Here is a 72,089-nt window from a genome sequence, read left to right on the forward strand (position 1 = left end):
CTCGCCCGTAAGTACTGTACTGACGACTTGTCCCGTGGCTGCAATGTAAAGCAGCAAAGGCCCCTTGCTGATTGGGGCAGCAAGCACCGGCTGGGTGGAGAGCAGAGCTTTGAGCTCTGCAAACGCTGCATCAGCTTCTGGAGTCCACTCGAACTTGTCAGACTTCTTCATCAGTCGGTAAAGAGGCAATGCCTTTTCACCGAGACGAGAGATGAATCGACTTAGAGCGGCCAAGCAACCTGTAAGCTTCTGGACGTCGTGCACGTGCACAGGACGCTTCATCCGGAGTATAGTTCCAACCTTTTCAGGATTGGCGTCGATTCCCCGTTCGGAAATGAGAAAGCCGAGTAACTTTCCACCGGGAACTCCGAATGTGCACTTTGATGGATTGAGCTTGATATCGTACCTCATGAGGTTGGCAAAGGTTTCAGCAAGGTCAGTCAGCAGGTCGGAACCCTTCCGTGACTTGACCACAATGTCATCCATGTATGCTTCCACATTCCGACTGATTTGAGTGAGCAAACACTTCTGAATCATTCTCATGAACGTGGCTCCGGCATTCTTGAGGCCGAATGGCATGGTTACATAACAGAAGCACCCGAATGGAGTGATGAAAGCTGTTTTGATCTCGTCGGGCCCGTACAGATGGATCTGATGGTACCCGGAATAGGCGTCTAAAAAAGACAATCGCTCACACCCCGCAGTCGAGTCGACTATCTGGTCGATGCGGGGAAGAGGAAAATGATCTTTCGGGCAGGCCCGATTGATATGCTTAAAGTTAATGCACATGCGAAGTGACTTGTCCTTCTTGGGGACCATGACCACGTTGGCGAGCCACTCGGAGTAGTAAATCTCTCGGACGAACTCCGCTGCTAAGAGCCGAGCCACCTCCTCACCAATAGCCTTTCTCTTCTGGACGGCGGACCGTCGGAGATGTTCTTTGACAGGTTTCACTTTTGGGTCGACTCGTGGGCAGTGCTCAGCCAGCCCCCTGGGAACACCTGGCATGTCAGAAGGCTTCCATGCGAAGATGTCCCAGTTCTCACGGAGGAACTGGATGAGTGCTTCTTCCTATTTGGAGTCGAGTGTTGTTGAGATATGAGTTGGAGCAGCACTGGGATTGGTCGGGTGAATATGAACCGGCTTTGTTTCACCAGACGACTGAAAACCGGATTCTGAAGCGGGCTTCTTGGCTCGTAACAAATCACTCGGATCTGCAGTCTTCTGATACTCCTGCAGCTCGACCACTGCCATCTGAGCATCTGCAATCTTTGAGCCTTTCTGAAAACACTCTTCTGCCTTCTTCCGATTGCCCGTAACAATGATCACACCTTTGGGACCAGGCATCTTCAATTTGAGATACACATAACATGGTCGAGCCATGAAGCGTGCATAAGCTGGCCTGCCCAAAATGGCGTGATAAGCACTCTGAAAATCCACAACCTCGAATGTCAACTTTTCTTTGCGGTAATTCTTGGAATCACCGAAAACCACATCAAGAGCAATTTGGCCGAGTGACTCAGCCTTCTTCCCAGGAATGACTCTGTGGAAGCTCATGTTGCTGGAACTGAGTCTGGACATCGGAATGCCCATCCCTTTCAACGTTTCTGCGTACAGTATGTTCAAACCACTACCACCATCCATAATGACTTTGGTCATTCGAGTGCCTTCGACAACTGGGTCGACCACCAAAGCTTGCCTCCCAGGGGTGGCAATGTGCGTTGGATGATCGGACTGGTCGAATGTGATGGCAGTCTGAGACCACTTCAGATAACTGGGTGTTGCGGGAGCAACCATATTCACCTCACGGTTAATAACTTTCAGTCGACTTTTGCTTTCGACATCAGCAAAAATCATCAGGGTGGAATTGACCTGGGGGTATCCATCGTCACTATCTTCCTTGTCCTCAACTTTGTCCGACTCCTTTTCCTTATCTTTGGGCTGTTTGCCCTGGAACTTCTGGATCAAGAGCCGACATTGTCGAGTGGTATGTTTCGGGTAAATGAGTTTACCCTCTTCATCTTTCTTGGTGTGGATGTGACACGGCAGATCCAACACATCATTACCGTCTTGGTCTTTAACTTTCTTGGGGTTCCAAGGTCCCTTGGGTTTCCCCTTAAACTTTCCTTGGGTTACGGCCAGGGCTTCTCCAGGAGCAGCTGGCTCGGCTTTCCGCTTCTGTTTCCGATTGAAATTTCCTCCTCCGGTTTCCTGGGCAACTGACTTGTGCTTGCCACTCTGGAGTCGATCCTCATCTTCACCATTAGCGTACTTGGTGGCAATCTCCATCATCCGATTCAGAGACATCTCTGCGGTTTGACCGAATTTCAGACTCAATTCTCTGTACTTGACGCCTTCCTTGAAGGCACACACTGCTTGGTGATCGGGCACATTTTCTACCATGTGATGCAATGTGATCCATCTCTGGATGTAATCCCTCAAAGTTTCATTCGGCTTCTGCACGCAAGACCGCAGTTCCGTAAGACCTGCAGGTCGCTTGCATGTTCCTTCAAATGTGTTGACAAACACTCGGGCGAGATCCTCCCAAGTGTAAATGATGTAGGGTGCTAACTGATTCAGCCACGCTCTGGCCGAGCCCTCTAACATGAGAGGCAGGTGCTTCATGGCTACCTCATCATTGCCACCGCCAATCTGGATAGCCACTCGGTAGTCTTCAAGCCAAGTATCGGGCTTAGACTCTCCGGTGAACTTACTGACTCCAGTCGCCAACCTGAAGTTGGGAGGAATCACAGCGGCTCTGATGGCTCGACTGAAACACTCCGGCCCTGAAACATGTACTCTGCTACTCGTAGGCGCATCTCTGTCATGGCCTTCTCGGTGAGCCCTGTTCCTGTCGACCAAACCTTAAACGAGAATGGATCTCGCATCAAAGCCTGGTTCCCTGGGGTCGACTGGAATCCTCCGCCCAACACTATGAGGGCGTCTGTCATCCTGCAGTCGAGGCACATATGATCCACTCCTCGGGGAAGGAGTGGGCACTCGACGTCGATCATCACAATCGAATCGATGATCATACTGCTCACGGTTCCTGTGCTGATCACGCCGGTCTCCACGTCCCTCATGCCTCGCGGGCGATCTTGGGCTGTGAGCCGACTGGACTGTGTCTGCTGCAATGGATGGGTTATGGATCCTGTTCCGCGACTGAGAAACAACGGAATTCTGGTCTCCTGCTGCCCAGAGTAACGCTCTGATCTGCAACAGGCCTCTGCCAGCCTCTGACTGGGAGGGCTGAATTGACTCTTCTATACGGGCTGCAGCTGCTAAATTATGAATTAGAGTTCGATATACCTGTGGGGCCGGAAAGAGCTGACGTTGATTGGATTCCGGAACCCGTTGACACGCTCGCTCGTCGAGTGCTCGCTGGAGGTTCTCCAGTCAAGTGCGCTCAGCCAAGTTAGCCAAGCGCGCATCCTCCAAGGCACGGGCCTCGGGGGTTTCTCCAATGATAGGAGTGTGAAGTGCATCCATGTTCCGGCGACGAAGTTCCTCTCTCTGCAGCGACGTGAGAGGCTCGAGGAGATACTCCTCATGGCGATGCGATGGGTCGCCTCCGCCTGCGCCTCCGTCGGTGCGGGGAAAACCGGGAGGACTGCGTGGTCCATCGATTACCAAAACCTTCGCCGCTGGGTCACTGTTGTCGCATTCGGACGCGGTCTCTGCGGAGCCAGTGGACAGGTCGAACAGGCCGTAGAGGGATTCGTCGGGCTCGATCGCCGCGACTTGTGGGGTGGCTGACTGGCGGGCCACCGCATGCCTCACCTACCTCTGAAGCCTCGACCGACCGGAGCGCTTGCACCGGCGGGAGACAGGGAGGGAGGACGCCACAGGAGCCGACCGATACTGGGTCGACGGCTGCCGCAGGAGGACACCACGGACGCATGCGCGAAAGCGCGTCGCCCCGCGGACGGGGAGCGCGTCGACGTCAAGTGGGGCCTCCTGAAGCCAAGCGGAGTCGTCGGCGATGAACGTGAGCGCGCCGAGACGGATCTCGAGGGCCTCCACCAAAACTCCGCCCGAAACCGTGATCAAAGGGATCGGAAAAATCGCAACTTCTCCAACTAGGCGCTAAGACTCCTGCCCCAAGGTGGGCGCCAACTGTCGTGGTTCTAACTCTGACAGTAATGTAGGGGGGTAGGTATGGAGAGGCAAGATCTTAGCTATGGAGTAGTTGTAAGCACACGAGGTTTACGACTTCAGGCCCTTCTCGGAGGAAGTAATAGCCCTACGTCTCGGAGCCCGGAGGCGGTCGACTGGATTATGTGTGTCTAGATTACAGGGGTGTGAACCCTTTACACTGAGGAGGGGGGTGCCTTATATAGAGTTCGCCAGACCCCTCCGGCCCTCAGTTATGCAGGGTTTAAAGTACATTAAGGTTGGGCGTTACTGGTAACGCCTCTAATAAAGTGCTATGATGACCATAAAAATTACTTAATGACCGACCGTTTGTGTGCGGAGTGACTTTAGATCTCCTGGCAGTCGAGTGGTTGGGTCTTGATCGAGTGATAGCTTCGTGGTCGAGTGTCTTTGAATCTGCCGAGTGGAACACCTCCAAGTCGATTGAAAGGTGATTTCTTCTAGGGATGTACTTGGGTAGGGCAGTTAGGATAGGTCCATGACCCTACCCTAGGTACATAGCTTCATCACCTAGTTTTGAAGATCTCGAGGCGGAGAACCCAATGGCGAAAACAGTTCGAGATTTGGACGCATGGTTTAAGAGATAATACGTTTTGAATAAACAGATGTACGAAAAAAGGGAAAACACTTAGGTTACGACAAGTGGCATGCATGCAGTGCACCATGTGTCGCAACCTGAGGACGTGGGAGTTAATTAGTGATTTCGAACGATTCAGGCTTCACCTTTGTGGAGACAGATCGAATAGTTTCTAGAGTTTCATGGTGCATCCGAGCGGTTAAGGATCTGGTAGAGGTGCTCCCACATACCCGGGCGGGCCCCCCTGATTTTGGTGGAGGGGGAGGGGGCGGCCGCCCCTCCCCCCCCCCCCCTCAGGGCCGACACTGTCTCCTTCACACGACCGCAGCGAGGAAACTGTTTGATAGATGTAGAAAAGGAAATTGTTTGATACATGAATAAATGGTACCCAGGATAGCTGCATAAGAAGCACTTCCATGCTTCTATTGGTGCAGTAAGCTTAGTGCATTAGTCATTTTCGATGTGCCGAATTCTCCAAAGAGCCGTGAGTAGATGTGTGCCCTTTATCTCCAGCGAATTCGCGCCACTATAACACTGTAGTTCATTTTAATGTAAAATGGAACATGTAGCGAACCTTTTAATCGAAATGATATTTTCATATGATTTGTGGACAAGTGTGTGATTCTCACCAATGAAAATTTGGCAACCTAGGTGGGAAGGTAGTACACGTTGTTGTTTTCATGACGAGGAAACAACTCAACACTTATTTCTTACTTGCCCGCTTGTCAACCTTTTGTGGCGAAATACACATGTATCGTTTAACGTACCTCCACCTACTATGTTTGGGAAATGGTTAGGTAGGGTGGAGCCTAATACGGCGACAGGAATTGTGATGGGAGTTTGTGCATTACTTTGGGTAATATGAAATTGTCGGAACGTATTGTGTGTTTAACGGAACAAAAAATCTTATTTTTGTTGCAGGTTATCTGCATAGCATCTGGATGGATCCATACGTGATTATTATTACACCATGTGGAAATGGGGGAGATTATGGCCTTTGAGTGCAACCGATGGGAGATGGTAGCACGGGCTACATATAACTAGTTTGGATGGCTGTCCAATAATAGAATATGTGTGTAGTCATTGTGTCTTATTTTTGCCGGGTGTGGCATTTTGTTATGTATTCCCTCCGTCTCATAATATAAGATTGGTTTTGACAATAGTGTAGTGTCAAAAATGCTCTCATATTATAGGACAGATGGAGTAATTCCTTATTTTTCAAGAGATGTGTTTGGCACTTTGATACTTGGTTCATTTTAATAAATTGGTTGCATGTATTGCTTGATGCAGGGGCCGAGATTAATCCTCCTTTCGAGAAAAGACGTTCTACAGATAAAACATGTAAGCAGTAGCTAGGTACCGTGAAATTCAACTTTTTAACGTAAATGGAACAGACTGCGAGCCTTTTGATCCACTCTTATATTATGAAAAACGCTCTTATTCAGTAGACGTTCAGTAAAGGATAGTGCCATTCAGTAGACGTTCTGCTGAGAAAACATGTACGCAGCGAACTAGGTACTGTGAAATTTGAAACTTTGATGTGTTTTGCTTACCCGTACTTGGTAGCAACTGATTATGGTACTTATTTTCCGAAAATTCGGATCAAACTTTCTATGCAAAGAGTTGCATGCAACAGCTAATAGTTGTGGATACACAAGTTAAGCTTTGCACGCATGCATGTGGGGTTAATGTACTACTACGTAGTAGCTAGCTGAATTGCACGTGGTTGCAGCCAACTCAAAGTGTTGTAGACATGAACTACTACTAGTAATGTTTGATTGCTCCCAACTACCACCACTACTGCTTACTACTAGTTACTTGATACTCATATATATGAGCATAGTCAGATCGAGTAGGAGGCAGAGAGCTTTTGGTGGGATTCAAATCACAAGACCATGCGTGCAAAGAGGCCGATAACTTCAGTGCTTAATTACATTCATCAATCAAGTCTGAATGTTATTACTACTTACTTATAGTAACGTCAAAGAGGCCCTCTTTACAATGATGTGTGTGACTCTATCAAATAATACTATAGATGGTTATTGATTTGGGGCTTGGAAGACACCACGGATTATGGATATACAGGAACACAAGACAGCACTCGGCAATGTGTATTTGGCAGCACTGTGATTTAAGGGCTGGTTGCACTGTCAGACTGCCGGTCTACAAACAAGTCACCTGATCCTGGAGGGTTTGGTCGATCTACAGTTCTACACAATAACCTTCTTCATGGACACAACAGTCGTATGCAGAGAGGCTCATCATTTCTGTGTCTACAAGCTTGAGAGTTTTCATGCTATCGTTGTCCCTCCCTGGCCAATTATGAGTGCGAGTACCAACTAACTGTGGCCCTTAGTTTGGCAGGGTAGTTTTAGGCATTTTGTCAATCTAATGTACGGGTGTCATGCCCCTTGACTCAATCTAGTTCGCTGTCTCGCCCATTTTGCGGGCGTGCTGAGTCATGCAGTGATGCACACGCTGTCGTGGCTGCCTTCTTTACTCCTGATTTCCCATCAATCTGCACCCAGGCCTCCACCATCCACCGTCCTCGGCCGTACCTCCAACCGATCCACCCTTGGTAGATTGCAACCGTCGGCGACTCCGCATATCAATGGAGTATGGCGCTGGGTTGGACCACTTCCAAATAAGTTCAGAGATTCATAGCAGACAGAAAGCCAAAAACCTGTTGTTCAACCAATCTCCAAGCACTATGCCATAGCTGATCAACCGTGCTACACACACTCGACATAGGTCCCAAATTGCTGCATAATTACATACCAGAAAAGCGTCTTCAACTGTATGTATATATATATATATATATATATATATATATATATATATATATAGGTAAATTGTTTGGGGCTCCTAGGTGCCCAGGCACCTAAGCACCATGCAATTAATGCCCCATGCGATTGATCTCTTTCTAAATATTGGTGCATGACATACCTGTCATAAAATGCACGTCATTATAATAGCATACCATTTATTTCCATATATGATATGACATGCTAGTTTCTTTTAAATCTTTATTTATAATATATGCACTATAATACCTTGCGTACAATTTCTTGCTTTTGCCTTGTATTCTTTATTGGAATACAATACTCGTAAACATATGATGCACCCATCTTTTTTTGCTATTAAAAATAAAAAATACTTTCATGTATGTAGTAAGAATTTGTCCTATGTACCCATATACCTAACACAAAGAATTTATACACATATAATAATACATCTATGACAGAAACCTAGAAATGATATACCCATGCATGATAAGCGAATTGATATACCTAAGAAATATACGTCCCAAACATAACATACCCCAAGATGATAATTAATGTATGATGATAACCAATATATTTTTTAGTGCGTACTCAAGCCCTCACAAAAAATGTATATACAAAAATATGCATACTCCGACATGAAATCTTTTTTACATATCATGTACATACCCCGACTTGCCCCGCAAAAAAAAATATCCTGACTTGAAATTTATGTGTACATACCCATAACTGTACATACCTTGTCTTAAAATTTACGTGTACATATTCGTAAATATATATACCCAACGTGAAATTTATGTGTAGATACTCATAAATATACTTATCCCTGTGTGAAATTTATATGCACATACACACAAATGTACATAACCTAAAATAAAATTTATGCAATTGCAAAAAAACATAAAATTTATGCGTACATACCTTGACATTATTTTTTTCTCTACATACCCATAAAAATGTACATACCCCAACGTTAAATTAATGTATACATGCACCGGCATATACTTATGTGTACATACTCTGATGAGAAATATATGTGTATATACTTGAACGTAAAATTTGGAAGATTTAATCCATTTATGACTATCTATTAATTTAAACATAAATGGTTGTCATGCATGCATGCACGCTTACCATACTTATTAATTATTGTCATATATAATCACATTAATTATTTATCATATCAACACAAACGTCATACATCAACTCACCATCTAACGGCTACGAGGTAAGGTGCCCAGGCACCTAGGTGTCCCAAACTACCATCTAAGCCTGAGCGTACTGCATCTTATTCTGCGCGCTACCGGCCACTCAAACCACCCCAAGTAGGAAAACCCACCTGCGCGAGCGTCCTTCATAATTCGATCGTAAATAGCCTGCCACAATTACCAGAACGACGCTCCTAGTTTAAAACGACTCTCAATTTATGGTTACCCTCCTCTCTTGGTTACTATTGCATGTGGCTACATTACCACTGTGCGAGCACGCACTATCTACATGTCATGGTAGTAATGACACATGCAAGTAATGGTAAACTCATAGTACTAGCACTATTACTATACAAGATCGTCCTTCTCGATAGTAGATAATTATAACTTTATGGTAACGTCGTGTGAGGCATGTTAATACTTATTTTCATGCTACCTGCACTTTATGGTAAAGTGGTGTCTTACGTGTAGTATAAGAATATCGCATGGGTAATAAACATGGATTAGGGACTGGTGCTCTCCGTCACGTAATGGCTTTAATTCTATTACCATAAAAACTGTCTTTTTTACGATGGATAACGGTACGAGCAATGGAATATGTGGGCCATGCAATCCAGTAAAGTTGTTTGTTCCGTTACCATATATGATATCTCTTTTACTATCAATAGCGAATAGAGGCGTGTGGAGCGGAGGTGGGGCACCTAGCATCGGTAATAGAAATAATTCCATTACGATTTTCACTGCAGTTTTTACCATCAATTCCTAAAGCGGGGCGGGGGTGGGGCAAGGAACGAGCAATTAGCGACCGGCGCGTACGATAATCGACTCTACGCTCTCGCTTAGTTTAGTGCTACTATATATATATATATATATATATATATATATATATATATATATATATATATATCGGCAGCATCAGTTACAAGTGTCTTCTTACCCATCCTAACCGAGTAAATAGAAAAACAAATACCACATTACGGGCTAGGGTTATAAAAATACCACTTGTTTTCTAAATTTCTCAAAAAGCAACCACTATTTTGGTTCGCTGTTCCAATAAATCCAACTGACCGAACTGTTAAAATTTAAGCAAGGTTACGACAGGTCATTGACTATTTGTTTGACCGTTACATACATGTGGGACCCACATGTAAGGTCTCTCTTCTTCCTCTTCTCTTTCTTCTCTCCCTCTTGTTACCTTATCTCTCTCCCGACCCATGGCTAACACACAACTGGTGGCCAGCACCAAAACTATCGTAGCCATGCCAAGGCCGGCGCAACCATGTCCGGCGGGTGCTGCAGCTCGCCCTCCGAGCCCCGTCCCTGCTGCCTATAGCTCACCCGTGGGCTCCAGCGAGGACCCGATTGCTTGTTGATTTATTTTTCAGGGACCTGATTGTTTTTTATATTTTTAGGGCCCCAATTTTTTTAAATACAAGGACCTGACTGCTTTAAATTTTTGTTGTATGGACCCGATTGCATTTCAAACAATATTTGGTCCCCACCTGTCATAACTTGTCAATGGTCGACCTGACGAGTGGACCGAGCTGTCATAATCATGTTTAAAGTTGTTACAATATAGTCATCAGTGTGGCATGGTATTTTTTTGGAACAGTGAACCAAAATAGTGATTGTTTTTGGGAAATTAAGAAAACAGGTAGTTTTTTGTAACCCTAGCCCGTAATGTGATAGTTTTTTGCTATTTACTGCATACGAAACATATAACTTGTGTTAGAATAAATCCAAGGCATATTGTTGATCATCCAAGGACCAACCAATTACACGAGCACGACACCGAGATTTGTTAACGAGGTTCACCGATATGGCTACATCCCCGGGGCCTGCCTATGTGCAGTCCTCCCCGTGACACTGCTACAATACCGCACCCGGTCGCCCTGGATGCCGGCACATGCCGCCGGCTTCCCCTGCGTTCTGGTGCTATTATGTTGGCATAGGTTACATCGTGTGTCTATCCCCGCTATATATGAGAGGCCTAGGATACAAGTGTCTAGGACACGACTCCATATCCTATGTAAACACAATACTACTCAGAGTCCAACTGTAACCTACTGTGTACACAATATTCGACACAACTCTAACAACTTGATATGCTAATAGGAGGTCAAGAGAAAGTATTTAGCATATTACTCACTGGTACAACATAGATCAGATATAGGGCAGGTATGACAATATGTAAAGAAAAATATAATTCAGTTGGAACAAAGGATTTGCTGAGTTTTGTTGGTTCTTCACCGAGTACGGCGGGCACTTAGCAAATCAGGCGATTCCAGTAGTGAAGTATAAGTATACGTATGTTCTTTGTCGAACAAGTCCCTTCTAATTCCCTCCATGTTAAAATATTAGGAGAGTCTTTTCCTTTCCCTCATGCTAAGGCAGCTAGGGACAACTTTTTTCCTCTCCAAGATCCACCGGCCAGCCTGTGGATTCTCTTTCCTCGTTTTTGCCGCTTTGGCAACTGATGGCGAGGAAGGGAATCCCAGTGCCTCGGCTCTAGCTAGTAGTTTACGTCAGGGTTTTTATTCCTCATAGTGGCGGCAGTTGGATGGATGGCGGAGCTTCATTTTTGAGTTAGTCCTTCAGGCTTTGATCCTCCTCAAATTTGCCCATCAGGACGAAATCAACAGAGCTCTAGCGTAAATTACTATCATCTCTTTGGGGCGGTGAGGTTAAGGTTTCTCTTCATGTTTGCGTGATGGCGAGATCTGGTGGCATGTGCTTCAAATAAATTCTAGGGTTCAATGGCGACGACTATGACTCTACTGTGCTGGTCCTTAGGAGCACGTGCTTGAAGAATTTTCGGCTACCATCGGCAAGGTCAGACTGGCTCCGGTATGGAGCAATGACAGCGGTCCTTAGGTCATACTCGCTTATGTGTTGGTGCAGGCATGCAATTTTAGTGGGAGATCTATTTGAAATTTAAGAGAAGTTTCTTTGCTTGTCTGGTTTGTGAGAATATATGAGGGATTAGCTAAGTGATGATAATAGAAGTTCTGACGAAGTATCAAGATGTTCCTTGTTAAATAATTCCCTCCAACCTTTCACCCGTCCCTGATATGAAAATTTTATGAGTTAGACACTTAGACTCACAATTCTAATGCCTAATCCCTCATAAACTATCATGTCCTGCAAATGAGTGGCTTCTCATCTCACAATGTCCAAATTTTTATTCCATCTCTTTAATTACCTTCAACCAAACAAGCTATAGAAGGAAGTACCAAATCTTTGTAGCATTTAGGGACCGGCCATGTTACTACATAGCCAACGCGACCATAGCAAGAAAGACACTCCCGGCCATATTATCATACTAAAGTTATTAGGTATTCTGCCGAGCCAATGATCATATATAATGGCAACACATGTGGACAAATACAAAATAGATGCTACTCCCTCCCTTCCGGTTTATAGGGCTAATTTCACAAATCTCACCAACCAAGGTAGATGATGAGTGGTGGAATATTTTTTGGAGTTTGGAAAAGTACACAATTAACGCACTTGTTTTCCTAAAAAAAAGTATGTTTACCAATAGCAATGCATGAATGCATGGACAATAAATGACCAAGAAGCTTTACATGCATTGGTGAGTTTTATCATATTACTTGCATGTAAAGATTTAATACACATTGAAATGTGAACATGTGATGGGAAGTAGTACAAATGAGACTTATAAAATGGAAAAACTGAAATTTTGAGATGGGCCCTATAAACCGGAAGAGAGGGAGTATTTGTATAACTAACCATGTAAATACACAAACTTATGTTGAAAGAAAAGGTGTTTGATTGTCTCGTTGTGAACAAAAAACTACACCTATTGCCTCCATACCAGTTGTGGTGGGAAAGTTTGTGCTTTGTCAGTACAACGCCTCTCCGAAGATATCACATGAAACTATTAACTTTCAGTGGTATCTTCAGTTTGCAAATCAGATTGTTAATGCCTTGTGGAATCTTTGAGTGTGGAAATAATGGGTAGATATGTCAAAGTTGAAGGACCCATTAGTATTAGACTCCAACAAAACATAGCATGTCCTTTTGTCAGGCTAACCGAATACAAACCAGATAGGAGATGTTGCCAAGACACAAAAGGGAACAACCAAATCCCGTATGTCTAAAGGCGATATCCGGTGGGGCAAAGCCGAGAACTTGCGCAAGCGTATCATTCTTATGCATACAGTACGTTACAAGGCAGGATATTGTTCTCGAAGAGTGGTGTTGTCCAACCACTTGTCCATCCAGAACGGATCTCAGAGTCGTCCTTTATTTTAAAATTATTTGAAGTGGACATGACGTGTTATTTGCCGCCATGAGGCCTGCCGAGAAATGTGAATCACCAAGAGTTTTTTTAGTGATGCAACATGCATGGCAACAATGGAGCGGAAGAGAACCCTGTGATCATGCTCTGGCATAGCCATTTTACCTCTCCATGCATATTGGAGCTGACTCGCTAGGACTGAGAGGCAACCAAAAGTCAAGGTGCACTTCAATTACCTCCAAGTTAGTGATTCTGTATCTTGAAACGCCAAAATTTAAATTCGTTTGCTTTAATCGCCTCCAACCAAACAAGCTATAGACATTGGGAAATTATTGGTACGTGTGCATTAACAAAGCATGGGAAACAGTACAGCTCTGTAAATTACATGGAGTTGCTTTGAGAAAGCTACCAAAGAGCAAATATAGATTTATTTGAGTGATGCATCAGGAATCACAAATCTTGGACTGAACATGGTGAACTTGAACATAGCTAGCTCATTGCTCACTGTCATGGCCTTTTGGTTTGTTCATGCTTGTTGTAGCTAACTAGCTAGGATTAGGATTGAGAGGCAACTCGAAGCGAATGCGCACTTTGATAACATAGGTGACATCATATATAGACCGGCTGGTCAATTGGTAACATGACAAGAAGAGGTTCTTTCAGCTAGCGGATTTGTCCACATCCCTGTCTTTCCTTTGCAGGGCCCACCGCTTCTCACGCTGACCAACACACCACATGTTTCCATCAGCCAAGTGATTAGCAGCCTCTTCTACGTGATCAACAACCAGCTCATGGCCAGCCAACTTAACATGGACTCTAGATCCCTGTAATCTGCAATGAGCTGAGACCTATTGGAGAAACATGTGGCACGGGCTAATCAGCAAGGACCATCTCCTCCTTCACTAGGTTCCCAAGAGAAAACTGTTTGATACGTGTACACAACACTTCTGCTTATGCCTTTGTGGAGCAGGTTCCCCGTGTGTCAGATCATTGCGAACGTGCCAAATAAACCAAAGAGTCTTGAGCACCGTCACGTGCTCCATCTTTGGCGAATTCATAACATTGTGACACTGTTGTTCATTTTGATGAAAAATGTATGAGACCATGAGCATTTTTGATCTGGAAAAGCATTGTCATTCAGATGATGCAGAGACCATATGACACCCTGCTCCTAGTGCTTGATGTTGCTCTGTAGAGAAAACATCTGTATGGACTGGAATTTAGAATTTTAATGGGTTCTTCTTATCAGGACTTTCTTATGTGTTAGTATGGGGATGATACTAGTTGCTTATAGTACGCCCTCCGGACATTTTCAATCTGCGTATTAGATTTGTATCAAGTCAAAATTTCCAAAGTTTGACCAAATTTATATTAAAAATATCAACATCTATAATATCAAATATATGTACTATGAAACTACATTTCATAGCGAATCTAACAATATAGATTTGGCATTGTGAATGTTGATACTTTTTTCTATAAGTATAGTAAAAGTAGAGATACTTTGACTTTAAACAAAACTTATATGCAGAATAAAATGAACCGGAGAGAGTTCATACTTTCTCGGAATTCCAGATTAAATATACCCAAAACATTGTATGTAAAGAGATGCATGCAACAATTAGACATAGACATGTGGAGCTCTGCACGAGCATGTGGCGCTAATATACTAGCTGCATTGTATGTAGTTGCAGCCGACTCGAGAAACCAGGCCCATGTGTTGTACTCCCTCTGTTCCCAAATATTTGTCTTTCTTGATATTTCAAATGGACTACAACATATGGATGTATGTCGACATAGTTTAGAGTGTAGATTCACTCATTTTTCTTCTACATTTCGCTTCGTATGTAGTCCATTTGAAATGTCTAGAAAGATAAATATTTAGGAACGGAGGTAGTAGTAAAGAAGTTTGATTGGTCCCAACTACCGCTACTACAGCTTACTAGTTAGTTGATGCTCATATATATGCACAAAATCAAATCGAGAAGGAGGCAGACAACTTCCGGTGGGAGTGGGATTCAAATTGCAAGACCATGAATATATGCCTGTTATCTCTAGTTCTTAATTAAATCCGTCAATCGAGTTGACTGTTAATACTTGCTTATACTAACGTCAAAGAGGCCATCCTTTGAAATGATGTGGGTGGTTCTATCACATTATGTTTATTGGATTATTAGGGCTTGGGAGGCATGAGGGATTTAGCGCACATCAACATATGGTAAGCCAGACACATATGGGTTTGCTAGTACTATGTGTCGTCAAACATATATAAGTCGCTTGTCTCCTCGATGGTTACAATGTCGGTCGGCCCACGTTGAACTCATATGTGTCGTGGATGGTTACACTATCGGACGGCCTACACAACACCCGTCTCGATGTACACAAGATGCAAAAGTGCCGTGCAGACACAACCTCAACGGTGGTGTGCAGACAAGCTCAACAGCTGTGTACCTATGAGCTTTACAGTTTTTAGGGTGCTCTTGTACCTTCCTTGTGATTAGTAGGAGTAATATCTCTATTTGGCACTTTTTGTGGAAGGGTAGTTTAGAAAATTACAGTTGTAATGTACGGGTGGAATTTTACTTGATCTACTTCCCTGAGTCACCCTAGATTGCTGGCACACTGCTGCTGATCATGCACACACCGCTATAGCCTTCTCGACTACGCATATCCGGGGCACCACAGCTCAGTTGAGAAACTCCTAATCTGCAACAGCTCCATTGGGTCCGCCTCACCTCTAGGGCTAGCCAATTCCCATTGAACAACAAATACTCAATTCTCACGAGATCACAAGTCTGTTTTTTTAACTAGCTTCTTAAGATGCGTACATAATAAAATCAAGTATTCATGTAATATTGGTTTTACAACTTCACACATGCAATAAGTTCGATTATGTACATATGACTTTGTAGAGCTCAACTGTCACGTCCTAATGCAATTGTCAGAAGAAAGCATTCCACATTCATTTCCCAGAGCTGTAAACTACCAGCTTCTCGTAGTGTAATTCAGCTGCACAACGAATTTTTCAATGCTGTTCTTATTTACCCATCGCATGAGTAACCATATAACTTCATATGCTAACAGGGATCAAGTAAAAACTAGTTCGAGCATCTCTAACCAATCTATTATAATTTAGAGGAGCAAACAGCCGCGTATTATTTAGAGGAGTATATTTGCTCCCCTAAAAAAGTGTTCTTTCTAACTTAAATCCTTAAAAAAATTGAACATAAACTTGGTGCAATGTTTATTCAAACAACTTCATCAAACTTGATTCGACCAGTTGCATAAAGTATTTTACATAGCTTAAACGAAATTTAAATTAGATTGCATAAAAACTTAAGAAAAAACTACTTGCTAGCACTCTCGTCCATCAACCTCTCCCGGTCATGTGCTCCCACAATGCCACCACTGCCCTGCCCTATGATACATCTCCAAGGTATCTATATTTTTTTATTGTTTCATGCTACTATATTATCAATCTTGGGTATTTTATGTGCATTTTATGCTACTTTATATCATTTTTGGGACTAACCTATTAACCCAGTGCGCAGTGTCAGTTGTTGTTTTTTTGCTTGTTTTTGGTTTTTAAGAAAATCAACATCAAACAAACTCGAAACACGATTAAACTTTAGGGTGGTTTTTTCTAGACCAAAAGGGACCCTAGAAGCTTCGGGAGGAGACTAGAAGATATACGAGAGAGCGACAAGTTCACAGGGCGCGGCCTAGGGGGTAGGCGTGCCCCTAAGCACATGGGCCCCTCGTAATTCCATTTGATTTAACTTCGACTCTATAAATTCCCAGAAGTTCCAAAAACACCAAAGGGGAGCCCGAAACACTTTTTCTGCCACTGGAAGTCTCTGTTCTTCCATGATCCCATCTGGAGGACTTTTCCGGTACTCTATCGGAGGAAAAATCAATCACGGAGGGCTCCTTCATCAACCTTGCTACCTTCCGACGATGCGTGAGTAGTTCACCACAGACCTACGGGTCCATAGGTAGTAGTTAGATTGCTTAATCTTTCTCTTTGATCTTTAATATCATGTGTTCCTCGATCTTCTTTGAGTTCTATCCGATGTAATCTTCTTTCACGGTCTATTTGTTGGGATCCGATGAATCGTGGATTCATGATCAGATTATTTATTGAAAGTAATTGAGTCTTTTCTGAACTTTATTATGCATGATTATGATAGCTTTCTATTTCTCTCCGATCTATCCATTTAGTTTGGCCAACTAAACTGATTTTTCTTCGGTGGGAGAGGTGCTTTGTAGTGGGATCAATCTTGTAGTGTTCTATATCTCAGTGAGAAAAAAGGACAAGACACATATTTGTATTGTTGTCATTCAGGATAAAATGATGGGGTCTATTCATATTAATTGAGTTTACTTTGTTTACATCATGTCATTTCACTCAAGGCGTTACTCTGTATTTTATGAACTTAATACCATATATGCATGCTGGATAGCGGTCGATTGATGGAGTAATTGTAGTACATGCATGCAGGAGTCGGTCTACTTGTCACATACGTGATGCCTATATGTGTGATCAATGTCAACGAATCTCTCATAAATATGTGTTTTTTCTATCAATCGTCAGTAATTTGTTTACCCACCATATGCATTGCATTCAAGAGAGAAAACTCTAGTGAAAACTATGCCCCTGGGTTTACCTTTATCATACCTTAAAATCCAAAAATACCTTGCTGAAATTCATTATTTTTATTTTTGTTTTACAATTTATTCTTCTACCTATACGAGATTTGATCCTTACATTAATGAGTACAAGGGGATTGTCAAACCTCTTGCAGCAGTGTTGGTGTAGGTATTTGGTTTTGTGTGTGCAGGTACTACTCACTAGTATGTCTCCTCGGACTTGTAGATCTCGTACAACCGGCACTCCTCGATGTGCTCCTGGTATAGGCTGCAGAGCTCCGCTACGCCTTGTCGACTTGCTCCGCCTCGAGGCGCTTGCGGGCCTCCTGGTCTTCCCCCATCTCCCATATGGCGGCCACCTCGGGGTCGACGAGGGCTTACTGCAGTAGGCCATTGGGGAAGTTGCACTATGCGTTAGTGCCATGGAGGCACACTAACATTGTGTCATATTACTACACGGTCTGCACCGTCGAGATGAAATATCCAGTCCAAATCTTCTCATGTGTTTCGCGGTCGGTGATCTAACCGACCCACGTCCCCCACCGACACTGTCGCACGGCGAGGTATTTTTGTGCGGTGGCAACAGCGCTGGGAGGCCGGGCAAGCGGGAATCTCCACCGTGCGAGGAAGAAGATGTGTCGCGGCCATGGGTCGAGATTGCGCATGGCGGTACGGATCCACGCTTCTAATCGGCGGTGTGTAGCAGCGGCAGTTGGATCCGGCCATTTTTGGCGGTGGAGCGGCGCCTTAGTGGATGGGAGTGGGACCGAGGCACACCGGCGGGGCTTTCACAGAGGCGGAATGGAACAGGAGGAGAGTTGGGGTGTCGGGAATTTTACTCTATGAGTGGGCAGCCGAGTATATTTTAAGGGTCACGGCCGCCGTGGAAAAAATATTCTCCACTAACCGTTATTATAATTCGGTTAGGTGCACTTTAGAGGAGAAAATGTGAATTTATCCTCCTCTAACGCCTTTTATTGGGGATGAGTTAGAGAGGCCGATCAGAGACATGACAGGTATGACAGTATGTAAAGCAAAATAAAATTCAAGTCAGAACTGGAAGAATGCAGTATTGATACCTATAGGCCCTGGAATTTTAATTCCCTCAAACCAAACAAGCTATAGTGGGATGTGCCAAATCTTCATTATTGGTCAGCGTGCATTAACAAAACACTAGCAATAGTGTAGCTCTTTAAGTCACAAATGATGGATTTTCTATGAGAACCTAGCGAATAGCAACTATGGGAGTTGTTTTAGTGATGCATCATACATGGCAGGCATAGTGCGAAATAGAACATTGTCAACATGGCCATGCGCTGGCAATGCCTTTTTAATTATCTCCCCATCCATGTTGGCGCTAGCTGAGTAAGAATGAGAGGCAACCAACATCTAAGGCGCACCCTAATGACTTCTGAATTAGTGAATTTATATCTTGAAATGTCTAAATTTTCAATCCCTTGCTCTAATCACCTCCAAGCAAACAAGTTAATGAAACATGGGAAAGCATCAAATCCTCGTGACTTCTTTGATAAATTATTGGTAGGTGTGTGTGACTTAATGAAACACAGGAAATAGTGCAGCTCTATAAATTACAAAATGATGGGGTTGCTCTGAGAAGCTACCAGAGAACAACTATATATTTCTTTGAGTGTTGCATCAGGCATCACAAGCATGAGTGAACCTGAACATAGCTACCTCACTGATCCTTCGCATGGCCTTTCGATCTCTTCATGCATACTGGAGCCAACTAGCTTGGATTTGGATTGAGAGGCATCTGAAAACAAATGCGCACTGTGATAACATATCTGACTTCATTGGCCCACCAGTCAATTAGTACCATGACCATCGAAGGTTCTGTGAGCTAGCGAATTACATCTTCTTTTTGTCCAGACCCCTCTCATTAAACCCATTAACCGCGAGATGTTGGTCATTTGCTGGGGGTATCAACGTCGGATTGAGCGGCTATCTCGACTTTGGCAGGAGGGCCTCATGTTGGCTGTTCTCATTGGGCCAGTTATCATGCGTTGATTTGTAGGTGAAGAAGACAAATAGTTTGGCCGCACCCACTAAAATATTGTTCGTCCAGACTCTCAAAAGATGGCTGTACTAGAGGAGGGATGAATGTCAGGTTTTCTTTAGTAGCTCAAATCGGAATGGCATCCATTAATGGCAGTTTTTTTAGTAGCCCATACCAAATTTTAAGATTTCACCCGAGCCCCGCGGCGCTCCCGCTTGGGCGACTTCGGTGGTTCCCCAGCCCTAGCCGCCGTCAGGGCCGAATCCACCTTCCCTTACCCCGTCGCCATCGGAGGACGCCGGCAGGATGCGCCCAGGGGCCGACGGCGGTGGCGGGGATCTTCCTCTCTCCCGCGTCTCACGGGTGATGCCGAGCCGTTCTGCATGTGGAGGCACGGTAGATCTGGCGGCGGCAGTGGCTGGCCGTGTCACTGGCGACGGCGACTACGGCGCGTTGGGCAGCCAGGTCACGGCCGACGGCGGGCGGCGGCTTACCTGGTTCAGGCGGTGGCGACTTATGCTATGGAGGCATGTCATCCGGCTTCGGGTCGGCAGCGGCATGGAGGGCCTGCTGGGCTGCTTCGCGGCATCTCCGGTCAGATCTGATCTGGCAGGTGCAGCAGGCGGTGGTGGCCATATCCTCGGTCGGAGGTGGTCGGCCTGAGACTGGATGATCAGATCTCGAGATCCGTCATCTAGTTTCGACTGCGAGTCGGCAAGGCATAGTTGCCGGTGAAAACTGAACCGATGGCAGGCGATGGCGGTGTTATCTGTCGTTACCTCGATGAAGGCATCATCGTGCAACGACTGTCACCCACTCGTTCTGCTCCGGGGAAATATTAGGATCTGATCTTCCAGATTGGACGATGGCGCTACTGCGGTGTCGTTTCTCTCTTGGGAGCAACGTTTGTGGAGCAGCACTGGAAGACAGAAGCGGAAAGTAGATGTTAGCGGCAAGCCATGCCATATGTGTGTCGCGATGGCGCGTGAGCCAGGCTCATGCTCGTGTCCGTCGTGTAGGTGAAGGTTGAGTCAGAGGCCGTTGGTGATCTGTTGGACGCCGGCCGCGTTGTCCGCGTATGAGCGCGGCGTGCGCTGCTGAGAAGGAGCTACTCGAGCGGTGTACGCGGGCATGCATGTAGTCCATGGAGTTAGTTGGTTAGTGGGCTAGTTAATTGAGCCGTGCATGTTGAATGAGCAGCCGAGTCAAGTTAGAGGCCGGTGTGTTAGCTAGTGGTTAGTGCATGGAGAGTTTAGTGGAGTAGTGTGTCTAGGTAGAGCCGTGGGCTGCATGGCATGAGTGCCTAACCTTTGTGTATATATATGTTGCATTGATGAATGAGGCCCAGAGGGCAGAAAAACAATGTAGTCTCACGTGTGACCAAGGAAGTGTTCTGGGCAAAGCCACTGGTCATGTTTCTTGGTTGTGTGCGTGTGTGCGGGTTCTTGTGTTCTTGAGAGAAACCATGAGAGAAGAGAGTTGTGCGAGGTAGCACAAGGAAGAAGAAGCGGCGCTGCGCATCGAGGCGGCGCCAACAGTAGAGCGGCTTCGTCATGCACAGAGCTTCGGTGGAGATGTCAAGTCATGCCTAGCCGATAGGTGCTATGCTGTCCCATGCCTGGTCAGCAGGTGCTACGCACGACAGATCTTCCAGAATCTTTGCGTCAGGATGGACGAGCGTAGGGCGGTGGCCTCGTTGGGCGCTGTGGTGGCGTCGACGGATGGACGGACTGGCAAAGATGATGGTATCTCTCCTGAAGATGGGTCACCGGTCCGATGATGATGGCGGCGTCTAATATGTGTGGATGTGGTGTACGCTTTAGGTCTGTTGCACTGGCTGGTCGTTCTGATATGTTATGTGGATGGATCAGCGACGACACCGATTTAAATATGAGGAGTGAGAGCACTTCATATTATCGAGTTTTGTAGATGTGAGTTGTGCCTTCGGATGGGTTGATGTATGTTCTTGTTAGACCTTGGTGGAATAATAAATAAAAATGGCTGCATGCATCGATTGACCAGCACCGGTGGATCGGATCGTCGGTTGCGCCGACACAATGAATTCGCGCCGGACAAGCTCCAACTTCGGTCGGGCATATGGATTTGCGCCGGATAGACTCGGTTCAGGATGAGCGTTACAATCATTGGGGGTTCGCGAGCTCGGATGTTGATGCTCGCTGATCGATCAGGACGAGCGTTACAAACAGATGTCGAACAAAGTAGGAGTAGTACATAGTGGCCTGAGTTCAAAAAGAGTACGTGGCGGCCTCTCAAACAAATCCGATCGTGTGTCTAACCTAAATCTAGTCCGGTCATGACCTCGCGCGCCGGCCGTATCTATATATAGCGGTTCCGACGGGGCAGCCAAGGCGCCGACGACAATAACAAACCATCACGACGAACCAATCGATGGCAGCCGGCAAGGGCGTCGAGCGGCCGTGGTCGGAGCTTTCCGGCGACCTCCTGGCGGCCGTCTACCGCTGCTCCTCCTCGGCGCACGACCGCTCGCGCTTCGCCGCCGTCTGCACGTCATGGTGCACCGTCGCTTCATGGCACCCGCCGCTGCCCGCTCTCCCGCTGCTGCTGACGCTCCCCTCGCCGTCCGCCAGCGACCATGAGGTCGCACGGGCGTACAGCCCCGAGGACAGCAGGGCCGTGCGAGTCCCGCTCCCGTCGGCCGTGTCACCCGGCACGCGCCTTGTTGGGTCCCATGACGGCGGCTGGATAGCCGCCACGTGCTCGTCCGGCGACCACGGGCAGCAGCTCCTGATCATGAACCCCTTCTCCGGCATCCAGGTGGCGCTCTCCGTTAAGCATAGCACGGACGAGTGCGCGTGGCCACACGAATTCGATGCGAGTTTCAGTCCCATCAAGAAGGTCGTTTTCTCTGGTGACCCTTCGTCGAGCGACTGCATGCTCGCCACGATCACCGCACGGTGCAATCTCGCGCTCTGCAGGGTTCGCTGCACGGAAGCGACACGGTGGACCATGCATGGATGCGACACTCATGCATACGGGGAGCTCGTGGACATCGCCTTCTTCAACGGTGAGCTCTATGGCCTCTCTCACAAGAACGAACTGTTAATGTACGAGGTCGTCGTGAATCAAGACGGAGGCACACCGACGATCGCCAAGGTCCACATCATGTCCGACATCGAGGCGAGCATCCAGCACGAGCAACCGTCATGGTGCGAGGCCAAACACATATTCGAGCTGCGCGGCAAGGTGGCGATCGCAGTGGAGTTCTGCGAGTGGCGCGACCTCCACTCATACTTCAGAGTGTATGAGCTTGCCGAACGTGACGAGAGGGCGCCGTACCAACACAAGTGGGTGCAGGTGAGGAGCTTGGGCGAGCAGGCCCTGTTTCTGAGCCCCGCGTGCTCTAAGGCGGTTCACGTTGGCTGCCAGCGCGGTGGGGTGGACAGAAACTACATCTACTACCCAAAGCGACATTCAGTACACTTGGAAGGCGAGCGCTGCATGAAGCGTCTGGATCTTGGTAGTTGCGCCGTGTACTTCTTGGACAACGGGTACAATATGCATCGGATGGGGAGGATCATGTCACGGGTGTACCATTACCGCCATGAAGACAACAATAATGGTTGCATGTGGTTTCTGCCTCCAGACTTTTAGTTCCTCATTGCTGATGCATGGGGACAAATTCTCTACACGTTTCCTTAATTTCTGCTAGATGGTTCTTTTTTAAAAAAAATAAATTAAACGGAACCTTTATTCATTGGAAATAACCAGTACATCTTCTGTGAGAATCATTACAATTTCATTTAAAGACTCCTCAAACGAATCCCAAGTGAAAAAAAATCTAGCTAATCTAGCGAGCTCATAAGCTAGTTTATTTGCTTCTCTATTGCAATATACGAATCTTGTACTAATGAAATCATAGGCATGACGAAAACAATCATCGAAGATTGCCGCCGTCGCACCCGACGGTCGTCCTTCATCCTGCATGGTTTCAATCACCTTTAGATTGTCCATGTTAATAGTAAGGCGATTACATCCCGCCCTATGCGCCAGTGTTAGACGAAATTTGAGAGTTGAAGATTCTGCTATCAAAACATGCGCGGAATAGTCAATTTTTTCGTTCCCTCAAGCGATATACCTACCTTTGTCATTTCTCAGGACCGTTCCCATTGTGCCCTTCAAGAGATCGTGGTCAAAAGAAGTGTGAACATTATGTTTTACAAATCCCCTGGGAGGGCAGGACCGACCCCTTTTTTTCAGAAAAGCCCTGGGGATGATGCATTAACGAAATTTGATGTAAGAGCAAGAATCCCCATAGAGATCTGATGTGCATTCTGCGTTGTCTCCTTATGCAGCAATATTTGTCTTTCCCACCATAGATACCATGCTGTTAGTAATCATTTTGCGCACATTTTGTTGGCCCAAAATGAACAGTTCTTGGTCTGGTAGAAGTAGTAAATATTCCAACACCGTTTGTTCCGCACGACCGACCTCACAGGCTTTATCAATAATATCATCCATCCCAAGCCTTTTCCACACCTCCTTGGCTTTTCTACAGAGGAAAAGCATGTGCTTTGAATCTTCTAGACCCTTCGAGAAAGTAGGACAAATGGGCGAGATCTTCATATGTCTATTTTCAAGCGTAACCTGGCATGGAAGTATACCATGCAATGTATGCCATATAAAAAAATTGACTTTTGCCGGGCAAGATAACTTTCATATCTTGCTCCAAATTGGGTTTTCTTTGGTTCGCCCCATCCCATTAGAATGTCTTAATTTATCTCCATACTGATATTCCCACTCCCTAGAGTAGGAAGACCGAACCGAGAACATGTTGTTTTTTGTATAGCGCCAAGCAATAAAATCTGGCATATCATATTATGAAAGTGGAATTGAAAGAATATGTTGTACATCAATGGGCAACATCATTTGTCTAATGATATCTGCATCCCAACTATTCGTAGCAGGATCAATCAGGTCACCCACCTTCGATAACCAATGTCGCCCCTTGGGCGTCACAATTTTCCTTGTGTCACAATTGGGGATCGAGGCATATTCCCAAATATTATTATTTTGACCCTTCCCCACTTGCCAAATGTAGCCACGTTTTAGAGAGTCCGTACATGTCATTATACTTTGCCAGGTAAATGAAGATCCTCTCTTTAGTTTGGTATTCAACAAACCGCCATCAGAATAGTATTTAGCCCTTAGAATAGTAGCACACAAGGACCCCGGGTTATGAATAATACGCCATGCCTGCTTGGCAAGCAAAGCCAATTTGAAATAGTGAATATGACAAAATCCCATTCCCCCTTGCTTTTTAGGTACACACATTTTTCACCATGTCATCCAATGCATCCTCCTCTGGTTCTCCTCGTCTCCCCATCAGAAATGCGCCATCGCGTCAATGATTTCTTTACAGATGTTCTTAGGGACTTTAAAGACTGGCATTACATAGGTGGGTATGGCTTGGACAACAGCCTTGAGAAGGTGTCATTCTGGCGAACCCAGATAAGGATAACTTCCTCGTGCCTTACTTTTCCGAGTAAGTCATCCCCTGACCGCCCCGTAACATATGATTTCTTACATTCCGATTGTTCTTTTTTTATAACATTTCGTGTTTTGTGCAGTGACACACATTATACACTCATCCTCTTAAGCCCGAAATATCTCATGGCCACGTATTTCGACTCTGACCGTCAGTCGAACAAAGACTACACAAATATCAAGAAAGTTCTTGATGATGCTCTCCCCGGCTACGCCAAATCTGGAGGCACCTTCAGGAGGCTAATTTGTAGGTACGGCAAGCACGTGTTCACCCACGTAACGACGTTCCCCTGCGTCAAGCAGCCGCCTGGCAGTCAGAAGGATGCCTACTACGCCCTCCATCACATGAGGGCGATCATACGGGACCATAATCACCTTATGCTACCAAATAATCTCAAAGAATGGGCCGCACGCTTGTCGGCAATCCAAGACGAGGGCATCAGACAAGAATTCTTTCGCATCCAGTCGGAGTTTGCAGAAATAATCTATCAAGATGTCCTTCGTACCTCGGGGCAGTTCTACCTCAAATATCAACCATCCAACGGTGAAATAGGAACAACGCTACAAATGCAGGCTGTCAACGACCGCACATTCATGACCATCACGAAAGACGGCGGCTTCATCCACGCTCTGGTCCCTGAGTCGAGTCGAAAGTATTGATGCCATGTAGTTCTGAAATATCGATTAGCTCATGTTGTAATTAAACTTTAATGAACTTGTATGTCTCTTTAGTTTGGACAGTCGTTCAACTTATATGTAATCGATGCTATTTATTAGTAGGACCATGAATCGTGCTATTAATGTGTTGCTTTTCTCTTTCGATCCTTTTGTTGCATACTTATATATTGCTTATATATTGTCTGTGAATTGCTACCAACGTTTTGTTTGTCTAGTGCATAGAGATGCGGTCGTATGTCATGTACAAGGGTGAGTTTCCTGGAGTCTACGACGACTGGGAAGAGTGTCGGAGACAGGTTCACCGTTTCAGCGGTAACAGTTACAAAGGGTACACCACTACGGCGGAGGTGGAAGATAGATACGCGCGCTATCTAGCGGGAGAGAGGAGGGAGCGGAGGAGGAACCGGATGAAGATCAGCTTCATCGCGATGATGCTCATCGTGACCGCAACCCTCTTCTATGTGATGGTAGTTTAGATATCGTCTTGTAATGTGAAGACAAACTCGCTACTCGCGGTCTCGGGACTTGTAATGTTCTAACTTTGTTCGGTATTTTGAATTCGAAGACTAATATGATGAATTGTATTCGGAGACTAATCTTCTATTGTATTCGATAAATCTGCTGTTTATATGTTGTGCGGTTTATATTCTATGCTGTAATGTATTTTGTAACATGTGCAAATATCAGAAAAGCAAAAAAATTCATAATATTCATAGTAGTGGCGCACCATCACTAGTAGAAAACAGGGCTATGGTCCAGGCCGGCTCAGCCCATTAGTCCCGGTTCAGTGTAGAACCGGGACTAATGTGGGCATTGGTCCCGATTCGTGAGCCCAGGGGGCCGGCCGGGCCACGTGGGCCATTGGTCCCGGTTAGTCTGGACCTTTTGGTCCCGGTTGGTGGGACGAACCGGGACCAATGGGCCTCGCTCCTGGCCCACCACTATTGGTCCCGGTTGGTGGCCTGAACCGGGACCAAAGGCTCCCTTTTAGTCCCGGTTCTTGCCACAAACCGGGACCAATGAGGTGCCTATATATACCCTCGCCCGCGAGCAGAGCACTCCCGTGCTCTATTTTTCTCTGGCCGGCGAGGGGAGGGGTTTGTGGTGCTCTAGCTCACCTCCTATGCACATGAGGTGTTCGATGGAATGCCCGAGCCACACTACTTAAACTTTCTCCTCTCGAAGCTCGACCTCCAAGCTCCATTTTCCTCCAGATTTGTCTAGATTTAGCGGTCCGTCACGCCCCGTCCCCGTCTTCACCGCCGTCGATCACCCGCGCTGATCTCATCACCGACACCACCGTGGTGAGCCTCTTGTTCTTATCTTCTTTCTGAAAGGAAAAATATTCTTACTTGTCTGTTTAGATAGATACTTGTATCATTTTCTTACATTTATTATTGCATCTTATATAGTGCGATGGTTTTGGTATCCGCCCCGTCGGCCCTCGTCCTGTCTATGATTCGGATTTGGTATGTATATTATCTTCATAACTATTGGTTCATTTATTGTTTATGAAAATTATGCCGACCAACGTGACATAGATTTTATTTATCTAGGATGTATGTGAATCGGAAATGCCAACCGACCCTATTGTCGAGAGGTTAAATTTAGTTGAAGAAGAAAACAATTTGTTGAAGGAAAAAATAAAAAAAATTGAGGAGGAGAAGATGATATTGGAGTTGCATGTTGCGGATGTCGTCGATGATCACAAGATCAAGATGGATGCAATGCGCTTGAAGATTAGAAAGATTAGAAAATATGCCATTCATACCGAGGCTTGGTATCATTATGCCGTTGGATCAATTGTTACCTTGGTTGCGATTATGATCGCATTTGTTTTCGCATTGAAATGTTTTACATAGAGAGCTATATGTTGTTAGATGAGAACTATGTATGCACTTTGGTTTTAATGTGATGATGAACTTCTATTAATTTGGACACTTAATTATGTATAATGCACGCAGATGAACCGGCAATGGATGTACGGTGACAGACACACCCGCGAGTACATTAAGGGCGTGCATGAGTTTCTCGATGCGGCTGAGGCAAACAAGCAGAATGGTTTTATGTGTTGTCCATGCACTGAATGTGGGAATACGAGGTCTTACTCTAACCGGAAAATCCTTCACTCCCACCTGCTTTACAAGGGTTTCATGCCACACTATAATGTTTGGACGAGGCACGGAGAAATAGGGGTTATGATGGAAGACGGCGAAGAAGAAGAGTACGATGACAACTATGTGCCCCCTGAATACGGTGATGCTGCAACGGGGGGAGCTGGTGAAGATCAAGAGGAACCAGACGATGTGCCCAATGATGCTGCCACGGGTGAAGCTGCTGAAGATCAAGAGGAACCAGACGATGTGCCCGATGATGATGATCTCTGCCGGGTCATTGTCGATGCACGGACGCAATGCATTAGTCAAAAGGAGAAGCTGAAGTTCGATCGCATGTTAGAGGATCACAAAAAAGAGTTATACCCCAATTGCGAAGATGGCAACACAAAGCTCGGTACCGTACTGGAATTGCTGCAGTGGAAGGCAGAGAATGCTGTGGCTGACAAAGGATTTGAGAAGCTACTGAAAATATTGAAGAAGAAGCTTCCAAACGATAAAGAATTGCCCGACAGTACATACGCAGCAAAGAAGGTCGTATGCCCTCTAGGATTGGAGGTGGAGAAGATACATGCATGCCCTAATGACTGCATCCTCTACCGCGGGGCATACAAGGATCTGAACGCATGCCCGGTATGCGGTGCGTTGCGGTATAAGATCAGACGAGATGACCCTGGTGATGTTGACGGCGAACCCCTTAGGAAGAGGGTTCCTGCGAAGGTGATGTGGTATGCTCCTATAATACCACGGTTGAAACGTCTGTTCAGAAACGAAGAGCATGCCAAGTTGATGCGATGTCACAGTGAGAACCAAAAGAAAGATGGGAAGTTGAGAGCACCCGCTGACGGGTCGCAGTGGAGAAAAATCGAGAGAAAGTACTGGGATAAGTTTGCAAAGGACCCAAGGAATGTATGGTTTGCTTTAAGCGCGGATGGCATTAATCCTTTCGGGGAGCAGAGCAGCAATCACAGCACCTGGCCCGTGACTCTATGTATGTATAACCTTCCTCCTTGGATGTGCATGAAGCGGAAGTTCATTATGATGCCAGTTCTCATCCAAGGCCCTAAGCAACCCGGCAACGAAATTGATGTGTACCTAAGGCCATTAGTTGAAGAACTTTTACAGCTGTGGAATGGAAACGGTGTACGTACGTGGGATGAGCATAGACATGAGGAATTTAACCTTAAGGCGTTGCTGTTCGTGACCATCAACGATTGGCCCGCTCTCAGTAACCTTTCAGGACAGACAAACAAAAGATACCACGCATGCACGCACTGTTTAGATGACACTGAAAGTATATACCTGGACAAATGCAGGAAGAATGTGTACCTAGGCCATCGTCGATTTCTTCCGACCAACCATCAATGTCGAAAGAAAGGCAAGCATTTCAAAGGCGAGGCAGATCACCGGAAGAAGCCCGCCATGCGCACCGGTGTTCACGTGCTTGCTATGGTCAATGATTTACACTACGTAATCTTTGGAAAGGGTCCCGGTGGACTAGCTGTTCCGAATGACGCTGAGGGACACGCACCCATGTGGAAGAAGAAATCTATATTTTGGGACCTACCCTACTGGAAAGACCTAGAGGTCCGCTCCTCAATCGACGTGATGCACGTGACGAAGAACCTTTGCGTGAACCTGCTAGGCTTCTTGGGCGTGTATGGGAAGACAAAAGATACACCCGAGGCACGAGAGGACCTGCAACGTTTGCACGAAAAAGGCGGCATGCCTCCGAAGCAGTATAAAGGTCCTGCCAGCTACGCTCTTACGAAAGAAGAGAAAGAAATCTTCTTTGAATGCCTGCTCAGTATGAAGGTCACGACTGGCTTCTCGTCGAATATAAAGGGAATAATAAATATGCCAGAGAAAAAGTTTCAGAACCTAAAGTCTCATGACTGCCACGTGATTATGACACAACTGCTTCTGGTTGCATTGAGGGGGCTTCTACCGGAAAACGTTCGATTAGCCATTGTGAAGCTATGTGCATTCCTCAATGCAATCTCTCAGAAGGTGATCGATCCAGAAATCGTACCAAGGCTAAGGAGTGATGTGGCGCAATGTCTTGTCAGTTTCGAGCTGGTGTTCCCACCATCCTTCTTCAATATCATGACGCACGTCCTAGTTCATCTAGTCGACGAGATTGTCATCCTGGGGCCCGTATTTCTACACAATATGTTCCCTTTTGAGAGGTTCATGGGAGGCCTAAAGAAATATGTCCGTAACCGCACTAGGCCAGAAGGAAGCATCTCCATGGGCCATCAAACAGAGGATGTTATCGGGTTTTGTGTTGACTTCATTCCTGGCCTTAACAAGATAGGTCTCCCTAAATCGCGGTATGAGGGGAGACTGACTGGAAAAGGCACTCTGGGAAGAGACTCAATAATATGCAGGGACGGATATTCTTGGTCTCAAGCACACTACACAGTTCTACAAAACTCTACCTTGGTGACCCCGTATGTCGATGAACACAAGAATAGTCTGCGCTCCAAACACCCGGAGCAGTGCGACGACTGGATTACATGTGAACACATCAGGACTTTCAGCAGTTGGTTGGAAACACGTCTCAGAGGTGACAACACTGTTTGTGATGAGTTGTACTTGTTGTCCAGGGGACCATCTTTGACTGTATTGACTTACAAAGGATACGAGATAAATGGGAATACATTTTACACGATCGCCCAAGATCAAAAGAGCACCAACCAAAACAGCGGTGTCCGCTTTGATGCAGCAACCGAGAGCGGAAAGGGCACATATTATGGTTACATAGTGGACATATGGGAACTTGACTACGGACCTGATTTTAAGGTCCCTTTGTTTAAGTGCAAATGGGTCAATCTGTTAGGCGGCGGGGTACAGGTAGACCCACAGTACGGAATGACAACAGTGGATCTGAAAAATCTTGGGTACACTGACAAACCGTTCGTCCTAGCCAATGATGTGGCACAGGTTATCTATGTGAAGGACATGTCTACCAAACCGAGAAAAAGAAAAGATAAGGAAGCGAATACATCATACGATGAGCCAAAGCGCCACATAGTTCTTTCAGGAAAAAGGGACATCCTGGGAGTGGACGGCAAGACAGACATGTCTGAAGATTATGAAAAGTTTCATGAAATTCCTCCCTTCAATGTCAAGGCTGATCCAAGCATCCTGATAAAGAATGAAGATTATCCATGGTTACGGCGCAATAAGCAAATGAGACAAGCGAAGAAAAAGTGAAGACTTTCTCCCGCAATAAGCAAATGCTATGTGGGTGAAATTATGATACCATCCCAACTTTCAACTTTTTCAGAGTTCATTTGAAATGCTTTCATGTCTTATGGTTCGAAACTTTGATACTTCGAAAGTGATTGTCCATTTTGTACACGAAGTGCATCAAGTTTTTGTCGTAACCCTCTCTACTTTTTGGAACATGCTATGTGGGTGAAATGATGATACCATGCCAACTTTCAACCTTTTCAGAGTTCATTTTGAAATGCTTTCCAATTTCAGAGTCATTTAGCTCAAAGAATGAATTAATAGCAAACAAAATGAACTACAAAACTTTTATGAAAATAAAAACAATCAATTAAAATATTATGTTATGATCAACTAAAATAAAACTATAATATTCTTCAATAGCAAAAAGAATATAATTTGTGTGACCTAAAATCAATAGTGAAGTTATTCTAATTTTAAATAGAAATAAACTAGTGATTCACAAACTAGTGATTCATAAAAATAAATAGCAAAGAAGAAAAAAATTCTAATTTTATAGTAAAGTTATTCATAAACTAGTGATTCACACAAATTTTTAAAAATTCAAATTTAAACTATTTAAAATTTAAAAACTAATGGCACTAACAGAAAGTTTATAATTTTTGTGACCTAAAAGCAAAAAGAAATCACTAAAAAACTGTAAGTATTTAGTTTTAAGTAGAAATAAAAAATAAATAGAAAAAAATTCTAATTTTATAGTAAAGTTATTCATAAACTAGTGATTCACACAAATTTTTAAAAATTCAAATTTAAACTATTTAAAATTTAAAACTAATGGCACTAACAGAAAATTTATAATTTTTGTGACCTAAAAGCAAAAAGAAATCACTAAAAAACTATAAGTATTTAGTTTTAAGTAGAAATAAAAAAATAAAAAACCAAAAAAATATAGAAATAAAAAAGAGAAAACCAAAAAAAAATGCCACCTACTGGGCCTCCACGGCCTGAATACGACTAGAAACCCTACATGGGCCAGGATTCAGGCCCGCAGAAGGCCCAATAGGCCCACAGGCAAAGCAGTGTCAAATTAGGCCCATAGACCTGCTATTCAGAGGAGTTCGAGAGGGTGGAGGCAGCAGAGCTTATAAACCAGTGCCGGCCGCTGTCAACTAGCGATGTGGGACTAAACTTATGGGCGCGGGCAACACAAGGGCATTGGTCCCGGTTGGTGGCACCAACCGGGACTAAAGGGGGCATTGGTCCCGGTTGGTGGCACCAGCCGTGACCATTGCCCCCCTTTAGTCCCGGTTGGTGCCACCAACCGGGACCAATGGGCTTCGCTTCCCGCCCTTTGGGCTGCTGAAAAGGGGCCATTGGTCCCGGTTCGTGGCTGCAACCGGGACTAAAGGGTGGCATTGGTCCCGGTTGGTGCCATGAGCCGGGACCAATGCCTTTTTTATATAAGCAAAGACTTAGCGTTTTTTCAGATTTCATCACCAGTTCCCCGCTCCGACGACGCCGCCAGGCTTCCCGAGCTCGCCCCGACGACGCCGTCAGGCTGCCCGTGCTCGCCGTCTCCCCGCGCCCTGCCCCGTGCTCGCCGTCGCCCTGCCCCTGCCCCGTCCCGCCCCCGCGCGCCGGCGCCCTCGCCGCCCCCGCCGTCGCCTCGAGCTACCCTACTACGGGCTCGCCGTCGCCGCCCCGTGCTCGCCGTCGCCCAGCCCCAGCCCCGTCCCGCCCCCGCGCGCCGGCGCCCTCGCCTGCCCCCGCGCTGTGAGCCGCCGCCCGGCTCTGTTTTTTTATTTTTATTACTTTAATTTTTTTGTTCATATGTGATGTATATGTGTATGTGGCTATAATGTATATGTGTATGTGAACAATGAATTAGGCAAATGTTTGTATTAATTATTGTTTTTTAGAAAAAATAGGATTGTTTTTCTGTTCATAGGATTTTTTTGGTGATATTAATTATTGTAAATAGGATTGGTGGCTAAAATAGGATTGTTTTTGGTGATATTTTTTTGGTGGCTAAAATAGGATTGTTTTTCTGTTCATAGAAAAAATATGTGTATGTGGCTATAATGTATATGTGGCTATAAGATTGTTTTTTAGAAAAAATAGGATTTTTTTTTCTGTTCATAGATTTTTTTGGTGATATTAATTATTGTAAATATGAAAATGTTTGTATATTCATATGAACAATGAATTAGGCAATACTACTTCTTGTATTTTTAAGAAGGAAGAAGAAGAAAAAGAATGAGAGGAAAAAGGAAATAAGAAGAGGAAGAAAGGAGAAGAAGAGGGGAGAGGAAGAAGAGGAGAAATAAATAAGAAGAAGAAAAAAGAAGAAAAAGAAGAGGAGAAGAAGAAATGAATAGAGGAGAAGAAGAGAAAAATAGAATATATATTCTATTTTCTCTTTTCTCCTCTATTCCTTTCTTCTTCTCCTCTTTTTTTTCTTTTTTTTTCTTCGACACGTGGGGGGGGGTCGAGAATGCCGGACATTCATGAGAGAGGCGAGGAAGAAGGGGAAGAAGAGGGAGAAGAAGAGGAGAGGAAGAAGAGAAAGTCTTCTCCTCTATTCTTTCTTCTATTCTTTTTTCTTCTTCTTCTTCCTCTTTATTTTATCGGGAACGAGGGTCGTCGAGAGGTCGAGGAGCGGTAGAGGAGAAACCCTAAATAGAAAGTATCGTCGGTGTGAGATACATGTACCGTCAGTGTCGGACACTACACCCACATCCCACAAGTGTCCGACACCGAAGGCCACATGTATCTCACACCCACGATACTTGCTAGCTATTTAGGGTTTCCTCTACCGAAAAGAAGAGGAGAAATAAATAAGAAGAAGAAAAAAGAAGAAAAAGAAGAGGAGAAGAAGAAAGGAATAGTGGAGAAGAAGAGAAAATAGAATATATATTCTATTTTCTCTTCTTCTCCACTATTCCTTTCTTCTTCTCCTCTTTTTTTTCTTCTTTTCTTCTTCTTCTTCTTCTTCTTCTTCTTCTTCTTAGCCGGAAGTAGAGAGAGGTTTCCTAGTGTCAAAGTATTGAAGAAATCCATGCCTTCATCATTAGCCGGAAGTAACCAGGGCATGTTGGTACGAAGTTCTGCAAAGTTATTCTGGAATGGAGTCCCGGATAGAATAATCCGCTTTTTGGTACGAATTCAGCAAAGGCCTTCCAAATAGCGATATTCGGAAGGCTCTTGCTGAACTTTGTACCAAAAAGCGAATTATCCTATCTGGGACTCCGTTCCAGAACAACTTTGAAGAGCTTCGTACCATCATGCACATGTTACTTTCGCCTAATGATGAAGACATGGTTTTGTTGAATCCTTTGACACTAGGCAACCTCCCGACCCCTCGGCGATCCTCTCGAACATGATGTAGTGTCGTCGTTGTCGATATATACCCCCTCCCGATAGCTTACTATGATTAGGTAGCTAGTTCTACGTTTGGCACTAATATATCCATCTGTCATGTTTGAATAATAATTGCCATGTTGTAAATATTTGTAGAAACTATGGACACCGCCCTAGACGAAGCAACAAAAGAAGCGTTGTTGAGGGACATAATCGCAGAAGGAAGTGATGCCATCTCGTTGTTTCTCAACGAAACCGATGGTCTGGAAAGAGAGGGTGAACAAGCTGGCTACGGTGACCTAACGCCGGTGCAAGAAGAAGAACATGAGGACGGCTCCGGTGACCCAATGCCGGTGCAAGAAGGAGACCGTGATGACGGCTCCGGTGACCGAACCGAGTCTGGCCAGGTATATATATTAGTTAAGCCTATGCTGACTAGCTGATTGATGCATTCATTGTTTTGGTATGTACACATATTAATTAAGTCTTTGTTCTTTTTTCTAGCCCTCCGAATCGAGCACAACTTCGGCAAAGAGACGAGGCCCGAAGAAAAAGTTGAGCGCGGATGAAAAGTTTGAGATCATAGCAATTGCGCCCGACGGCCAACCTATTGAACCCCTCCGGACAAAGAGCGCATTTGTTGCTCAGTGTGGGGTTCTGGTTAGGGACAAGATCCCGATAAGCATCCAGCAATGGTTTAAGCCAGCTACAGAAGACCCTGAGGTGTCTTATGTCAATGATATGCAGAAAAATGATCTTTGGACTGAGCTGAAGTCAAATTTCACCCTACCGCCTGAGGATAATCCAGAGAACCCAGTTAAAGAGAAATTAATCAAGTCTTTTGCTCTGAAGAGGATGGTAGAACTATTCAGGAGGTGGAAGAAAGAGCTGAATAAGTTTGTCGAAAATAACAAGACACCAGAATTCAAGGGCAGATATGAGAAGATCAGAGATCACTGGCCCGCATTTGTGGCCCACAAGACATCAGAAAAGAGTAAGAAGATGTCGGCGACAAACAAGCAAAATGCTGCGAAGAAGAAGCTTCACCATCGCACGGGGTCAGGTGGCTACCTCGTAGCCCGGCCTAAGTGGTCCAAGAGTGAGAATGATCTGGTTCATAAAGGGATCGAACCAGAGACAAATAACTGGCCAGACCGTTGCTGGACTTGGTTCTTCGGGGCTGGCGGAACCCTGGACCCTGAAACAGGGAAGTGCATTTGGACGAACGATCAAATGGACATACCAGTCAGTAAGCTTAAGCAGTATATCGAAGCAGCGCATGAAGGGACGTTCTTTCCAGACAGAGAGAACAACGAGCTCACAATGGCCCTCGGGAATCCTGAGCACCCTGGACGGACACGAGGCACGCCAGGCTCCGTTCCGTGGAAGGTTGGGTTTCCGGACGCAGGCGGTTACAAATCCCATGAGAGGAGGAAAAAAGTGCAGCAGACCCAAATGCAGGCGCTGAAAGCAAGGGTGGACGCGATAGAGGAACGAGAAGCAAATCGCAGCAAACGTACTGCCGAAGCCTCCCCCGAAGCTACCCCGCCATCTCAGCGCAGAAGCAGCGTGGCTTCCACCGAGCTGCTTCAGCCGGAGCATGCCTTGACGGCTCCTGCCAGCTATCCCGTGGATGCTATCACGGAGTCTCAAAATTGCCACCTTATGACGCAATGGATGAATTTGAAGGTCAAGGCGGCTGTTGGCTCTGTTTTTCCTACTGAACCCGGCGCAACTTTTCACTGCCGGCCGATTCCAGAAGGATATGCTAGGGTGATGGTGGATGAGATAACTGAGGGATTTGAGGAACTCCAGCTTGACCACCCTACCGGTGAAGGGGAGACTCGGCTGGGGTCTGCTCTGAAGACTCCATGCCTATGGCGGAAGGAGCTCATCAACCTTCCGAACTAGACGCCACCGCCTCCTCCTCCTCCTCCGGCGAGTCAGGGCACTCCGCCTCCACCGCCTCCTCCTCCTCCGGCGAGTGATGATCAGGGCCGTCGGCCGGCTCCTTCTCCGGCGCGTGGCGGCACTCCGCCTCCTTCTCCGCCTGCGCCGACGCGCCCGAGCAGCCAGCCTCCTCCTTCTCCGCCTCGTCAGCAAGGGCGGAAGAGACCTGCCGCCGCTCCAGCTGCTCCGGCGCGTCGTAGTCCTTCTCCTCCGCCGCTTAAGCAAGTAAAGAAGACAACCGCTACGTCTGCTCGGTCGGCGTCTAGCAGTACAACCAGAGGCGGGAGGACATACAGATTCGGTCCTTCTCTGAAGACTCCAGAGAAGTTACCATACGAGAGGACCCAGGAGGAGAACGCCGAGATCGCGCGAGAAGAAGTGAAGAAATTCTTTGAAGGGGTGAAAGCAAAGAAACATCCACCTCCGGAGGAGAAGGTAGATCGGGTGAAAGTGAAGCGCACTCTGGCTGCCCTGGCAAAACCACCGAAGTCTGATTCGCCGAAAGGAAACTATGACCGCATTATTGGAAAGGAATTTGCCGAAGCGGAGCGGTCGGGAAGTACTGTCAGTGATCAAAGGCTGAAACAACGACGAGCTGGGAAACAAATTGCCCAGCTCGGCGAACAAGCGAAGCAATCGTGCCCCCCGCTCAAGGTGCCTAGCCACAACGTCGATAATGATCCGAGGATGGTGCCCGGTTATAGCAATCTTGCAGATTACCTGCCCGACGAAGTACATTATGAACCCATGGACGTGCAGATACAAAGATACGAGTACGGGAAGCCTCTCGTCAAAGATGAAAGATCTCTATCAACGATGATGCGAAGATTGCATGATTGGTACTTGAAAATCTGCAGAGACTCTGGGGGGAGGAGTACTTTGTATGCGAGAGTTAAACCGGAGCATGACCTCGTTGGAATTGATCTGTTACCTGTTCCATTTGAGGAGTTCTATCAGTTCTTCAATCAATTGGCCCTCGATAAAGCAACTGTCACCTGCTACTGTCTGTAAGTACTACTACTTCTGTCATTAAGTTTCTCTATATAGCTTAGCTCTTTGATTGCATGTATTTATAATCATCCTCACTATATTATGCAGATTGAAGATCATCGAATTGAAGAAAAGACAAGTCGGTGATATTGGGTTCATTAACACATATCTCATAGATGCAACTCAGGTTAAATTTCATGCCGCAGAAACCGAGGCCAGCATGCTTGAATCGTTGATAATAAATCAAAACAAAGATATAATACTCTTTCCTTACAACTTCAAGTGAGTGTTACTGTCTTGTGCGTATTCGGTTTCCCTTATATATTAGTCAAGGTTATAGTAATGTAATTGATGAGTTATGCATGCGTGTGCAGTTTCCACTATATTCTCCTACATATTAAGCTTGAGCAGGGACTAGTAACCGTCTTAGACTCAAGACGAAAAGATCCCAAGGACTATGCAGACATGACTCAAATACTCGAGAAGTAAATTAAATCGATCATTATCCACCATATCAGCAACTTTGTTCATTTCCTGATATATCAAGTAATTGTTTTCTTTGTCCGGCAGGGTTTGGAGAAAATTCACCAGAAAAGCTCCGGGACTGCCGAAGGAGCTGCAATTTAGACACCTGAAAGTAAGTACTAGCTATAGTAGCATTTTAAGCGCATCTACTAGTCATTCAAGCGCTAGTTTCATCAATACCATTTGGCATTCTTGCTTATCAGTTTGATTAACCTCTATTTCTTGTAAAGTGGTTGTGGCAGCAACAAGGGAATGATTTCTGTGGTTACTATGTTTGCGAGTCCATCCGCCACACGACCTGTGAGCGGGGCTACACTGACGAACAATATGCAGTACGTAAATAACAACATTCACAATTTTATTTTATTACCATCATTTGTGTTGAGTTTCATTCATTCATATATATATATATATATATATATATGTATTGACCCCCTTCTTTAAATTAGATGTTTCGGAAGCGGGATGAACTCCTAGCACCAGCTCGCATGCGAGGAATTCAAGAGGAATTGGCGGCATTCTTTCTTGACCACGTGATCCCTGAAGACGGAGAATTCTATGCGAACCCTGAGTCCGTATGATTATATTTGTAAGAGATAATTATTGTATATATGTAGCCGGTAGTGTCAGATAGATATACGAGAACTTGTTGTTCGACCAATCTCTCGGAGAAGGAGAGGTGGTCGATATCACTTCTCTCTGTATATATGCATATATGTTCATGACGATCTTCTGTTTCCTTCGTTTGCTTACTAGCTAGCTAGCGTGTCTAGTCCTCTCTATATACGTATGTATAGTATGTAGCGTCGACCAAGCACAGACATAACAGAGGACAGTTCTCTCTATTAATTATAACTAGCTAACACAATATATGAAACACCTAAATTAACCCCCCAAAAACCCCAACCCCCCCCCCCCCCATTTCAAAAAAAAAACAAAAACCCCAGCCACAGAAGTGCTGACGCGTGGATGCCTATTGGTCCCGGTTGGTGCCACCAACCGGGACCAAAGGGTCTCCTGGCTGGGCTCTGCGCACTGCCCACGTGGAGGGCCTTTAGTCCCGGTTCTGGATTGAACCGGGACTAAAGGGGGGAGGTATTAGTACCGACACTTTAGTCCCGGTTCCTGAACCGGGACTAAAGGCCCTTACGAACCGGGACTATAGGCCCTTTTTCTACCAGTGCATACACTACTAGGGAAAACCTTATACACAGAATCTTAGCAGCAGCGCGGTCTAAAAACAGGCGCTACTGCTAATTAGCAATAGCGAGCTTCAGAAAAGAGCGCTACTAATGACTGACTAGCAGTAGCGCTCTAGGTGAAAAGAGCGCTACTACTATAATTGCCACGGTGTTGCCTCCAGGCTAGATATCGTAGTAGCGCCCTTTCCGTGGACGCGCTACTGCTAAAGAACTTAGTAGCAGCGGTTTTCCTCAAAACTCGCTACTGCTAAGTATCACCGCAATTAATTAAGTTTAGTCCCATACTGCTAAGCGAACAAGGTGTTTACCACCTTAAATATGTTGTTTCTCAACCTATCTCGAGCACTTGGTCTTCATTGAACTATATGTGTATGATTTGTGGTTGCAATATGAATCCTCGCCTGACCTATACAGGTACAGTGAGGATTCATGTTGACTATTTAGATTATACACAAAAAGATCAATGATGACCAATGTATATTTTTGATGTTTTTACATTGCTTAGACTTATAGCGTTTTTTTAGGACAAAGCATTACTGATATTGGGATAAACAAAAGAAATAACTGCTTCCATTAGCAGTAGCGGTTTTCCCTAAAACGCGCTATAGATAAGTTAGCTATAGCGCGTTTTCCATATGAGCGCTACTACTAGTTCGAGTTAACCACCCCCCCCAATCAAAATTTCACTAAGTCCTCCTCCCCCCCGGCCTGTTCCCCTACTCCTGTCGCCGCCGCCCGAGCCCGAGCGCGCTTGCCCTCACCGCCGCCGCCGCCGCCCGCCCTCAACCTCACCGCCGCCGCTCTCGACCACACTGTCGCCGCCCTCGACCTCACCGCCACCGCCCTCGATCGAGCCCGCCGCCCTCGACCGAGCCCGCCGCCCAGGACCGCCGCCTCCCGATCCCGAGCCCGCCCTCGCCGCCCCTTCGTCGCCAAGCACCTCCCCGCCACCGTCTCTCCCTCTGTAAGCCCCCGACCCCTCCCCCACCCCCTCTCTCTTTGCTTAGTTAGTAGATGATTTTAGTAGTAGTAGATGTTAATTTAGGGTTCATAGATAATGATTTTTAGAAGTAGTGGATATTAATTACTAGTAGTGATGGTAAACTAGTTGTATAATTAGCAGTAGTAGATGTTAATTAGTAGTAGATGTAGTAGTTAGATGTTAATTAGTAGTAGTAGATGTGCTAGTTTCTTTCTATTTATAGTAAGTTTATATTTAGTAAGAACGAGTTGAATTAATAGAACTATTTTAGTTTTAGTTGAACTAGTTAAGTTTTAGTTGAACTAGTATAGTAAGTAAATTAATAACTAGTTGGACTACTTCATTTTTAGAAAGAACTAGTTTTTTTTCTTTTTATACTAAGTTTATATTTAGTAAGAACTAGTTGAATTAATAGAACTAGTTGAATTAATAGAACTAGTTGAACATGCCATATTTGTTGTTATTTTTTAGTTTAAGCAATTATTTCATGTTTTGGTTACACCTCCGAGTGGCCTATGTTTTGCCGGAGTGTTGATTAATTTCCGTTTTGGCAAATTTCAGGCGCTCGATATGTCCTTTTTTAGCAAAGGTCATGCCGGATTTTTCCGTGAATTCTGGCATGACTTGTGCTAGAATATGTACAAGTTTAATCTTTGAATTATGAACGTAGGAAATGTCGTACTCGGACGACGACAGTCTCCCGGGGGAGTGCAGCTGGTGCCACGATGATCGAGGTATGTGCGACAGGTTCGTTGAGCTGGATGAAGATCGGCGCTTCAGCATTAAGCTCGAGGAGACCTTCGGTGTTGAAACGGTACGCAACAACGACAAGTGTTTTTTTCGTAATTAAGCATGACTTCAACTATTTCAACGTCTAATTTTCATCTTTTACAATTCGACTAGCTTATCCCATGCCATGCAAGACGCTATGTCTTGGAGAGGATGGGTTTTGAAGACCATGAAAATTATGAAACAAAGAAAATACACCTAAGAACCCATCATGATATCGATTTTGAAGTAAATCTGTACAATTCTCAGAGCGTAATCCATTTTGGTTGCCAAAATTGGGAAGCACTTTGCAAAATGTATGGTTTTTATGAGGGTATGATTGTCACCATGGATCTTGGTAATCCTGACATCGAGCAAGACAATATGGACATTTGGGTCCTTGTTGATACGCTTCCGATTCTACCGCAATGTGAGTTTCTCAAACATATTTATTAACTAATTTATATTGTTTAATTTAAAATAGTTGACAGCTTATTTCCATTGACAGCTTATTTTGAATCTTCAAAGCATGTGCAGAAGATGGTAGACAAAACCCACTACACTGATGGCTCCGAATTAACTTATAAGGAGAAAAGTCATCTGATTGCTTATTGTACTTTTTTTGAGAATTACAATACCTATTATCGAACTCCTCCAAATTATGGTGAATACGTGCCACTAGTGCACGCGTTGAACCACGATAACTTCAATGGAGATACCCTGGTAAGATTTTTTACTATTACGACATCCATGCATCTTTTGCATACTTCTAAAACTAGTACATCATTGCTAACTACGAAGTTATTACTATGTTTTTCAACAGAAAATCCCGATGGATTGTGTGCCTCATCTGATGTATCAGAATGGTCGCCTTGCAGTTATGAACATACAGCCAGGTGAATCTAAGGAGCTCACCTGTGCATATCGGATTTCTAAAAGCGATGAACACATGCTAATCAAAGAATGGAAAAAATGTTTGGACATTTGCAAGGAGGTTCTTGGAAGTAACATTAAGCGAAAGGCAAGAATTGGAGACAGGATAATCTCCATTCTCCATAATCGAGAGTCAGGGGCTATCTTGTTTTTTGCTATTTTATCTTAGAGAATATAGTAGGTCCTAAGAGAATGTAGTAGGTCATATGAGGTATAATATGTTTATTATGTGATACAATGTGTTAGAGTTGATGATGTGAGGAGTACTTGTGATTACGACTAGTGACCAATTTGCTATGTGATGTCTCATTGATGAAAATGATGATCTTGAGGAGGTGTTATATGACAATGATGTATTATGATGATAAGTTGTTAATGATATGATGATGATGATATTTATTATATCATTGGGTGAAAGAACCGGGGATTAGTTTCAAGTGGATGTCCATCCACTTGAAACTAGTCTACACGGTTCTTTCACCCTGTGATGTAGTAACTCATTATGATGTAAAAACAATTTCTAAATTCCAGTTGTATGAAAACTTGTGTAAAGGTGTATGAATACAACATGAAATAAAAAAGAAATAAAATACGAAATAATAGTAGCAGCGCGGGCAGGGAGAAGGGCTACTACTAATTACCAGTAGCGCTCCTCCTGGAACTCGCTACTACCAAGTCGATTTAGCAGTAGCGTGGGTGGAGGCACGCTACTGCTATTCGTTAGCTGTAGCGCCTTATCAGTAGTGCATAACCCCGCGCTACTGATAGGTCTAAAACCTGCGCTGCTACTAGGGTTTTCCCTAGTAGTGATAGTGCACTTTAGTGGCGCACAGAAATAAAAACACCAGTGGCGCATTATTTAAAAGTGCGCCATTAGTAACCTAGAGCACAAGGTACGCATGGTCCTTTGGAGTAACAGCAGTGGCGCACTTCTGGGCTTAGTAATGGCGCACTTTAGCTGCGCCATTAGTGTCTCGGATAGTAATGGCGTAGCAGGTGGTGCGGCACTGTTATGTAGATTAACAGTGACACACCAGGCGTGCGCCATTAATAGCCAAAATAGGTGCGCCACTAACAGCCTTTTTTCTAGTAGTGATGGCAAGGACTCCTCGAGGCACTTCATCCAATGGTTGTAGATGTGCAATTTGCATATCTAACGGATAATTTATGATGTTTTATAAGGATTAACGTGAAGGCTTGGTCGGAGCATCCAATTAGTATTTTAGTTACCGGACTGGACGTTGAGCTTGAAGGTGATGAAGTTGCCGATGTTGTTGAGGCTGTGGATGGAGGGGACGGCGGGGAAGAGGAAGATGCGACGTCAGAGTGGGCGGCCGGCAGCACGAAGGGAAACACGGACATGGCAGCAGGAGCAGTAGCTATGGGGGCAGGAGCAGTCGCCGGTGGAGCAGTAGCTATGGGGGCTGGGAGTCCGGAAGAGGGGAGTGCCGGAGAGGGAGGCGGAGCGGAGGAGCTCGCGAGGCCACCGGAAGAGTCGTCGGTGGCCATGGAGGGTAGGTCGTAGGAAGGGTTGCTCTGGTGCCAAGTTGGATTATGGAAACACTGCGTGATCACATTCCATTGCCCACGAAGGGGTCATATACAGAGTACCGAGAATAACTGCCCGAGCTATACAAGGGCATGCACATCGTGTGCTACATGATAGGAGAGATCGTGAGCCTAACTGCGGAGGACTCGGTCCTCACGTTGCACAAGTGCCGTTAGTCTTCCAACATTGAGAGTGGACTCTGAAATATATCCTCGTGGATTGCTTTTCTCCTTACTTTCCAGATCGCCCACATGGTCACTACCATCTCAGTGAAAATCTCATGAGATAGTGTCGAGTTCAGCAAGAACAGCCAGTACCTTGCATTCAAAGCATGATTTGCACACATATGTCCAACCATCTCCTCTGTAGCGAGCTACCACACACTTCTTGCCAACATGCATTCAAATAGAGCGTGCTTCCAATTGTCTTCAGATGAACATATTGCACAAACAAAAGATGTTGCCATATGACGGTGATGCAACACATCTGAGGTAGGCATCGAGTTCTGCCCCAACCTCCACAAGAAATTCTTGATCTTAGATGGCACTGTAATGTTTCAAAGCTTCGTCCAGTTTCGTTCCTCAATGCTAGTGCCAGACTGGCCTTGAACATTCTCTAACCAATTCTCCCTCTGAATCTTTGTTTTGATCAATATCTTATAAATTGAACTGACCGAAAATCTTCCACGACGGTCAGAAGGAATAGAGAAGGATGTTGGTGGAATTGATTGTTTATTGCTTGAGCCTCGTGGGCGCATATATAGGGGTACAATGACCAACTTGAAGTACAAGACAGGGTAGAGTAAGATCCTACGCTATAATCATAATACTCAACATCGTCGCTTACTTGCGGGTCCCAGACTGCGACGTCTTCAACTCCTACACACCTTCAGCCTCATGGGATTCAGTTTCGTCAGGTACACGTGATGCTACATTACAGTAAACAGCGTGCCAAGGCGTGCCTTTTCTTCTAGTATGTACTACGTTACATATGTATCTCAGCTCGGACTGTTCATCGGTCACCATCTGGCTTGGCGTGTTTGCGACAAATCTGACATGAGCCGCAGCAACACTCGTCTACGAGGCAGCAACAACACAAAGCAGCAAGGCTGTAGTTTGCAGGGCAAACACAGAGCACGTTAGATTAGTACAGAACTAATGTAGAGCAAAGAAATATGACGGGGCTCCTTTTTATTACCATGCTTTGAGGAAGCCCGTCTTCCGTTTTGGCCTATGTTGAGCCGCGGGAGATCCATCGTAATACCCTGCATGTACGCGTTGCCGTTTCACGCATGACAGCATGAGCAAACAATAGGAGAAAAAAATGTAGTGCAAGGAAGACACGCAAACATATATTCGTTTATCTATCATGCGTGGAATTATAGTAACATATAAGTGGCGGTTAATTTCAAAAATAAAATAAAATAAAATAAGTGGTGGTTACCAGAGCTTTTCGGGTACAAGTACATGTTAGTTTCTCAAAAGAAACATAACATGTTGGTCAGTGGCCTTGACTTTGAACACAACTGCATGTCATATGTTGTAAGCTATCTAAAAAAATGGACTTTGAACTCGAATTCAGATGGCCCTCTTAGAAAAAAGGTATATAGATGACTATGTATACCATGGAGAAGTGAACCGGACGGTCTTCGGAGAGTATAAATAGCGGCTGCAAACCACAGATCAAGTAGAATGCTATATTGCCGTGGCCCGTGGATTAGCGCATCTCCAAGGCGGACCCTCAAACCTCCCGCAAGCATCCGAACCGTGCTGTCTAGACGCAGTTTGTCATCTATCGCGGTTCTGTATCGGTCCATTGAGCGGTCTGGACCACGTTTTTCCAGTAAATTGGAGATAAACGTGGGGAACCTTGGCGGGAGTCCGGAAATCCACATGATGAACCAAAAGTCACCACGTGTCCTCTCTTCCTCCGGATGGCGAATAGCTGCGGCTAATCTTTTTTTGCTTTGGCGGAGACTACTATTAATCATGCAAGTGTTTGGCGGAAGGTGTACATTAGTGAGCTTAATTGATTATTTTAGTAACCCACAATTGAACGGAAGGTATTTTGGCGAAAGGTGTGCATGTGAACAGAAAGTGTTTGGCGGAAGGTGTATATTAGTGAGCTTAATGGATTATTTTACTAACACACAATGGAATGAAAAGTATTTTTGGCGGAAGGTGTGTATGTGAATGGAAGCTGTTTGGCGGAAGGCACGATTGGATGGCCGGCTCCCGCATCAGCGTTTGGACATTGGTCTTGACTGAATTTCGGACAAAACCGAGGGAATTTGCGGGTCACCGTTGAAGATGCCCTTACAACTTTTAGTGATGCTTAAAGCGTCTAAAATATTATGTGCGCCGCTGTTGGCAGCTCATCCATCAAAAGCTGCGGCGCAGGAAACGAATAATTAAAGCTCCTCGTTATCTCTTTGCTTCCTTTTAATTGTGCCATTCTTTTTGACATTTCGGATTATTCCTGTCTTTAACTTCAAGGAAATGGAAGATCATACGAACTCTATCTTTGCCTGCTGTTGCTATTAGCATTTATGTGCTAGTGCTAGAGATCGATGTTGTTGGGCTTGCGCCATGTTGTAATGTGAACGGCACAAGTCAGCAGCTTTTCTTTCTTTTTTTGAAAAGAGAGTTTCCTCTCTGATTTCTGTTAGAAAGCCAATCCCCAGCGAATGCTCGCCGGGGGACATGGTATTTGCAAACCCCCCAATGGCAGTTTATGTGTATTGGTTAGGCTGCGGTTAACATTTTACAAAACTATCATGGCAATTTGTTTAAATTGTGGATTTTTCTTCTTTTGCAAAAAAGTGTCACCGTCGAATGCAAATCTTATGGTTATGTGGGCGTTTGCTGGGACCCCACCCCCAGCAAGCGTTTGTAAGATATCTATTCTGTTTCTGTTAACAGAAACCAGTGTTCCACTACAACAAAAGGAAAGGGAAATATCCAAGCACAACGGCCACCTAGAGCAAGAAAACACAAGGAAGCAGACACAAGTCGGTAACAGGTCCCTCTCCACAAATTAGGGGCCCTGTGCCGGGGACCTTTTATTTTGTTCCAAAAAATCATGTTACTAAGAATACATGATTTCTAAGCTTATCAAGATAAGAAAAGTTGACAGAACCTAAAAATTTGAACGAGCACATATCTTGAAAATCTTTGGTGTGTGAGCAACTACGTCCAAAAATATTTTTCCCATCCATGTGAAGTCTAACCTTCGATTGTAGAGCATAAATAATATATTAGTTATCATCATATATCTTATATCTTATATTTACTAATTAGAGGCACCATACGAGGCTCCACGCTAATTCTAGAGTAAGATCAATAATTACCATAGGATTATTAAATATACGACTATGATCAAATGTAATATGTATGGTCCATAAATAACAATCCTATTAGATTACAGTAAAAAAAACGTGTGCACTAGCAGTTTCCAAAGTAAACACGCTACGTCCTACAACAAAGAAAAAAAGAAAGCCTATACAACAAGTCTCTAATAGGTCCCCTTATAAAAAACACGTCTCAATATAGATTAATGAAACTGGCTTGATGTTAATTTACCAGCGAGGTAATCCACACGTATATGTGCATAGGAAACGGTAATAGTACAGAATGGCTGCGTACAAGTGATTCATGATATATATATTTTTTGCCCAACAAATAACGTTAATTTGGACTACAAATAAACAAGTTTTTTATGATATACTCTCCAGAAAATGTCAATCTTTACTCTCTTTACGAGTATAATAATACAGTGCATGGTTTTGTCGATTGTTTTCTCCATTGCCTCCCTTGATCGCCAACTTCTTCTCACTTGCATGCCCCTGACGTTCCATAAAAGTGTTCAAGATTTTCATCCGGAACAAAAATTGAGACAATAAATGCAAAATATGCCTAATAAAAATTATAAGTACGCAATTTGAAAAGTACATATATCTTAATTTTGATTACGAGCTATATATAATGCAATATATATTTTCTAACTTTCATAATGACCAATAGAAACCCCTTTTTACTGGGTCTTTCAAATGGCATAGATAAACCGCACCCACAATTCAGTATAATATTTCAAATTTGTTATTTCTCAGTCCACTAAGCAAATGTTATTTCTGAGCCGACCGAGTTGCAAAATAAAAAAGAGATTAAGTCATAGTGTGCATTTTTAGGTACAAAGATGTGTAACATCCATTTGCGGAAGTTGAAGACTAAAATAGCACATAATTTCAAATTTTGTGACCAGCTATTTATTCTTTTAATAAAGAAACAAAACTTCTGATAATTTAACGATAAATAAGAATTTATATATTCACTAAAGAACGCAAACTGACACAGTATATAGTATTTTATGCCAATGGGTAAAGAGTAATAGACTGAACTGCTTTGAGGGAAGAACTATATTTTTTTAATTACCACACAGCAAAAACCAAATTTCTATTATCTCAAATTGATAAAACTAACTAGGACTAAATTTACAGTCAATAGAAATGTACAAATTTACCAAAATGTTACTAAATTTTTACCATTCTATTTTTCAATAATGTATCATTTTCTACAATAAATTTCCAAAATTATACTATTTTTGGTTTTTTCCATATTACTACCATGAATTAGGTATTATTTCCTCACTTTGTATTTATGTACGTTCAAATTGTGTACAGTCAAATTAGGTATCATTTTGTATTTATGTACGTTCATTCAAAGCTCAGTGTACATAAATACAAAAAGTGACTGCGATTTTGATAAGTGCACTTATAGAAACAGTCAACAATATTGTGACCGATTATTCTTTTTCCAGGGTACATAAATACAAAGTTTTTGACTCAAAGTCATTAGCCCGTGCAGGTGCACGGGTTGATGAGTAGTTCTATCTAAATACAATGATGAAATGCTGTAATTTATAAATTACTCCCTCCGTCCACAAACATAATACGTGTTGACTATTTCAATACAGACGACATATGAAATAAAATAAGTGGACAAACAAATACACAATACCACAGTTTTAACATAACAGAGTATTTTTGAAGTATTAGAATACTGTGGACCAGTTTGGCAAGAGCTTGCATGCATCGACGTAATATTAACTAGGTAGCCGTTTGAACCAGGTGCAAACGGTGCGTTGCTAGCTACAAACTGATGAACGGGGCACAGTGCACCGGCGTGCACAAACTAGCAGGACCATGCACTAACTGAACCGAACGGCCAAGCTAAACGCACCATGCACAAGCTCAGTGTATACTTACCAAAGTACACCAAATAGGTGTAACTACCATAACACCGATCACACCGCGTCGCACCTCGCGGCGGAGCTTCGCGTTGACGGGAGTGGCTTGGTTTTCTTTCGCGTCTTGGAGCACCAGGAGCTAACGCTCGGCCTTCGTCCGCGTTCACCGTCAAGGTTGTTGTCGCAGCCACTAATAGAAAAAGGGCCTTCAGTCCCGGTTCTGGAACCGGGACTAAAATGTCGGTACTAATGCCTCTCCCTTTAGTCCCGGTTCAATCCAGAACCGGGACTAAAGGGCGCGGCCATGTGGAGCTTCACCTTTAGTCCCGGTTCATAACATCAACCGGGACTAAAGGAAATTTTATGATTTTTTTTTGAAATTTTTTTTGAATTTTTTTTGATTTTTTTTGATTTTCAAATTTCTGAATTATTTTAACCTCTAGTCTGTAATCACCACCCCTCATCACTTCTCAATTTATCCTATAATCACCCCTCATCAATCCAAATCATCTAACTTCCCGAACGGTCACCCATCCTCCCACTCCCACAGCCTGAGCACGCTTAACTTCCGGGTTCTATTCTCCCTCGCTCCAAGTCTGCACTTGTTGTTTTCCTGACAATACTGAGATGTCAATCCTATTAACCTTCAGGAATTTTGCTTGAGCATGAAGTGACACATTTCATAGTTTTATTTTGAAACTATTGTTTTAAAAAACAATAATTATTTAGTAACACTAATATTTCTTGAATAATTAGTTTGACCATTGTTTGACCACAGTTTGACCAGATTTGACCAAAATTGAAATAACAAAAATAATTATTTAGTAACACTAATATTCTAGAATAATTAGTTTGACCATTGTTTGACCACAGTTTGCCCATCGTTTGAATATTTTTTGATTTTTTCCACTCTAGATCTTAAAAGCCCCGTTAGTTTTTTTCTATTAGGTTTTTGAGGATTTTGAAAATGTTTAATGGGGTTCCCCCCATTAAATTTGGATGTAACTTTTCGAGTAGATGATTTTTCATATAAAAAACTTTTTCATCCGAGTTAGTATGCAAAAGTTATGCCCATTTTTACAAATTTCAGAGAGATTTTGCAAATAAAGTCAAAATTCACATTTGCAAATTTTCCCAACAACTAAACCACATATCACATGGGAAACTTATTTTATTTTATTTTTTTGACATTTCCATCATTTTATTTTATTTTTTTTAAAACTGAAAAGGCGATCGGGGGGGGGGGTAGAGTTTGAAAATGAGACCTTTAGTACCGGTTCGTGGCACGAACCGAGACTAAAGGTCTCATCCCCATTAGTCCCGGTTCGTGCCTCAAACCGGAACTAAAGGTCTAATCTTTAGTCCCGGTTTGAGGCACGAACCGGGACCAATGGTTGTGGGCCAGGAGCGAGGCCCATTGGTCCCGGTTCATCCCACCAACCGGGACCAAAAGGTCTAGATGAACCGGGACCAATGGCCCACGTGGCCCGGCCGGCCCCCTGGGCTCACGAACCGGGACCAATGCCCCCATTGGTCCCGGTTTTGGACTGAACCGGGACTAATGGGGTTACCCGGCTTGGACCAAAGCCCCCTTTTCTACTAGTGAGCCTGCTCCTTCCCATCAACTACGGTACTCTCCCTATACGCGCCACACTGAACTGCCTATCCTTGATTTGTCCATGGGTGCCCGATCAAGACGAGCTTGTGGCGGCTTGAAGCTACCGAAGAGAACGATCGACTCGTTCTTTCGCATGCTCTGTTTTAAAAAAGAGGTCCAGGGTTTCTTTTTACGCAGAGAAAATACCATCGTATTAGAAAAACTGTAGTATTGAAACCACAGTTTTGTGTGGTTGTCAAACAGCTCAAAGTAAATAAAATCATGGTAATCCTAAAAACTGTAGTATTTTTGAAATACTTAGAAAATACTGAGCTATCCCCGCAAACAAAACAAATACAGTAAAACATGTCTATACACTCACTCATAGAAAAGCTGGACCATCTTATATTTATGAATTACTACTGAAAAGCCAACAAAAATCATAGCGTATCACAAGGTCACATGGAAAACGAAATCCACGGAACAAGTCTGATAACGCACAGATGAACAAGTCTCGTCACATGATCGATGGTGTGGGCATCAATTTAATAGAGAGTAGGAGGGCTAGAAATAAAACAAAACTTCTTCTGGGAGAATAGGCAGGCGGCAGTCGATCGACTGAGGAACACGGACTGACTGGCGAGTGGCAGCGGGCAGATTAATGCGCGGCGATCGGTGATCGGTCGCCGATTGACTCACTTGATCATCTACTATGATATCTATACCCTTGACCCTTGTACAAGGGAAAACAAGATGCTTGTCAAACTCCTACAAAGCAGCCAAACGAAGAGCAGCCCCCAGCTGGGCAGAACGACTCTTCCCAAGTTACTAATCCTTTGCTTATGCAGGGTTGTTCCATTAGCTCTGATCTTTTGCTTACATCACTACAGTAAAAGTAAATGAAGCTGAGTAACATCCTCGGCAAAAAGCATTTTAACCATGGCGATGTATAGAAAAGATAACAACCATAGAAAAGAAGTAACATTTAACCGAATGTATACTATCCATGGACAATATAGCATCAACATCAAAATGGCGACGAACTGGTCGAAGATTATCAGCTTCTTCAGCCGACTAAACCCGATCTGACCTTCACCTTTGCCCACTCTATCGTCGCGCTTCGCTCTGAGCACAAACTTGGTGTAAGCATCTCCTACCTCCTGCCTAGTTGGAAACCCTTTATCTGAGCTATTGTTGTAACCATTCACCTGTTCACTACATGCCTCCCACGAATCATACATTCCTGGAGACCTCCTTCTACACACCGCATACCACCTCATCTACCAAGAGAAGAACATAATTTAAAAAAGCAAACCAGGAGAAGAACACAAGTAACATAACCAACATAAGCATTAATGATTCGTGTACCTAAAAGCATCATCACAAGTTTTACTCAAGTTCTACTCTGAGTCGACATCAACAACTACAAACTATCTAACTAAGACTACTCTTAGAATGGAGCTCTACTTAGACTGGTAGTCTGTGAAGCCGGTGATTCTGGAGTCGGAGGAGGTGGGGCTGCCCACCACTGACCTCCTGCCACTGCTAAAGTGTCATCAGTGGTGGGGCCCGGCCGCCACTGGTAGGACCCTAACTGTGGTGGGCGGATTCAATCTGGTAGCAGTGGTGGGCGACCCTACTAATGGTAGGCAAGGTGCAACGCTCGCCACTGCTGTGTAAAGTACGTGCGGCGGGCGCTTATCAACGCCCGCCACTGACTGCTGCACCATGCTAGAATAAAAAACGCTGCTTGGCTGAGGCGAAATGGCCCATTCCACCGTTTCTAGCGGGCTTGACTGGCGGTGCTTTAAGGTTCGTGCTATACAAAACAAACAGTGGATACAATCTATCAAACGGGCCATTTTTACACCGCGCCGGCCTGGTTGGTCTGTATGGATGCAACCAAACACAGCGTACAGTTTTCAGTGGCTATGGTATAGCCACCCCGCTAGGCACGGCCTGGTTGGTCTGTATAGCCACACAGCATAGAGCAGTTGCGTAGCCAGGAGCTTGCCGCTCCCCAGGCCAATCTCATAGCTATAGTATTGAATAGTAGATACAGTCAATGAAAGACCTTGTTGCATGGCATGTGTTGCCTGCATTAGTAGAAAACAGGGCTTTGGTCACAGGGAATTTTTCACATTAGTCCCGGTTCAATCACGAACCGGGACTAATGTGAGCATTTATCCCGGTTCGTGCGGCTAAGGCATTAGTCCCGGTTCACCTGGGCTCTTTAGTCCCGGTTCGTGCCACGAACCAGGACTAATGGGCTTTGAGGCATTAGTACCGGTTCATGGCACGAACCGGTACTAAAGGTCCCATTTTCAAACTCCCCCCCCCCCCACCACCTTTTCAGTTTTAGAAAAAACAAAAGAAAATGATGGAAATGTCAATAAAATAAAATAAAATAAGTTTCCCATGTGATATGTGGTCTGGTTGTTGGGAAAATTTACAAATACGAATTTGGACTTTATTTGCAAAATCTCACTGGAATTTGTAAAATGGGCATAACTTTTGCATACGAACTCGGATTAAAAAGTATTTTATATGAAAAATCATCTACTCGGAAAGTTACATCCGAATTTAACCGGGGAAACCCTGTTAAACATTTTCAAAATCCTCAAAAACCTAACAGAAAAAAAGTTACGGGGCTTATAAGATCTAGAGTGGAAAAAATCGAAAAAATTTCAAACTTACTAGTGGCGCACCATTTGCTAGGTGCGCCACTAGTAACAGAAAAAAATATAGTTTCAATTTTTTTTGGAAAAAATGTGGTCAAATCTGGTCAAATCTGGTCAAACTGTGGTCAAACAATGGTCAAACTAATTATTCTAGAATATTAGTGTTACTAAATAATTATTTCAGTTATTTCGAATTTTGGTCAAATATGGTCAAACAATGGTCAAACTAATTATTCAAGAAATATTAGTGTTACTAAATAATTTTTGTTTTTTAAAATAATAGTTTCAAACTCAAACAGTGAAATGTGTCACTTCATGCTCAAGAAAAATCCGTGAAGGTTAATAGGATTGACATCTTACTATTGTCAGGAAAACAACAAGTGCAGACTTGGAAACGAGTGAGAATAGAACCCGGAAGTTAAGCGTGCTCAGGTTGGGGGAGTGGGAGGATGGGTGACCGTTCGGTAAGTTAACCGTTCGGGAAGTTAAATGATTTGGAATGATGAGGGGTGGTTAGAGGATAAATTGAGCAGTGATGAGGGGTGGTGATTACAGACTAGAGATTAAAATAATTCAGAAATTTGAAAATCAAAAAAAAAATTCAAAAAAAAAATCATAAAATTTCCTTTAGTCCCGTTTGGTGTTATCAACCGGGACTAAAGGTGGAGCTCCACGTGGCCGCGCCCTTTAGTCCCGGTTCCTTCGAACCGGGACTAAAGGGGAGAGGCATTAGTAACGACCCTTTAGTCCCGGTTTTCGAACCAGGACTAAAGGGCCTTACCAACCGGGACAAAAATCCCTTTTTCTACTAGTGCTGGGCCTGGCTATACGCCCCTACATTGGAGTGACACATGGTGCCGAACTGTGATCCGGAGACTGAGAAATAAACCAAGAGTTCAGATGACCGCCTGAATTTGCACGTTGGCAGAATTCTCTGGGCTGCAAGAGGTAGCCCAGAAAGTGCTTGGGAATCGTCAACTTTGAGAAAGACAAATGGAAAATCAGCAGGGACGTAGATTTCTAGCAACTCCCATCTCTTCGTAGGAAATGTACCTGACCATGGCATTGTCAGAGACACCACAATGAATAAGATTCCACAGACATGGACATCTAATTGTGTAGGTTCAGTGGCAGAACGAACCGATCGGTGGAGAATATAAATCTTATGAGAACCTCAAATTAAGTCCATCCATGGAAGAGCGAAATGTTCGGTGTAGATTAAGGAACATAAGAAATCATAGCTTATCTCTTTTTATTCGAAAATTGACTCCTAAGGCATCAACTACAGTAAGCTACATCATTTTTTTTTAAATAACATCCATTGGATCAACTAAAAAGGCACCTAAAACTGTAACACCAATGCGTCCTCTACTGGAATCTGGGATTTCATCGAGTTCTGACCTTTCGCCAAGTTCAATTTATTGGGAACTCGCCAAATTGAGGTATCTGCCGACTTTGATACAAATTAGGACTTGGCAGTGACAAGAAACTTCACAAACTTCACCTTTTTCCTAGGAACGCAATAATTTTATGCCTTATTTTTTTATCACCGAATTTGATGGGTCCCATCTATGCTGAGTACGCAATATAAAAAGCATGGTAAACTTTTTTTCTTATTTATACGGAATTCAAGGAGTCACGTGTATGTCAAGCACCCACAGAGATAAAGTCCGCAAAAATATGACAGGCATGCACTTGTGGCACCTGCCGTTGACTAACTGACTGTTGGTCTTGCTATGCTGAGTTCCAAAACTCACCAATACTCTGCAAAGGGCTGAACCTTCATTTTAAATGGGGAATAGGCGAGGTCACGCGCCAAACGCAAAAATCCTCGCCCTCCCCGGCCATCAACCTCGCTCGTCCTGTTGGAACACTACTTCCTCCACGTCCTCCTCGCCACCCGCACGCCCGAGTCCTGCGCCCACGACTGGCTCGTCCCGCACGTAGCTCATGTCTCCTTAGGACTAGCTAGATCAGTTGTAACCTTATCCTGCCGTTGCACTCCATGTATATATATGCGTAACTTGTGAAGTCATAATCAATACAGATAGTTTAATCCTTCAACTTGGTATCAGACGCGAGTTCTCTCTGAGACTTCACCATGTCCTCCTCGGCGCCCCTCCCCGTCGCCACGGCGCCTCTGCCCGTCACCACGGCGCCTCCTGCCCCGGCACCTCCTGCCAAGACTCCTGCTGCCATGGCGTCTCTGCCCGTGGCCACGGCGCCCCCTGCGACGGTGCCGCTCGCGGTCGCTCTCCCGTTCCCGGGCCCTCCGTCCGCCGGCGCCTCGTCTTCCTCCGGCATCCCCAACATGCACCAGCTCAACATCGGCCACTTCCTCAACTTCAAGCTGGACTTCGCCGCCGGCAACTTCTCCAAATGGCGGCAGATCTTCAGGTGCGTGCTCTCCATGTACGATGCCGGGGGGCGCGTCGACCACTTCTCCGAGCCTCAACAGCAGACCGTGGCATGGCGCCACGCCGACGTCACCATCCTGCTTTGGATCTACGGGTCCATCTCCGACGACCTCTACGACGTCATCAAGTCGCCGGACAACACGGCGCACCGCGCTTGGAGCCAGCTGACTCACTTCTTCCACGACAATCAGCCGGCCCACGCGATCCACATCGGGGCCGAGTTCCGCTCCACCACCCAGGGCGACCTCCACGTCGGCGAATACTGCCGCCGCCTGAAGGCCCTTGCTGACGCCCTCGCCGACGTGGACGAACCGGTCACCGACCGGTCCCTCACTCTGCAGCTCATCCGCGGGCTCTCGCGCCGCTTCCACGTCCTCGCCTCGGTGCTCCCCCTCCAGGTACCCTTCCCCACCTTCATCCAGGCGCGCTCGCGCCTCCTTCTTGAAGAGATCTCCCTCGACGCCCGTGATCGCACCGAGGGGGCCACCGCCCTCACCGTCAGCACCAACGCCGGCGGCCTCTCCGACACCTCCTCTGGCGATCGCGGCCCACCCGGCTCTGGCGATCGCGCTCGGCCCACCGGCGAGGGCACCCCAGGTCGCGGCGGCTCCTCTGATCGCGCCCGTGGCAATGGCCGTGGTCGTGGCCGCGGTCGTGGTCGCGGCAACGGCGGCCGCCACCCCCAGCAGCAGCAGTTCCCCGGCGGGCAGACGCCGTGGATGGGGTACTTCGCGCCCTGGGGCGCGCCTTTTCCTCCTCCTGGGCGTGCTCCGTGGGTGCCCCCGCACGCCGCCGGCATCCTCGGGCCCCGCCCCGCTGCCCCGGCGCAGGTGTACCCCGTCTTCTACCCTGGCGCGTCGTCCTCCTCGCATGCGCCACCTCCACCGTCGCCCACTCCTGGCTCGTGGGACAACTTCAGCATGCTCAACTCCGCCATGAGCAACATGTCGCTGCAGCAGCCCGGCGCCGCCGACTGGTACATGGACTCTGGTGCCTCCTCACATATCTCTGGGAACGCAGGTATACTCACTCGGCTTTATGATGTTTCAGCTCATCATCTTCCTCCCATTATAGTAGGCAACGGCACCATCATGACTCCCTCTTCCCTCGGCTATACCTCTCTCCCTCCCAAACCCTTTCATCTCAACCACGTCCTAGTCTCTGCAAACGTAGTCAAAAACCTAATCTCTGTTCGTAAATTCACTACTGATAACTCATGCTCAATCGAATTTGACCCCTATGGCTTTTCTGTGAAGGATCTGCTCACTCGGAGGCTAATCATGAGGTCCAGTAGCTCCGGCCCGCTCTACCCGTTCCTAGGCTCCGGCGCCACCATCCTCACCAGCACCACCGCCGGCGATATTTGGCACCGCCGCCTCGGTCATCCAAGCCGGGCTACTCAGGCCTCGCTACAGTCTTTTATTTCCCCTTCATGTAATAATGTGCCCGCACCATCTCCTACATGTGATGCATGCCAACGAGGGCGCCACACTAGATTACCTTTTTCAGCATCGCTTTCCTTTACTAGTTTCCCGTTTCAGTTAATTCACTGCGACCTCTGGACGTCGCCTGTATCCAGCTTTTCTGGTTTTAAATATTATCTTATAATAATGGATGACTACACTCATTTCTCCTGGTCTTTCCCTTTACATAACAAGTCTGAAACGGCCTCTGTTCTTGTACGCTTTTGTCGCTACATTCTCACGCAGTACCACTCCCTTATCCATTGCATTCAAAGCGACAATGGGGGTGAGTTCGTCAACACCGCCCTTCTCACCTTTCTCTCCGATCGAGGCATTGTACTCCGTCTCTCGTGTCCGCACACTTCTCCGCAAAATGGGAAGGCCGAACGTGCCATTCGCTCCACTAACGACATTCTTCGCACTCTCCTCGCTCAAGCTCACATGCCACCACCATATTGGGTCGAAGCTCTCCACACGGCTACCCATCTCCTCAACCGACGACCATCTCACGTAGTTCACAACCTCACACCCTTCTTTCTCCTACATGGCGTTCACCCTAGCTACACCGACCTACGCACTTTTGGGTGCCTCTGCTACCCTAACCTTGCACCATACGCCGCCCACAAACTCTCACCCCGATCCACCCCGTGCGTGCTTCTTGGTAGCCCCCCCGAGCATAAAGGCTACCGCTGCCTCGACCTACGCACTCGGCGCGTTTACACCTCTCGGCACGTTACATTTGATGAGACAATTTTTCCCTTCCAATCCACACTTTCCGCACCCGATCCCACAGCAGAAAATCCCAGCGCCCGACCACCTCGTCCGCCGCCCTTCCACGCCTCGGGATCGTCCCCTCCTACCTCGTTTCCCACCAACTCCAGATCCTCCTCGGATCACGCGCCTATCCACAACAGCCCACCTGTCTCCCCCGCACCCGCCGCGTCCCATCCTCCCACCGGCCCGCCCCCTGCGCCAGCTCCGCGGACCCCACCCTCGCATGCTGCTCCCACCTCGCCCCCTTCCCTTCCGCCACGCGGCTCCACCCCACGCGCCGTGCCCCACGACCGCATGCAACCCTCCCCTCGCTGCCTTTTTCCCACGTCCAGCACCGCGCCATGCAGCACCTCGCCATGAAGCACCTCGCTCCCACCGCGCGCCGTTGCCATCGCACCCCCACAAAACCCTCATCCTATGCGCACGCGCGGCAAATCTGGCTTTGCCCTTCCTAAAACTCAAACTAATCTCACCGTCGATCTCCTCTCCCCCATCCCTCCAACCTACCGCACTGCCCTCAAAGACCCCCGCTGGTATGCCGCTATGCGTGAGGAATATGATGCATTGATTCATAATAAGACCTGGTGTTTAGTGCCGCGTCCTGCAGGTGTGAACGTCGTCAGCGGCAAATGGATCTACAGGCACAAATTCAATGCCGACGGCTCTCTGGCACGCCAGAAGGCTCGCTGGGTCCTGCGTGGGTTCACCCAGCGTGAAAATGTCGACTACACCGAGACCTTCAGCCCCGTCGTCAAGCCATCAACTATCCGGGTCATCCTCAGCCTCGCCGTCAGCAGCTCGTGGCCGATCCACCAGCTGGACGTGAAGAACGCCTTTCTTCACGGCCGGCTCGACGAGGTCGTCTACAGCGAGCAGCCTTCCGGCTTCCTCGACGCCGACCGCCCGGATCATGTCTGCCGTCTCCAGTGCTCCTTGTACGGCCTGAAGCAGGCCCCCCGCGCCTGGTTCTCGCGGTTCATGGCGCACCTCGTCGCCCTCGGCTTCGTCGCCTCCCACAGCGATAGCTCGCTGTTCATCCTCCACCGCGGCGACTCCATGGCGTATCTGCTCTTATACGTGGACGACATCATCCTCACTGCCAGCAGCACCGCTCTCCTTCGCTCCGTCATCGACTCTCTGCACCAAGCCTTTGCCATGACCGACCTCGGCGAGCTGCATCACTTCCTCATCGTCAACGTGCAACGCTCTGCCTCCGGCCTCTTCGTCTCGCAGCAGCAGTACGCGCTCGAGGTCATCGATCGGGCGGGCATGCTCACCTGCAAGCCGATCAGCACGCCCCTCGACGCTCGCGCCAAGCTGTCTGCCTCAGAGGGTGCGCCCGTCGCCGACCCTACCCTCTACCGGAGCCTTGCCGGCGCGCTCCAGTACCTGACCCTGACGAGGCCGGACATCACTCATGCGGTCCAGCAGGCCTGTCTCTTCATGCACGATCCCCGTGAGCGGCACCTCCAGCTCGTCAAGCGGATCCTGCGGTACGTGCATGGCACCTCCCACCTCGGTCTGCGCATCCACAGCTCTGCCCCGACACACGACCTCGTCGCCTACTCCGACGCCGACTGGGCCGGGTGCCCGGACACCCGCCGCTCGACATCCGGGTTCTGCGTCTTTATCGGACCCAACCTCGTCTCTTGGTCCTCGAAGCGTCAGAACACGGTGTCCCGGTCTAGTGCGGAGGCCGAGTACCGCGCGGTCGCTAACGTCGTCGCCGAATCGTGCTGGCTTCGCCAACTCCTCACCGAGCTCCGTCGACCACCACGCCGCGCCACCGTTGTCTTCTGTGACAACGTGAGTGCTGTGTACCTCTCGAGCAACCCGGTGCAGCACCAGCGAACAAAGCACATGGAAATCGACCTGCATTTCGTCCGCGAACGGGTCAGCATAGGCGACGTCAAGGTTCTGCATGTTCCTACTTCATCTCAGTTCGCGGACATCTTCACTAAAAGACTGCCAACGGCCATCTTCAACGAGTTCCGGGACAGCCTCAACGTTCTCAGCGACCCCGTTTCGACTGCGGGGGGGGGGGGGTGTTGGAACACTACTTCCTCCACGTCCTCCTCGCCACCCGCACGCCCGAGTCCTGCGCCCACGACTGGCTCGTCCCGCACGTAGCTCACGTCTCCTTAGGACTAGCTAGATCAGTTGTAACCTTATCCTGCCGTTGCACTCCATGTATATATATGTGTAACTTGTGAAGTCATAATCAATACAGAGAGTTTAATCCTCCAACTCGTCCTCCTCCGATATGCACCACCGCCTCCTCTCCTTCACGCTACTACATATCCATCTCGCCGCCGTCGCCATATGGGGCCGACCAGGGGAACGGCTGCGTGGACGGATGTCGCATCCGTCACAGCGTCGGGTCTCGGCTTTGTAGATGATTTCTTCGCGGACAAGTTCTATATACATGTCGACCAAATCTTCAGCCTGATCGACCACCTGCAGTTTGATGGATCCTCCTTAATAAGGCTATGGGCGCTTCATCTAGGCAACAAGCTCAAGTATGACAACGTGAGGACGTCACCGCGGCGGACCCTTATCACATGCACCACCATAACCTTAAGAATCGATAAGGTAGGAAAGTGACGAAGATCTACCTTCAAATTCATGGTTCAACATAGACACGCAGACTACCATTTTGTGCCCCACCGTATGTGGTAAGTGCTCACTAGCTAGCATCAATGCACATATGATTTCTCGGATATATAGTATATATCCTCTCATCGTACAAAGATTGATGGTAGTTACTGCATTATTTGACTGTTTGCGCAGCGACGAGCACTAGGTCCTCTTCGTTCTATCCCCAAAGACATGCAATTCTTATGTATTGGATTCACATCAAAAGATCAAGAAATACTACAACAAACTGATGTCAATTCTGGATTATGCACTCATAGAGTTTGAGAACAGCGTAGGACCGACAAAGTCAGCATTCAGAAAGAAAAACAACTTGGGTTTGGCACGCCTCACCCACAACACAACCTTCTATTGCATGCAACAACAAACTGAGAGAAATCATGTGTCTGCCTACTACCTAATGAACCACATGGTTGATTGCATGTGGAAGCATATAACCTTCACAAGAAAGGATGATGTCACCAATTGGGGGGGGGGGGGGGCTTGCCATTATCACGCCGGATGATAGTCGAGTTGAGTTTAGATGGATGTAGAGCACCCTTGCAACTGTCATCAACAACAATGTCACCAATAAGAAGGGGATGTACTACGTACACGTTGACTCACAAGAACCCCTCGAGAACAAGCTGGATAGGCAGAAGCGACAACATAGCAACTTCAACACCTCGACTTGGTAGCCCTTACCGTACCTTTTGTGTCAATCAGAACTTAAGCCCTTTGGTGGTTCCTGTAACATTAGTACTTGTTGCACGTATCGAGACATGATGACTCAAGCATGGCAGCAAGGTGAGCCCTTTGGCTCATAGATGTCGTTGTGGCCGAAAAATTAGACATTTGCTTCATAAATGCTGCCATCATTTTCTATGAAATCTTCCAATATATGTTGGATTCATGTGAAATGTATTACATAATAACATTCACTATTTCACTGCATAATACTTATTACTTATGTATGTATGAATTCTGCAAATGTTGTAGCCAAAAACACTGTCGTGGAAGTATTACTATTATCATTGTAAAACTAGCTAGCCACGTTTGTATTTAGCAGGAAGCTGCTAACTTCCCCAAAACTAGAAGCGCTCGCAAAAGGGGCACGTTGTATATTAGGTCAGGTCTGAGATCAGCGACGTTTAAGCAATTCGGACTCCGCCAGTGTTATACAGTCTGGCCACATGCAGCGAGACCACACGCTGGTCGTGAGTAGAACAGTAGCCGCATGCGATATACATGCAGCTCGTCGGACCGCACTAGCCGCGTGTGGGGTACACGCTGCTAAGCTTACCTTACCAGCAGCGTCACACAGTTTCCTGTACTAGTGAGCCTGGGACTTCCTACGACGACCCTGACTTCATCGAATGCATGGAGGAGCAGAATGAGCCCACCGACTCAGAGTTCGAGTATCTCGAGTCAAAGGAGGACGAGGATGACAACGACGACGAGGACCGGCCTTAGTTTGAGGGTCCAAATTGTGGAACCCTAGTTTTGACATTAGTATTTTGGTTGTACTCCCTCCGTTTGGAATTATTTGTCTCGGAAACGGATGTATCTAGAATTAAAATATGTCTAGATACATCCATTTCTACGACAAGTAATTCCGAACGGAGGGAGTAGCTAGTATCACCTGGTGGTAGTCCGACTTGTAGTATGAAATGGTTATTGTTTATATATCAATCGATAGATGCAATGATCTTTAGGTATATATGTCCCTGTAGCTAGTAATTTTGACGAAAAGCTACAAACAGATGTTTGGGGGGGGGGGTGCTCCGGAGAATTGAGTAAGGTGTGCAAAAGATATAGCATAAACATAGACACTCAATTGTAACATATTGAATCACTTAAGAGTTAACGGTGCGATAAATAAACCACATGTCCACCATACACACATTAAACAAATAGATCACGTCGTCTTTGCAGTTCAAGATTGTCAGTGATGCTTTCTGGCTTGCTTTAGAAGACAGACTTTTTAGCAGCCCGCCTTTCAAATTTGACGTGAGGGTGAGAAGGAGCAAACTAAAAGTTTCCGCCTAAAAAATCGCAAATGCTTCATCCTGCCCACTCCCGCAAGCACGCGGGGGGAGGGGGGGAACCCTAGATCGAGCCACTGCCCGCCTCCCTCCCCCTCGCCGTCGCCAAAGCGCGCTGCCGGTCAAATCCTGGTCAACGTAGGCGGCGGCGGGGTTCTCTTCCTCCTCGTTGGCCCCCTTTAGCGTGGGATGCAGTGGCCACCCGAGGGCGCGGCGGCGCGGGCAGCCGTGGTTGCTGTGGAGGCTGCGTGGATCGGCTAGGTGTTGGGCGGTGGGGGGTTGCGAGCGGCTAGTATGGAGGTTCGTGGCGGCGGCGGTTGTCGTGTCGCAGCAGGGTGCAGGGGGCGGAAGGCTCCAGTGGCGGGGGTCGTGCGAGCGCACGCCTGCGCCGGCCCCTGGCTTGGGGTGGATGGTTGTTTCCGGCCGTGTTCATTGCCGCCGGTGCACTGGCCGATTAGGTGGCAGCGTGCCTGGCGGATTCAACGCCTGGAGTTCGGCGGGCAGCGCGGGATGGGCAATGGCCTGGTGTGGCTGCTGCTCCAGCCGTGGATGGATCCACGATATCTTGGCAGGTCGGATGCGGCGGCGGCTGACATGTTTCGGCGTCGGTTGTCCGTAGGCAGCGTGCGCCGGCCTTCGATTCCTCTCCTCGTCGTCCGCACGCCACTTCCGTCGAAGTGCTAGACTTTTCCCAGTCGCGGTCCATCGCTCGCCGCGCGCCCAGCGACAGGACGAGCCGATGGAGGCCAGCTTTGGCTGGCCTAATCGGTCTCGACGTTGGGGGCAGCTCAGGGGTGCTAAAGGCGGGGCCTTTCCACTCGTCTCTTTGGGTGTGGTGGCGCTGGGTGGCGGGTGAGGTCTTGGATGCCGGGGCGGCGGCCCTGGTGGTGGTGTCGCGGTGCTATTGGGCAAAGCCCGTTCCTTGGTGCTGCCTGGTGACCATGGTCGTGTGGGCGGCATGTGTTGGAAATATGCCCTAGAGGCAATAATAAATTGATTATTATTATATTTCCTTGTTCATGATAATCGTTTATTATCCATGCTAGAATTGTATTGATAGGAAACTCAGATACATGTGTGGATACATAGACAACACCATGTCCCTAGTAAGCCTCTAGTTGACTAGCTCGTTGATCAATAGATGGTTACCGTTTCCTGACCATGGACATTGGATGTCGTTGATAACGGGATCACATCATTAGGAGAATGATGTGATGGACAAGACCCAATCCTAAGCATAGCACAAGATCGCGTAGTTCGTATGCTAAAGCTTTTCTAATGTCAAGTATCATTTCCTTAGACCATGAGATTGTGCAACTCCCGGATACCGTAGGAGTGCTTTGGGTGTGCCAAACGTCACAACGTAACTGGGTGGCTATAAAGGTACACTACGGGTATCTCCGAAAGTGTCTGTTGGGTTGGCACGAATCGAGACTGGGATTTGTCACTCCGTGTGACGGAGAGGTATCTCTAGGCCCACTCGGTAGGACATCATCATAATGTGCACAATGTGATCAAGGAGTTGATCACGGGATGGTGTGTTACGGAACGAGTAAAGAGACTTGCCGGTAACGAGATTGAACAAGGTATCGGGATACCGACGATCGAATCTCGGGCAAGTATCGTACCGCTAGACAAAGGGAATTGTATACGGGATTGATTAAGTCCTTGACATCGTGGTTCATCCGATGAGATCATCGTGGAACATGTGGGAGCCAACATGGGTATCCAGATCCCGCTGTTGGTTATTGACCGGAGAGTCATCTCGGTCATGTCTGCATGTCTCCCGAACCCGTAGGGTCTACACACTTAAGGTTCGGTGATGCTAGGGTTATAGAGATATTAGTATGCGGTAACCCGAAAGTTGTTCGGAGTCCCGGATGAGATCCCGGACGTCACGAGGAGTTCCGGAATGGTCCGAAGGTAAAGAATTATATATAGAAAGTGCTATTTCGGCCATCGGGACAAGTTTCGGGGTCACCGGTATTGTACCGGGACCACCGGAAGGGTCCCGTGTTGGAAATATGCCCTAGAGGCAATAATAAATTATTTATTATTATATTCCCTTGTTCATGATAATCGTTTATTATCCATGCTAGAATTGTATTGATAGGAAACTCAGATACATGTGTGGATACATAGACAACACCATGTCCCTAGTAAGCCTCTAGTTGACTAGCTCGTTGATCAATAGATGGTTACGGTTTCCTGACCATGAACATTGGATGTCGTTGATAACGGGATCACATCATTAGGAGAATGATGTGATGGACAAGACCCAATCCTAAGCATAGCACTAGATCATGTAGTTCGTATGCTAAAGCTTTTCTAATGTCAAGTATCATTTCCTTGGACCATGAGATTGTGTAACTCCCGGATACTGTAGGAGTTCTTTGGGTGTGCCAAACGTCACAACGTAACTGGGTGGCTATAAAGGTACACTACGGGTATCCCCGCAAGTGTCTGTTGGGTTGGCACGAATCGAGACTGGGATTTGTCACTCCGTGTGACGGAGAGGTATCTCTGGGCCCACTCGGTAGGACATCATCATAATGTGCACAATGTGACCAAGGAGTTGATCACGGGATGATGTGTTACGGAACGAGTAAAGAGACTTGCCGGTAACGAGATTGAACAAGGTATCGGGATACCGGCGATCGAATCTTGGGCAAGTGCAATACTGCTAGACAAAGGGAATTGTATACGGGATTGATTAAGTCCTTGAGATCGTGGTTCATCCGATGAGATCATCGTGGAACATGTGGGAGCCAACATGGGTATCCAGATCCTGCTGTTGGTTATTGACCGGAGAACGTCTCGGTCATGTCTGCATGTCTCCCGAACCCGTAGGGTCTACACACTTAAGGTTCGATGACGCTAGGGTTGTAAAGGAAATTTGTATGTGGTTACCGAATGTTGTTCGGAGTCCCGGATGAGATCCCAGACGTCACGAGGAGTTCCGGAATGGTCCGGAGGTAAAGATTTATATATGGGAAGTCCTGTTTTGATCACCGGAAAAGTTTCAGGGTTTATCGGTAATGTACCGGGACCACCGGAGGGGTCCGGGGGTCCACCGGGGGGGGCCATGGGCCCCAGAGGCATACATGGGCCAAGTGTGAGAAGGCACCAGCCCCTAGGTGGGCTAGGGCGCCTCCCACCATGGCCCATGCGCCTAGAAGGGGAGAGGGGGCATACCCTAAGGGCAGATGGGCCCTAAGGCCCATACTCCCTGCGCCTCCCTCTCCTCCCCCCTTGTGGCTGCCGCCCCTCTAGGGGTGGGAACCCTAGAGGGGGCGCACCCTCCTCCCCTTCCCCTATATATATGAGGCCTAGGGGCTGCCCAATACACGCGATCTAATCTCTGCCTGTTGGTGCAGCCCTCCCTCTCTTTCTCCTCATATCCCGTGGTGCTTGGCGAAGCCCTGCAGGATTGCCACGCTCCTCCATCACCACCACGCCGTTGTGCTGCTGCTGGATGGAGTCTTCCTCAACCTCTCCCTCTCTCCTTGCTGGATCAAGGCATGGGAGACGTCATCGGGCTGTACGTGTGTTGAACACGGAGGTGTCGTCCGTTCGGCACTAGAATCATCGGTGATTTGGATCATGACGAGTACGACTCCATCAACCCCGTTCTCTTGAACGCTTCCGCATAGCGATCTACAAGGGTATGTAGATGCACTCTCCTTCCCCTCGTTGCTAGTCTCTCCATAGCTAGATCTTGGTGACATGTAGGAAAATTTTGAATTTCTGCTACGTTCCCCAACAGTGGCATCATGAGCTAGGTCTATGCGTAGTTTCTATGCACGAGTAGAACACAAAGTAGTTGTGGGCGTTGATTTTGTTCAATATGCTTGCCGTTACTAGTCTTATCTTGATTCGGCGGCGTCGTGGGATGAAGCGGCCCGGACCGACCTTACACGTACTCTTACGTGAGACTGGTTCCAGCGACTGACATGCACTAGTTGCATAAGGTGGCTAGCGGGTGTCCGTCTCTCCTACTTTAGTCGGATCAGATTCGATGAAAAGGGTCCTTATGAAGGGTAAATAGCAATTGGCAGATCACGTTGTGGTTTTTGCGTAGGTAAGAAACGTTCTTGCTAGAAACCCATAGCGGCCACGTAAAACATGCAAACAACAATTAGAGAACGTCTAACTTGTTTTTGCAGGGTATGCTATGTGATGTGATATGGCCAAAAGGATGTGATGAATGATATATGTGATGTATGAGATTGATCATGTTCTTGTAATAGGAATCACGACTTGCATGTCGATGAGTATGACAACCGGCAGGAGCCATAGGAGTTGTCTTAATTTATTAATGACCTGCGTGTCAACATAAATGTCATGTAATTACTTTACTTTATTGCTAGCCGTTAGCTGTAGTAGTAGAAGTAATAGATGACGTGACAACTTCATGGAGACACGATGATGGAGATCATGATGATGGAGATCATGGTGTCATGCCGGTGACGTTGATGATCATGGAGCCCCAAAGATGGAGATCAAAAGGAGCAAAGTGATGATGGCCATATCATGTCACTATTTGATTGCATGTGATGTTTATCATGTTTATGCATCTTGTTTACTTAAAACGACGGTAGTAAATAAGATGATCCCTCATAATAATTTCAAGAAAGTGTTCCCCCTAACTGTGCACCGTTGCGACAGTTCGTTGTTTCGAAGCACCACGTGATGATCGGGTGTTAGATTCTTACATTCACATACAACGGGTGTAAGACAGATTTACACACGCGAAACACTTAGGTTGACTTGACGAGCCTAGCATGTGTACAGACATGGCCTCGGAACACAGAAGACCGAAAGGTCGAGCATGAGTCGTATAGAAGATACGATCAACATGAAGATGTTCACCGATGTTGACTAGTCCGTCTCACGTGATGATCAGACACGGCCTAGTTGACTCGGATCATGTAATCACTTAGATGACTAGAGGGATGTCTATCTAAGTGGGAGTTCATAAGATGAACTTAATTATCCTGAACATAGTCAAAAGGTCTTCGCAAATTATGTCGTAGATCGCGCTTCAGTTCTACTGTTTAGATATGTTCCTAGAGAAAATTTAGTTGAAAGTTGATAGTAGTAATTATGCGGACTAGGTCCGTAAACTGAGGATTGTCCTCATTGCTTCTTAGAAGGCTTATGTCCTTAATGCACCGCTCAGTGTGCTAAACCTCAAACGTTGTCTGTGGATGTTGCGAACATCTGACATACACGTTTTGATAACTACATGATAGTTCAGTTAAACGGTTTAGAGTTGAGGCACCGAAGACGGTTTTGAAACGTCACGAAACATATGAGATGTTTCGAGGGCTGAAATTGGAATTTCAGGCTCGTGCCCACGTCAAGAGGTATAAGACCTCCGACGATTTTCTTAGCCTGCAAACTAAGGGAGAAAAGCTCAATTATTGAGCTTGTGCTCAGATTGTCTGAGTACATCAATCATTTGAATCGAGTGGGAGTTAATCTTCCAGATGAGATAGTGATGTTTCTCCGAAGTCATTACCACCAAGCTGCTAGAGCTTCGTGATGAACTATAATATATCAGGGACATATATGATGATCCTTGAGATATTCGCGATGTTTGACACCACGAAAGTAGAAATCAAGAAGGAGCATCAATTGTTGATGGTTGGTGAAACCACTAGTTTCAAGAAGGGCAAGGGCAAGAAAGGGATACTTCATGGAATAACAAATCAGTTGCTGTTCTAGTGAAGAAACCCAAGGTTGAACCCAAACCCGAAACTAAGTGCTTCTGTAATAAGGGGAACAGCCACTGGAGCAGAATTACCCTAGACACTTGGTAGATGAGAAGGCTGGCAAGGTCGATAGAAGTATGTTGGATATACATTGTGTTGATGTGTACTTTACTAGTACTCCTAGTAGCACCAGGGTATTAGATACCGGTTCGGTTGCTAAGTGTTAGTAACTCGAAATAAAAGCTACGGAATAAACGGAGACTAGCTAAAGGTGAGCTGACGATATGTGTTGGAAGTGTTTCCAATGTTGATATGATCAAGCATCGCACGCTCCCTCTACCATCGAGATTGGTGTTTGCATTGAGCATAGACATGATTGGATTATGTCTATCGCAATACGATTATTCATTTAAGGAGAATAACGGTTACTCTGTTTATTTGAATAATACCTTCAATAGTCTTGCACCTAAAATGAATGGTTCATTGAATCTCGATCATAGTGATACACATGTTCATGCCAAAAGATAGTAATGATAGTACCACCTACTTGTGGCACTGCCACGTAAGTCATATCGGTATAAAACGCATGAAGAAGCTCCATGTTGATGGATCTTTGGGCTTACTCATTTTTTGAAAAGTTTGAGACATGCGAACCATGTCTATTGGTGTATATGCATGAAGAAACTCCATGCAAATGGACCGTTCGGACTCGCTTGATTTTGAATCACTTGAGACATGCAAATCATACCACATGGGCAAGATGACTGAAAGCCTCGTTTTCAGTAAAATGGAACTAGAAAGCAACTTGTTGGAAGTAATACATTTTGATGTGTGCAATCCAATGAGTGCTGAGGCATGTGGTGGATATCGTTATGTTCTTACTTCACAGATGATTTGAGTAGATGTTGAGTATATTTACTTGATGAATCACGAGTCTGAATTATTGAAAGGTTCAAGTAATTTCAGGTGAAGTTGAAAGATCGTCGTGACAAGAGGATAAAATATCTATGATATGATCATAGAGATGAATATCTGAATTACGAGTTTGGCACAGAATTAAGAAATTGTGGAAATTGTTTCACAACTAATACAGCCTGGAACACCATAGTGTGATGGTGTGTCCGAACATCATAACTGCACCCTATTGGATATGATGCATACCATGATGTCTCTTATCGAATTACCACGATAGTTTATGGGTTAGGCATTAGAGACAACCACATTCACTTTAAATAGGGCACCACGTAATTCCGATGAGATGACACCGTATGAACTATGGTTTAGAGAAACCTAAGCTGTCATTTCTTAAAAGTTTGGGGCTGCAACGCTTATGTGAAAAGTTTCAGGCTGATAAGCTCGAACCCAAAGCGGATAAATGCATCTTCATAGGACACCCAAAACAGTTGGGTATACCTCATGTCTCAGATCCGAAAGCAATAAGGGATTGTTTCTAGAATCGGGTCCTTTCTTGAGGAAAAGTTTCTCTCGAAAGAATTGAGTGGGAGGGTGGTGGAGACTTGATGAGGTTATTGAACCGTCTCTTCACAGGAAGTTGTTCCTGTGGCACCTACACCAATTGAAGTGGAAGCTTATGATAGTGATCATGAAACTTCAGATCAAGTCACTACCAAATCTTGTGGGATGACAAGGATGCGTACTACTTCAGAGTGGTAAGTAATCCTATCTTGGAAGTCATGTTGCTAGACAACAATGAACCTACGAGCTATGGAGAAGCGATGGTGGGCCCGGATTCCGATAAATGGCTCGAGGCCATAAAATCCGAGAGAGGATCCATGTATGAAAACAAAGTGTAGACTTTGGCAGAACAGCTCGATGGTCGTAAGGCTGTTGAGTGCAGATGGATTTTAAAAGGAAGACGGACAATGATGGTAAGTATCACCATCAAGAAAGCTCGACTTGTCGTTAAGATGTTTTCCGACAAGTTCAAGGAGTTGACTACGGTGAGACTTTCTCACTCGTAGCGATGCTAAGAGTCTGTTGGAATTATATTAGCAATTACTGCATCATTTATGAAATCTTGCAGATAGGATATCCAAACATTGTTTCCTCGACGATTTTTTGAGGAAAGGTTGTATGTGATACAACTGGAAGGTTTTGTCAATCCTGAAATATGCTAATAAGTATGCAAAGCTCCAGCAATCCTTCTGAGGACTAGAGTAAGCATCTCGGAGTTGGAATGTATGCTTTGATGAGATGATCAAAGATTTTGGGTGTATACAAAGTTTATGAGAAACTTGTATTTCCAAAGAAGTGAGTGGGAGCACTATAGAATTTATGATGAATATATGTTGTTGACATATTGTTGATCGGAAATGATGTAGAATTTCTAGAAAGCATGCAGAGTTTATTTGAAAAGTGTTTTTAATGGAAAGCCTGGATTAAGCTACTTGAACATTGAGCATCAAGATCTATAAGGATAGATCAAAACGCTTAATAGTACTTTCAAATGAGCACATAACTTGACATGATCTTGAAGGTGTTCAAGATGGATCAGTCAAAGAAGGAGTTCTTGCCTGAGTTGTAAGGTATGAAGTTAAGACTTAAAGCTCGACCACGGCAAAATAGAGAGAAAGGACGAAGGTCGTCCCCTATGCTTAAGACGTAGGCTCTACAGTATGCTATGCTGTGTACCGCACCTTAAGTGTGCCTTGCCATGAGTCAGTCAAGGGGTACAAGAGTGATCCAAGAATGGATCACAGGACAGCGGTCAAAGTTATCCTTAGTAACTAGTGGACTAAGGAATTTTCTCGATTATGGAGGTGGTAAAAGAGTTCGTCGTAAAGGGTTACGTAGATGCAAGCTTAACACCTATCCGGATAGCTCTGAGTAGAGATACCGAATACGTATAATGGAGCAACAATTTGGAATAGCTCCAAGTAGAACAGTTATTTGGAATAGCTCCAAATGTAGCGTAGTAGTTGCATCTACAAGATGACATAGAAATTTGTGAAGTACATACGGATCTGGATGTTGCAGACCCGTTGACTAAAACCTCTCTCACAAGCAACATGATCAAACCCAGAACTCTTTGAGTGCTAATCACATAGTGATGTGAACTAGATTATTGACTCTAGTAAACTCTTTGGGTGTTAGTCACATGGGGATGTGACCTTGAGTGTTAATCACATATCGATGTGAACTAGATTATTGACTCTAGTGCAAGTGGGAGACTGTTGGAAATATGCCCTAGAGGCAATAATAAATTAGTTCTTATTATATTTCCTTGTTCATGATAATCGTTTATTATCCATGCTAGAATTGTATTGATAGGAAACTCAGATACATGTGTGGATACATACACAACACCATGTCCCTAGTAAGCCTCTAGTTGACTAGCTCGTTGATCAATAGATGGTTACGGTTTCCTGACCATGGACATTGGATGTCGTTGATAACGGGATCACATCATTAGGAGAATGATGTGATGGACAAGACCCAATCCTAAGCATAGCACTAGATCGTGTAGTTCGTATGCTAAAGCTTTTCTAATGTCAAGTATCATTTCCTTGGACCATGAGATTGTGTAACTCCGGATACCATAGGAGTTCTTTGGGTGTGCCAAACGTCACAACGTAACTGGGTGGCTATAAAGGTACACTACGGGTATCCCCGGAAGTGTCTGTTGGGTTGGCACGAATCGAGACTGGGATTTGTCACTCCGTGTGACGGAGAGGTATCTCTGGGCCCACTCGGTAGGACATCATCATAATGTGCACAATGTGACCAAGGAGTTGATCACGGGATGATGTGTTACGGAACGAGTAAAGAGACTTGCCGGTAACGAGATTGAACAAGGTATCGGGATACCGGCGATCGAATCTCGGGCAAGTGCAATACCGCTAGACAAAGGGAATTGTATACGGGATTGATTAAGTCTTTGACATCGTGGTTCATCCGATAAGATCATCGTGGAAAATGTGAGAGCCAACATGGGTATCCAGATCCCGCTGTTGGTTATTGACCGGAGAACGTCTCGGTCATGTCTGCATGTCTCCCGAACCCGTAGGGTCTACACACTTAAGGTTCGATGACGCTAGGGTTGTAAAGGAAGTTTGTATGTGGTTATC

At 45.8% G+C, this 72,089-nt stretch overlaps 2 protein-coding genes and 1 long non-coding RNA gene across 3 annotated transcripts; 2 read left to right on the forward strand and 1 right to left on the reverse strand.

Annotated features, from left to right (window-relative positions):
* Positions 1 to 22,063: 22,063 nt before the first annotated feature.
* On the forward strand, positions 22,064 to 23,287 carry LOC147963190 (uncharacterized). The gene has a single exon (XM_087529500.1). It carries the CDS (start codon positions 22,064 to 22,066, stop codon positions 23,285 to 23,287), a length of 1,224 nt encoding a protein of 407 aa, XP_087385626.1.
* A 20,844-nt stretch (positions 23,288 to 44,131) lies between these two features.
* Positions 44,132 to 45,092, reverse strand: LOC125514456 (uncharacterized). Its single transcript, XR_007286451.2, has 3 exons — positions 44,873 to 45,092; positions 44,627 to 44,693; positions 44,132 to 44,537 (listed from the first exon to the last, which is right to left on the reverse strand). It is a non-coding gene; the product is annotated as an uncharacterized LOC125514456 (long non-coding RNA).
* Positions 45,093 to 55,052: 9,960 nt separating this feature from the next.
* Positions 55,053 to 56,662, forward strand: LOC147963191 (uncharacterized). The gene is made up of 2 exons (XM_087529502.1): positions 55,053 to 56,388; positions 56,625 to 56,662. Exons 1-2 carry the CDS (start codon positions 55,053 to 55,055, stop codon positions 56,660 to 56,662), a joined length of 1,374 nt encoding a protein of 457 aa, XP_087385628.1.
* Positions 56,663 to 72,089: the final 15,427 nt, after the last annotated feature.

The sequence above is a fragment of the Triticum urartu genome, chromosome 6A (genome assembly GCF_056163025.1).
Source record: "Triticum urartu cultivar PI428250 chromosome 6A, HENAU_Tu73, whole genome shotgun sequence".
Classification (NCBI taxonomy): Eukaryota; Viridiplantae; Streptophyta; class Magnoliopsida; order Poales; family Poaceae; genus Triticum; species Triticum urartu.

Bases quoted from the DNA above. Each gene is read 5' to 3' on its own strand.
- LOC147963190 (XM_087529500.1), top strand. From the start codon at position 22,064: ATGGCAGCCGGCAAGGGCGTCGAGCGGCCGTGGTCGGAGCTTTCCGGC.
- LOC147963191 (XM_087529502.1), top strand. From the start codon at position 55,053: ATGTCCTCCTCGGCGCCCCTCCCCGTCGCCACGGCGCCTCTGCCCGTC. The intron at 56,389-56,624 runs GTATACTCACTC...TTTTCTGTGAAG, and splicing joins ACATATCTCTGGGAACGCAG to GATCTGCTCACTCGGAGGCT.